Below are 72089 nucleotides of genomic sequence, written 5' to 3'. Positions count from 1 at the left end.
GTTATCCTGTATGGTGAACATCATAAAATCATAATGACAACCTTTCACCCACCCTCTTCATCGCTTTTTCTATTTTTAAATCGTTCAGTGGTGTAGAAAGACTTCTCTTACTCCCTGAAATTATGATTCTCATCTTCCTGCAGGAAAGCGCTTTAAGCCAAATACCTGCACTACACATTTTTTTAAAATCATTTGCTGACTTGCTGGCTCCAATTCTCCTTCGGGCTATTAATTCAGTAAGTGTTGAAATTCCATTGCCATCTTATTGTACATTTGATCATGTTATGCTGTTTCGTAAACCAGGCAAAGATCCCCAAGCATGAACTTGTTACCTTAGCATTTCATTGTTGAATTTCATCCAAACAGTTGGTTAATAAACGGAACCTCCACGTCTCATGTTTGATTCACCTTGATAAAGTGAGCCTTGGGGAATATTCCCTTACACCAGTCAACATCTTCTGAGAAAAGCATTAACCAACAAACCCACATTTTATAGTAAATAAGTTACATGCAGGTCTAAGGAAGCAAAACTGCTTGAAACTGGCTAAGTATACAACCCCTGGCAAAAATTAGGGACTCACCTGGCTCTGAGGATATTCCTTCAGTTACAGTCATATGAAAAAGTTTGGGCACCCCTAGTAATGTTAACTTTTTTTCTTTATAGCAATTTGGGTTTTTGCAACAGCTATTTCAGTTTCATATATCTAATAACTTATGGACTGAGTAATATTTCTGGATTAAAATGAGGTTTATTGTACTAACAGAAAATGTGCTATCCACATTTAAACACAATTTGACAGGTGCAAAAGTATGGGCACCTCAACATAAAAGTGACATTAATATTTTGTAGATCCTCCTTTTGCAAAAATAACAGCCTCTAGTCTCTTCCTGTAGCTTTTAATGAGTTCCTGGATCCTGGATGAAGGTATATTTAACCATTCCTGTTTACAAAACAATTCCAGTTCAGTTAAGTTTGATGGTCGCCGAGCATGAACAGCCCACTTCAAATCATCCCACAGATGTTCAATGATATTCAGGACTGGGGACTGGGATGGCCATTCCAGAACATTGTAATTGTTCCTCTGCATGAATGCCTGAGTAGATTTGGAGCGGTGTTTTGGATCATTGTCTTGTTGAAATATCCATCCTCGATGAGGTTACAAAACCAATTTAGTGCTTTAGTAAGTCAGTAAAAAGTAGTTAGGAGTGTTCAAATCAAGAAATTGATAAGGGTGCCCATACTTTTGCACCGATTAAATTTTGTTTAAATGCGGATTGCACATTTTCTGTAAGTACAATAAACCTCATTTCAATCCAGAAATATTACTGAGTCCATCAGTTATTAGATATATGAAACTGAAATAGCTGTTGCAAAAACCCAAATTGTTATAAAGAAAAAAGGTTAACATTAATAGGGGTGCCCAAACTTTTTCATATGACTGTATTTACTTTTGTTTAAAATAAGCAGATCACAGACATGGCACAAAACTAAAGTCATTTCAAATGGCAACTTTCTGGCTTTAAGAAACACTAAAAAAAATCATGAAAACATAATGTGCTAACCAGTTACTTTTCAAGACCAAACAGGGGGAAAATATTAGGAATCACTCAATTATGAGGAAAAAAATTATGGAATCACTCGGTGAGTCATATACACTCGCCGCACTTTCCCACTACATTACTTTGATCTGCCCTGCTCAGGACCTGATTGCCAGGTAGGGTGTATGATGTCGGACGTGTCATGCACTGCGGCTTCAGAAGGACGACAGAGGTGGCGACAAAGATGGACGAAAGAGGCGGTGCTGGCACCGGACGACGAAGACACCTATTTGAGCCACATCCACCGCAGCGACCGGTTTAGGTGAGTATTATAAAGTGCTTTTTATGATCTACACAGCGGCCTGGGCTCTTACTGTATTTACAGTATGTTAGAATGCTGTATAGAAGAGATCAGTGGTGGTGGCCGCAGCTTATAGGGCAAAAAAACGGTGACATGTTCCCTTTAACAAAGTAATACCAATCAAATCAAGAAACTGAAGAATATAATCTTTCCAAGCTAGTGATTCATTGGTTGCATTGAATACAATTTTGTTTTTTCTATTTTTCTTGTTACCTTTTTTTTTTTTTTATAGTAAAGAAACAGGTTTACAGACTCTGTGCTAAACGTTTAGTCACTATGACCCTACATCAGACAAATTTATGATACATAAAACCCAAATCAACAGATGAAATCTAAATGACAAAATGATTCATAACACATTCTGCAAACGTTTTACAAATATAAATAAAATATAGGATGACTACACTTTATATATAGTGACATACAAATACTCATAACCATGAATAGAGGTCACTGAGAAACAAATTGTCACAAGGTACTTTTTCAAGTAATGTCTGAAGAAATTAATACATAAAGCCAATTCGAATATCGCATAGTAAAAATCTTATAAAAATAAATGAGTGTAATTAGTTAAATCATGATACCAGAGTGCTTGCAGAATAAGTATGGAATTAGTGTGCCATACAGATGGTAAACCAGGTCGTTAAATTGTATAAACTGTGGGCCTGATTTGTGAAAGCTTTTATACAAGTATCCTGGCATAAAAAGCTTTGAAAAGTCACATCATTTTGCTTCAACCCAAGGCTGTAGTAAAATTTCACGACTTTTGGTGTTCTTATTCCAGCTCCAATAAACTGATCCTGCAAAGACTTTGCTTAAGGCCTCTTTCACACGTCCGTGAAAATCACGCACGTTTTTCATGGACATGTCAAAGGTGTGTATTGCCCTCCGGGTGCCGTGTTTATGGCACACGTGTGTTCTCCGTATATTATCCATGATAACACACGTAGAACAGGAACTTTCTGCTCACCTGTCCCTGGTGTTTCTGTCTGTGGTTCTGATTTACGGTCTCTGGTCCCGCCGACTTCCCGCTGCTGCTGCTTCCGGCCCTCAGTGGACTGAATATGCGATGAGCATAATGAGCTGGCGTCAGAAGCAAGTGCCAGCAGCGGCAGAGACAGCAGCGCTGAAGAAGGTGAGTATAGAAATTCTTTTAATTCACAGACACGTGTGGTTCGTGTGCGGTCCGTGTGACACCCGTGATGCCAGAGAAAAATGGACATGTCTATGTTTGGAGCACATGGGCACAGGTATGCTCCACATGGACACACGGTCCATGTCAAAACACTTACGTGAGCGCAGACCCATTGATTTTAATGGGTCTACGTATGTCCGTGTCTCTGGCACGTGAGGAAACGGACCAACACGTAGCGGAGACACGGACATGTGAAGGAGGCCTAAAGAATACTACTGTAATTGTAATTATGTGAGGCCATACAATAATCAAATGATGACCTCGTTGTTCTGGTAAAATAATGGTCACTATAGTGAAAATAGAATTACTCCATCATAATCTACAGTGCCTTGTGAAAGTATTCACACGCCTTCGTGTTTTGCTACCTCACAACCTGGGATTTCACAGGTTTTTTTGAGGGTTTGCATCAGTTCATATAAAGAACTTGCCTACAGCTTTGAAAATGTGGTTTTAATTTTATTGTAAAGCAAGCAACAAATAGGACAAAATAACTCAAAACTTCAGTGTGCATAACTATTCACCCCCCTAAAGTCACTACTTTGTAAAGCCACCTTTTGCAGCAATTATTGCTGCAAGTCGCTTTGGATAAGTCTCGATGAGCTTTCCATATCTTGCCACAGGGATTTTTGCCCATTCCTCAAAGCAAAACTGCTCTAGCTCTTTCAAGCTAGATCATTTCCTCTTGTAGACAATAATCTTCAAGTCTGACCAAAGATTCTCAGTTAGATTATGGTCTGGGCTTTGACTAGACCACTCCAATACATTTACACATCTCCCCTTAAACCACTCGAGTGATGCTTTAGCAGTATGCTTTGGGTCATTGTTAGTGATGAGTGGACCCGGATTGTAAAAGTCCGGATCAGCGCCGTTTCAATGATACCCGGGTGCCGGACCCGGACCCGGGATTACGGGTGTTTGATCCAGATCTGGCACTCGAGAAATTAAAAAATAAAGGAAAAATAAAGAAAATAAGAATGAACCGAGCGCATCATACTTAGCGAGGCTCCTTTGTGGCTGTAAACTGCTCTTGCAGCCTCTCCTTCACTTCCTGACCCGCCTATCTTTGCTCATCCATATGCATTGCTTTGCCTGCCCACTGGCCATCCTTGCATCTGTGATTGGTTGCAGTCAGATACGCCCCCAGCATGTGTGAGAGCCTCTAACTGCAACCAACCACAGACCCTGTTTGCGGGTCAGTATCATGGTATAAAAATAAATAAATAAAAACAATTGGCGTAGAGTACCCCCATATTGTGATACTCAGCACAGATAAAGCATATTGCTACCGGGTGCAGCCCCCAGCCCTGCGCTTATCTACGCTGTGTATCAAAATAAGAGGAACTGGAAGTGGCTTTTTTTTGTTTTTTAACTATTTAAAATAAATAATTTAAAAAAACAGAGTGCGGTCCCCCCCCAATTTTGATACTTAGCCATGATAAAGCCCGACAGCTGGGGGCTGGTATTTTCAGACTGGGGAGACCTATGGTTTTTAGGACCCCCAGTCTAAAAATAGCAACTTGTAGCTGCCCGAGATTGTCCCATTAAATGCCCCATGCTTGGCGCTTTATCCGGCTCTTCCTGATTGCCCTGATGAAGTGGCAATGGAGGTAATGAGGTAATATTAAAAAACACCCTCTTACACCACTTTATTAACCCCAAAAAACACCCCTGCAGGTACGATGTAATCCACACGAGGTCCCATGACGGTCCTGCCTCTGGTACATCAAAGTCTGGAGAGACCAAAAACATGTCCAATCTTTCCAGGTTCTGGGAAATACTGACAAGAAGGACCTGGCTGGCAGCAGTGATGTCACTCAGTTCATCGAAGGTCATACCCGGGTTCCCATGGTATGACCTCTGGTGACCTGAAGCACTCTGGTTTAAAGTACGTGGCTGTGTACTGCACTCCACCAGCCCCATTAACACTGACAGTGCTGGCTTGGAGTCAGAAGTGCAGCCCGCACCCCCCTGCTGGCACTGTCACTATTAAAGTGCTGCGCCCCCCGCACTCCCATCTAGGGGTCTTACCCCCTAGACTCCCACTTCTATGCACATCTTTTCATGAACCCGGGAGGCTCACTATGAGCAGATCTCTGCGCCAACTCACACAGAGGAGTGCTGCACATCTAGTCATGAACCAGGAGGCTCAGGTTGAACAGATCTCTGTGCCCGCACCCACAGAGGAGTGCTGTACATCTATTCATGAACCGAGAAACTCAGGATGAGCAGATCTCTGTGTACACTCACATAGAGGAGTGCTGCATGTCTCCTATACATGAATCAGGGGGCTCAGGATGAACACATCCCTGCACCCGCTCACACAGAGGAGTGCTGCTCGTTTCATGAACCAGGAGGCTCAGGATGAGCAGATCTCTGCACCCGCTCAAATAGAGAAGTGCTGCACATCTATTCATGAACTAGGGTGCTCAGGATGAGCAGATTTCTGTGCCTAGTCACATAGAGTAATGCTGCATGTCTCCTTTTCATGAACCAGGGCTCAGGATGAGCAGATCTCTGCACCCGTGATGTTTCCTCCTATCTATTATAATCATGCAAGGGAGTCTTTGCTCCCCTCTGCACCCCTTACCCCCCATCTAGGGGTCTTACCCCAGACCCCCACTTCTATAATAAACAACTCCATGCCCACTTGGACTAAGAAAAAGAATGTTTATTCTGTCTGGAAAACATCGGGCTGCATTTTGAACACGCCCCCCATCACGTGACAAATTACGTCGTACCTGGAAGAAGCCCGTACATTCTACATCTACCTTTATTTTTAGTGCTCGATCTAGACACACACAGCACCAAAAGTGAATGCGTGACCTGGAAGCAGCTTGCCACCTTGGTGAGTACAACGCGCACGCTCCTATCCCCCCCATTCTTTCCACCAACATTTTTATCACCGGATTCTGGTCCCCATAGACTTACAGTAGATAGGTACTGGATTCTGAACGGGAACTGGATTTTTAAAAAAAATTAGCATGGACCCACCAATCCTGGTTATCTGCGAGTCCGCTCATCTCTAGTCATTGTCTTGGAAGGTGAACCGTCGTTCCAGTCTTCCCCTCAACTCTTTATTTTCCCTGTTCCTGCTCGTGCAAAACATGCCCACAGCATGATGCTGCCACCATCATGTTTCACTGTGGTGAAGATGTGGTGATGAGCTGAGTTGGTTTGGTGCCAGACATAGCGCTTACCTTGGTTGCCAAAAGTTACATTTTTGTCTCATCTGACCACACCAACTTCATGTATACATTTGAGAAGACTTAGAAATGTTTTTTGGCAAAATCAAAATGAGCCTTCTAATTTGTGGCTGTCAGTAAAGGATATTTTCAGGCCAGTCTTCCATAAAGGCCATTTCTATGGAGTGTACGGCTTATTGTGGTGGTATGGACAGATACTCCAGTCTCTGCTTGGAAAACTCTTCAGCACCTTCACTGTTAACTTTGGTGTATGTGCTACCTCTCTAGTTTGGGATATTTCTTTAGAACCCAACTTTGACTTGCACTTCTCAACATCTTTGTCTCTGACTGGTTTGGAGATCTTCTTGGTCTACATGGTGTTTGGTTGGTTGTGCCTCTTGCTTAATGCTGTTGCAGCCTCTGTGGCCTTTCAGAAAAGGTGTATATATATATATAGACAGACCATGTGATAATTAAATTGCACACGGTGGACTTACTTTCAAAGCTCAAGAGTTATAAAGGTAATTGCTTGAACCAGAATTTTTTCGGGACTCCATAGTAAAAGGGGTGACAACATATGCACATGACAATTTTTATTTATTTTATCTGATACATTTAATTTTTGCCTATATTTTTCTCATTTCACTTCCAAAACTTTGACTATTTAGTGCTGATGCATCACACACAAATCAGATTCCATAAATAGTTAAACACAGGTTGTAATGTAACAAAATAAGTAAAAGTCAAGGGTAGGGGGGTGAATACTTTTGCAAGGCATTGTATGTGGTCCTTTTGGTATTTCTGTATCAGTTATTCAATAGATTTGCCAATTGTATGAACTACATTTTTCAGTTCTAAAATGGAACAGAGAAACCAGGTGTGAACTGAGTCTAATACTGACTGTTCGTGTTCACCTGGTGAGGTATGTTCACAAAAACATAGGTCAAGGTGGACACACAGACCCAGTGTGTTTTAACAGCAGGCTGGAAAGCAGGTGGAACAGTAAGGACCCAGACAACAGGATTTCTGGATACAGAAAAACAAGAAAGATTGGTCTAGGAGCCACAGAACCAAGGGTGGAGGTAGAGGGGCAAGTGAAGAGGAAAATGGCAGGATTTATAATCCAAAACAGATTATCTGTAAAGTCAACAGTCTCTAATAGCCAAGCTTAAGAACTCCTATGTTCAAAACGCGTAGGGTGTTCATGTTCTTTTTTAAGGCTGCTTTCACACTACGTCTTTTTAACATGCGTCCTGAACGTTTTTTTGCTGCAAAAGCGGATCCTGCTTTTACAGCAAAAAACGCATGCAAACGCATGTGTTACTTTGCAGGATCCTGTCACTGGATGTTTAGGGGCGGGCATTGGAGTCATGTAATCGGGAGTGATGGGAACTAAACGTGCCAGACTGGGAGCCGGCTTCTTACAACTGCGGAGGTTCGTAACCAAGGTAAACATCGAGTATACTTGCTTGGATACCCGATATTTACTTTGGTTACGAGCGTCTGCAGCTGCTAGGAGCCGGGCTCCCTGCACACGTAACCAACGTAAACATCGGGTAACTAAGATAAGTGGTTACCCGATATTTACCTTGGTTACGAGTGTCCGCAGCTCTCAGGTGGAGGAGAGGGAGGGGGAGAGACAGAGAGGTAGGAGAGAGAGGGACTGATCAGGCGAGACTGGTTCTGGGCATGCTCAGTAGAGCAAGCAGGATCCTGTCTATCAGCATGCCAGCGTTCACATGCATTTGCATGCTGTTTAGTCAGGATCCAGCGATTTGCAGTATTTGGACGCAGCTCAAAAACGCTACATGTAGCGTTTTTGAAAGATGTTAAAAAACTGCAAGTCGCTCGATCCTCACTATAACGCACGCAAACACAGGTGAACGCATGTTAACGCGACTCCATTGCAAATGCATTGAAATGAAAACGCATTTGGACTGGATCCGTTTTTGCGTTAAAAAAACGTTCAGGACGCATGTTAAAAAGACGTAGTGTGAAAGCAGCCTAACATGTATGTCTGTTTTTAATATTATGAATTAAACTTACAAGTTTTAAGAAAATATTTTGGGCCGAAGTTGCTGGAAATTTTTTTTTTTCATGGATTTCCACTTTCTGGACGAGAAGCTTAAAGCCCCCGTCACACATAGCGAGATTGCCAGCGAGATCGCGGAAACGTCACAGGTTTTGTGATGTATCAGCGACCTCGCCAGCGATATCGCAAAACAACAAAACGATCAGGACCATTTTTTGCTTGTTGGTCTCCCGCTGTGCAGCACGCGGGAGACCGAGCGTCGGTTCTGAGTGTGCAGGGAGCCATCGTTACACGGGTCGCTGCTGGCTGATGGCTGGTCGCTGTGGAGATCTGTCTGATTGACAGCTCAATGGCAACCATGTAGTGACATTCCAGCGATCCCTGCCAGGTTGGATCGCTGGTGGGATCGCTGGTACATCGCTAAGTGTAATGGGACCCTTACTCTCCGTGCACCGCACTGAGTCAATGATCCACGGCAAGACTGAACAGGTGAGCTGACTGGAATCTTTTAACTGCATACAAGTCTCTAGTAATAGTTCGTAATGCTTTTGGCAAATTATAGGTTAACTAGCAAATCTCAGAAGCAGTATATTCAAGTTCAAGAATCCAAAGCAAATTGCAATGTGAACAGAGTATAATACTTCAGAAATAATGCTTACAGCAAATGATGGGTTAATCAGCAGGTGTTGTGGAGAAGTAGGTGCAAAATGTATACATGACAGGCATCTAAGGAAATTATAGCAACAAAAGAAACTGAATGCAAACATCAACCAAGCAGCAAAGGAACACATTATAGTCACAATATTCAAACACAAAGGTGTGTCAAAGTAAGTCAGGTCTTGGGAGATGACGTTACTGACGCCAGGCCACTTGTAAGACTTGATGTGGAGCACAACAAAGGCAGCAGCCACAGGGGTATGGAGTGGTGCCCATCCCTAAATATTAGATATGTAAGACATTTGCATGTACAGCACAGTAAATTTATGCAGTGTGTGTTCAGCCTGAGGTCCCTTTAGTCATACCGTTAATTCTGTGCAACCAGGCTGATATTTTCTTCTACATAGGGAGACGGAGCAGATCGACACCCCCCCCCCCCTCCCAATAACTCTTGGTTTGCTACTCACTGGTAAACGTAGGGGAGAGTTTGCATTGTAAGGTTGTCCCTGAAAATGTACTGTGGCTGATATGCTAAGGGCATCCTGTGGAGGCAGTCATTGACATACTGAAAGGGGACTGTGGCTGGCAAAGTTCAGGGGCATTGTAGCCAACAAAGTAAGGGGCACTGTGTCTGGTAAAGTAAAAGAAACTGTAATTGGAAAACTAAGGGTACATTATGGCTAGCATACTGAGGAGCATGGTAGTTGGCATAGTCATTATCCTTCATACATATTCACTGCTTCCCCCGCCCACTGGCGTCTCTGATTGGTTGCAGTCAGACAATGCCTCCAACCTGTGTGACAGCGTGTCTGGCTGCTACCAATCAGAAGCACTGTGTCTATATTAATTACTAGATTAAGACGCACTACAGGTATCATACTGGGTACACTATGACTAGATTATTAATTATTAATGAGGTATTCTGAATTTCTGCCTCTTATAAATTCAGCTTCTGTACTGAAAATACTTAACCCCTTCACCCCCAGCCTGTTTTCACCTTCATCACCAGGCCAATTATTTCAATTCTGATAAGTGTCTCTGTATGATGTAATAACTCTGAAATGTGATTCAGTGATTCTGAGAATGTTTTTTCATGATCTATTGAACTTCATAACAGTGGTAAATTTAGGACGATATTTTTTGTGTTTATTTGTGAAAATTTTGGAAATTTGGCAAAAAAATCACACATTTATGCCCCTTGTCACTTTGGGATAGCAAGGGAAAGGAAGAGAACAGATGTGATTGGCTTCTCCACAACATGTGATCAAAGATGACTCACAAGCAGACCAGCAGATTAACTCTTGCTAGCCTGTCTATGAAGTACCAATCTATTGGTCAACACCCAAGTCAGTCTGCACTGATTGCAGACCTCATAGATGACATCAGGTAGCGTTTCAGAATCAGTAGTATGAACAGAACGAGATGTTGTCATGACAGTCAGCGTAATTTGTGAAAATCTCTGTATGATACCCTTAAAGCAGAAAGTTATGTCACATATGATAGTTAATAAATAACATTTCCCTCATGTCTACTTTACATCACCACCATTTATGAAACATCTTTTTTGTTAGTAAGTTAGAAGGGTTAAAAGTTTATTAACAATTTTTCATTTTTCCAACAAAATTTACAAATCCTTTTTAGGTACCGCATCACATCTGAAGTGACTTTGAGGGGCCTATGTGATAGAAAATATCCAAAAGTGACACCATTCTAAAAACTGCACCTCTCAAATGCACATCCAAAAAAGTTCATTAACTTTTTAGGTGCTTCACAGGAACAAAAGCAATGTGAAAGAAAAAAAAATGAAATTTTTTCTTTTTCACACAAAAATGTTATTTCAGCAGCAAATCTTTTATTTTCACAAGGGTAACAGGAGAAAATGCATCTCATAATAAATCTCATTTATTGTGCAATTTCTCCTGAGTGTGCTTATTTGTGGTGACAATTTTTTGTTGGGGCACACAGCAGGGCTTGGAAGGGAAGGAGCGCTATTTGACTTTTTAAAGGCAAAATAGGTTGGAATAGTTAGCAGACGCCATGTCATGTTTGGAGACCCCCTGATGTGCCTAAACAGTGGACCTCCCCCACAAGTGACCCCATTTTGGAAACTAGACCCCTTAAGGAATTTATACAGATGTTCAGTGAGCACCTTCAACCCCTAGGTGCTTCACAGAATTTCATAACGTTGAGACGTGAAAATAAAAAATACCAAATTACCAATTACCAAAAAAAAAATTGCTATACCCCCAAATTTTTCATTTTCACAAAGGTAACGGAACAAAATCACCATGCAATTTGCTGTGCAATTTACCCTGAGTATGCCGATACCTCATATGTGGTGAAAATTTATTGATTGTGTGAACTTCAGGGCTCGGAAGGGAAAGAGTGCCATTTGACTTGTAGAAATGTAAATTGGTTAGAAATGTTAGCGGACACCATGTTCAGTTATGCACCTGTTCACATTGCAGTTTTGGGTGTGCCGTCAGTGTTTTTCTCTAGATTAATGGGGTTATGCCTTTTGACCATGCACTCTTACCCCACTAGCCACAGGTGATTTTAGTCACTATAACAGGTTCCTACTTGCTCATTCACAGGAGGTTTTTAAACCCAGAGAGAGGCTTCAGTTCAGCATAGGTACCCAGTTACGAGATATGCCATGACATGGCGACTGGGGAGATATAAAAATGGCCATTTATGTATGCTAAATATCTCTTTTTTTCTTATATTTCCTTTAGCAGTAATGCATATTTATATTCTTACATTCATGGTTTTCATGCTTTAGAATTTCAGAGTGCAAACTGTCTTTTTTTTGTAATTTTATGTCATGTTCAGTTATGCATCTATTTATATTGCAGTTTTGGGAGTGCCATCAGTCTTTTTGTCTAGAGTCTGTGAGAAACTCCCCACAAGTGACGCCACTTTACAAACTGCAAATTAATTCATCCAGTGGTGCAGTGAGCATATTGACACTACAGATATGTCACAAAATTTTATACTATTGGGCGGTGGAAAATAAAATGATATAAAATTATTATTATTATTATATTATATTTTTAACACTAAAATGTTGTTTTAATCTCAGATTGCCAATTTTTACCATAAGTAGAAAAAGCCTCATAATGTGTTAAACAATTTCTCCTGAAGCACTTATATCAGGGTTTCTATCTATATCTCCGAAATATGTGATTCAGGTGCATCCCCTGATGGATTCATTCATTTAAATGAGGCAGCAAAGTTACTCTGGACTCCATTCCGGCTCAGTCTTGGTGTGTCCATCTTTTCACAGGTAAACAAAACTGTTGATGACCGCACTTTTGTGCACGCATAAAAAAGACATGTAAAAAGATGGACACCGCCGGACTATTTTTGTATTATTTATTTATTCTGATTTTTTTCTGTACTTTTTTACTTTGTCCCTTTATGAGATATTACTTTTTATTCCCCTGATTGCAGGTATAATGTATTGCAATCCTCCAGCATTGCAATACATTATACTTTCAGTTTTACACTGACAGAAGCACCTAGGATAATGCTCCTGGCATGATCCCAGATGCTTTACGTAGCTTGGTGACCTGGAGTTTGTCATGATGACCTCAGGTCCCCATGGCAATAATCGGACCCTTGCAATCACATCGCGAGGACATCAATCAGAGGGGAAAGGGGGCTTGATCCCTCTTCCAATGCCCTAAGTGCTGCGATCAATACTGATTGCGTCATTTAGGGAGTTAAAAAGCCAGGAACAGAATGGGGACCGTTCCTAGCTGTGAGAGCCGAGGATCAATGTCAGGAAAGCCGAGTACCCGTCAGCGATTGCGTGCCAGCATAATCAATAGGAAATATCGATATGTCCAAAATAAGGACGTCCCCGACAAGCAGTACGTACCAGTACGTCCAAGATCAAGAGGTTAATATTACTCATAAATATAGTAAAAACTTTTTTTCCTAATTTTGTTCCTCCAATAATGGGTGTATCTCCATGTACAGTCATGGCCAAAAGTTTTGAGAATGACACCAAAATTATATTTTCACATGATCTATTGCCCTCTGGTTTTTAATTGTGTTTGTCTGATGTTTACATCACATACAGAAATATAATTGCAATCATATTATGAGTACCAAAAGGTTATATTGACAGTTAGAATGAGTTAATGCAGCAAGTCAATATTTGCAGTGTTGACCCTTCTTCTTCAGGACCTCTGCAATTCTCCCTGGCATGCTCTCAATCAACTTCTGGATCAAATCCTGACTGATAGCTGTCCATTTTTGCATAAGCAATGCTTGCATTTTGCCAGAATTTGTTGTTTTTTGTTTGTCCACCCATCTCTTGATGATTGCCCACAAGTTCTCAATGGGATTAAGATCTGGGGAGTTTCCAGGCCATGGACCCAAAATCTCTATGTTTCGTTCCATGAGCCATTTAGTGATCACCTTTGCTTTATGGCAAGGTGCTCCATCATGCTGGAAAAGGCATTGTTGGGCGCCAAACTGCTCTTGGACAGTTGGGAGAAGTTGCTCTTGGAGGACATTCTGGTACCATTCTTTATTCATGGCTGTGTTTTTAGGCAAGACTGTGAGTGAGCCGATTCCCTTGACTGAGAAGCAACCCCACACATGAATCGTTTCGGGATGCTTAACAGTTGGCATGAGACAAGACTGGTGGTAGCGCTCACCTCTTCTTCTCCTAATAAGCTGTTTTCCAGATGTCCCAAACAATCGAAAAGGGGATTCATCTGAGAAAATGACTTTACCCCAGTCCTCAGCAGTCCACTCCCTGTACCTTTTGCAGAATATTAGTCGGTCCCTGATGTTTTTTCTGGAGAGAAGTGGCTTCTTTGCTGCCCTCCTTGAAACCAGGCCTTGCTCAAGCAGTCTCCGCCTCACAGTGTGTGCAGAAGCACTCACACCAGCCTGCTACCATTGCTGAGCTAGCTCGGCACTGCTGGTAGTCCGATCCCGCAGCTGAAACAGTTTTAAGATACGGTCCTGGCGTTTGCTGGTCTTTCTTGGGCGCCCAGGAGCCTTTTTGGCAACAATGGAAGCTCTCTCCTTGAAGTTCTTGATGATGCAATAGATTGTTGACTGAGGTGCAATCTTTGTAGCTGCGATACTCTTCCCTGTTAGGCCATTTTTGTGCAGAGCAATGATGGCTGTATGTGTTTCTTTAGAGATAACCATGGTTAACTGAAGAGAAAAAATGATACCAAGCACCAGCCTCCTTTTAAAGTGTCCATTGGTGTCATTCTTACTTAATCATGACTGATTGATCGCCAGCCCTGTCCTCATCAACACCCACACCTGTGTTAATGGAACAATCACTAAAACAATGTTAGCTGCTCCTTTTAAGGCAGGAATGCAATGATGTTGAAATGTGTTTTGGGGGTTAAAGTTCATTTTCTTAGCCAATATTGACTTTGCAAGTAATTGCTGTTAAGCTGATCACTCTTTATGACATTCTGGTGTATATGCAAATTGCCATTAGAAAAACTTAAGCAGTAGACTTTGTAAAAATTAATATTTGTAGCATTCTCAAAACTTTTGGCCATGACTGTAAATGTCAGGAATACCTTATAGTCTAAAAAAAATGTTTATAAAGCGGGCTTTACACGCTACGATATATCTAACGAGATGTTAGCGGGGTCACGTCGTAAGTGACGCACATCCGGCATCGTTAGTGATATCATAGCGTGTGACAGCTACGTGCGACGATGAACGAGCAGAAATACTCACCTTCTTGTTCATTGCTGACACGTCGCTCATTTTCTAAAAATCACACGTCCTGTTGTTCATCGTTCCCGAGGCAGCACACATCGCTCCGTGTGACACCCCGGGAACGATCATCTGCAGCTTACCTGCGGCCGCCGGCAATGCTGAAGGAAGGAGGTGGGCGGGATATTACGTCCCGCTCATCTCCGCCCCTCCGCTTCTATTGGCCGGCCGCTGTGTGACGTCGCTGTGACGCCAAACGTCCCTTCCCCTTCAGGAAGTGGATGTTCTCCGCCCAGAGCAAGGTCATTTGGAAGGTGAGTACGTGTGACGGGGGTTACAGCATTGTGCGACACGGGCAAAAATTGCCCGTGCCGCACAAACGATGGGGGCGGGTACGATCGCAAATGTGATCTCACGATTAATTGAAGCATGTAAAGCAGCCTTTATCTGTCAGCACAATCTTAAGTAACTGCTTAAATATAATTACAATTAATTCACTTTTACATCCATTTATCTAACTTGTGACATTTTTTCTCCCATACTTATCTCCATTTTTGGTTATGGGTGTATGCCTGTGTCTATATATACACATACAGTACATAACTCATCTAATGGACTGAGAACTAGTAGCCTTATATTCTATTTATACTTATTAGTCCTCACAAAGTTCATTATGAATCATTTCTTACATTTTGATCTTGTGTTTTTTATTATATTATTTAATTTGGACATGTCTACTAAAGGTTAATAGGTATCGGAAATCTTTTTCATTTCATTTATGTTGTTAAACTGGGCATTTTTAAAGAATCATCATTGCATGTTTGTGTGCACAGTTAATTAGTTATGTTTAGCACAGGAAGCTACTCCTTCATTTGTCCTTGATATTTAGATTAAGATGAAGCAACTTCTTAAAGTGATAAATAGGTCTGAGAAGGATATGTGCAAATGAAGGGGCTTTTTTTTGCAGGTACCAGGAATGAACTTTTCAGAGAAAATTGCTTCAGGAAACCCTCCTTTTGGAGGAGTTTTGGGGAAATGTTTTGTTTCCTTAAGCTCTTGCCGAAGTGATTTTGTGGATTTTTTTACATGTTTTTTTATTGTTTTTTTCTGAATCATTTTTTGCATTGTTCTGATCGAACAGTGCCTAATTTAAAGCATATTCTATTGGGGGCATCTTCAAAGAAGTGACATGCACGTTCTTTTTATTTTTTAAAAAACAACAGTTTTTCCAAACCTGAACAAGAAAACAGTGCTCAGAAGATTGAACATAAAGTGGTTCACAATAGAAATGAATAGGAAGAGTCTTTCAAGCATTCTCTAAATCATTTTTAACCTTTGTCCGGCTGAATAGGTACAATTGTAACTATTCCATTTTAAAATTGCAATACATTTTTTTTCCAAAAGCCATAGAGGGCTGAAATTTCGTGACATCTCTGCAGTTTTGGTCCAGAATATATTGGCCAAATTTCAATAAAATATCTCCACCCCCTTCCGGGATAAGGGGTCGCTGTTAACGTTGTAAAATTATGCAGCCTGACGAAGGTTAAGGTGTTTTTTATAGCGGACCTGCTCCAAAAACTCCTACAAAATTTGTACATGTAAAGTTTGACTTGGTATGCCTTATGTTCTGTATCTAAAGTGCAGAATGGAGAACAATCATCATTGCTAGGAATTTAATGCACAGTGGTTATTGGAACTCACATATGTCATGCACGAGGGTGTAGACCCACTGCACCATGGGCTGCACTTACCTGAAGGGGCATGACTAAGTGCCTAAAGGGTTTTCACAAGAGCCTCTGATGGTGAGGATGGACTTGGCTGCCAGTAGACGCCAGGTACCACTCCAGGGCAGACACCTAGGCTTGAGAGTTTCCCGAATTTTCGGGATATTAGTGGATAAGATGCTCCGTGCTACCACAGTAGTAACACAATCCATTGCTATCACGGTGCTCCTGACGTTGCTCAGCCAGCTTAACAAGGTTGACCTGCATAGGTTCACAAGTGACAGCAGACACAGAAGTTGGAGGGTGAGTGGTCTCTGGAAGGATGGAGTCAGATGCATCAGTTTCTTTTTACACATCAACTCTCTGGAGCATTTTTGAAACCTGAGATCTATTTGGATAGGTAGGGAAACTGTCATCTAGAGTAGTAGGGATGTCTAATCCAGCCAGTTCCTCTTTAATCCTTCCAGAAAGGCCATCTCATAAGGTGACTAACAGCGTCTGGTTGTTCCATCCAAGTTCAGAAGACATTGTGCGGAGCTTGACTGCATATTGATCTACAGTCAGACTACAATGTTGCTGCCTGAGAAGAGAGAATGCTGCAGAGGTGAAGTGATCTGGCTCTTTGAAGACCTTGGGGAATGCCCACAAGAAGGCCTACAGATCCAGGGTTACAGGGTCCCCTCTCTAGAGCCATGCAAGGGACTCTCCTCTCAGATAGGACATCAAAAATTCCACTTTGGCCAGGTCTCAAGGAAACTGGTGGGCCAGCAGTTCATATTGCAACCTGCATTGAATAATAAATCCAAGCCATTATTTGGGATCTCCGTCGAATTGAGGTGGAGTAGACGGAAGTGGGCCAGCTCCAAGTACAAGGGTTGCAGACTGTATAATAGCTGCCAAGGTAACTGTAGCTTGGGCTGGTATAGGAAAAGCAACCGGCGCCAGAGAGTTTATGCGGACATTCACCAACCACAGGAAATCAGGATTTGATCCTGCTGCTATCGTTGGCGGGTCAACTTTTGGAACAACCCAGAGCGTAGAGGTATTGGAATTAGCATGGTCCATGGCCTAATAACTGTCACACATGCAAATGCAGACCCCCTGTACCCAAGGGCCGGGTTTACCCTGGAGGGACTTGACTAAGTGCCTACTGGGCTTTCACCAGAGCTTTTGATGATGATGGACTTGGCTGCCAGTTCAGGAACCACTCCATGTTAGTGCCCGGTACTAAAGCAGCTATCCCAAGGGTCAGGGAAGCAAATATGAGACTCACAGGATGGAGTCAAAGGCAGGATGGATGCTGGGTCACAGGACAGGATCCAGGTCACAGAACAGGTTCAGGTATGTAGGGCAGCTTAAGAGACACAGGACAGGTTAAGGTACAAGGTGGCAGGACAGGTTCAGAAACAGAGACATGACAACGTGCTAGCTGGTAAGTAACTGAGTAGGTACTAAAGTTGCTTAGGCATCATCCTACAGGGTTGGGTGCCAAAAGGATGGGCGCTTTAAACATGTGGCCCATGTCAACTGATCTGATCAGCCGACATGTGCATCTAACAGGCGCAGGTGGATCAAAAATTCACCCGCACCTGTTAACTAGTTAAATTCCACTATCAATCTCTGACAGCAGGATTTACCACGCGCCAATGCCCACCGCCATCGATAGCCCTGTGACGTCATAGTGGGGTGCCTATGGGTCTGATGATCTCTGTCACTGTGGTGATGTAGTTCCTGTGAAGGGTGGCTGAACACCGGCATTCACAGGAAATCAGCATTTCTGCTATAAAGAGTGGTGGTGAAGCGATGCCATTCCTCTTTTTTCTTCTAGAAATGTAAGGATAAATTGGCAACTCAGGTATTAACAGTTAGGGCTATGTCTCCAATCAGTGAAGAGACACACCGCTTTTTTTGGGTGAAAAGTAACACCCAGTTGTATGTTTATTCTTACATTTCCAGGAGGATAGTAGGGAGAACTAAGAAAAGATACTCTAGAATTAGAATTTTATGCAAAATATAAGATTTACTTAATTTGACATGTCTGCAAAAGTGACAGGTAATGTTTAATCTTCTATAGGGGGGTGCAAATCACAATTCTTATTGTCATAATTTACAATAAATAGGGAAAGGAAAAAACCTAAAGAATTAAAGGGGTATTCCTATCTATCCATGGCTTATCAACAGATGCCAATAATCAATAGGAGTAGGTGCTTATAAAAAAAACCTCTCTAAGTGTATATTTCACATTAACTATGTGTTGACATGAGAAAATGGAAAATATGTGTTATAAGGGAATGTGGAAACCAGGGACAGAAGAACATGTTCTTTTCATGAATATTACTCTATGTCCTGTCTTTTGTAGAGTCCAAGTACACAGTTGCTGTGTTACTTCAAATAGCCTAACGATCTCTATACCAGATTCCATCTGACCTACATTTCTGCCAAGCAATAAATATAGACAGGAAATGGAAAAAATATGACCACAGGAATATTGTGTAAGCCCATATCAAAAAATAAAATCAACATTTTGTATTTGTCCCCTTACTTCCTGTTATGTAGTGTCAGTTTATCATGGGAAAGACCGAAAAGAAATGTAATCGTAGCTGGGATCTTCAAACTCTAAGACGGCAGCCGTGATGCCATAGACTTCGGCCACACATTTATTGATATAGCTTTAATGCAGCATGCTGGGAGATTACGATTATTTTTACTGGTTCTTATGGCAGTACACTTATTCCTAGATGGAAAATATCGAGACCTCAGAAGCCAACTTTGCTTAAAAATTCATGTTGCATGTGTCATTACAAAGACAGTCTCTTGACATTACAAGCTGAAAATCTCCACAACAGACAAAATGACTCATTTGTTTTTAGCCTTTGTATTTGTGGAACACTGAATACATTATTTTTTATTTTCTTTTTTAAATGCTTTTCCCCGTCTTTATAAATGTATTGTCAGATAGTGCTTGTTAATAGGAGCAATTTTGTAATTCACTGCTTATTAAAATTTTCATCCATTCTTGAGATATTTACACTGTTGTTGAAAGTTTGTTGCCTTGGTGACCGACCACCACTGTTAGAGCGCGGAACATGCACAGTGCTTACAGGTTCTTTGATATTGAGCTTGTAAGCTCTGTTTTGAATCTGGCCATGATTGCTGGAGCACACGGTTATCTCCTAATCCCAGTCAAGATTAGCACAGTTCTTAAGCCCCCCCCCCGTCACATTTAATGACATACCAGCAATCCCAAAAACGAGGCGACCTGATAAGGATCACTGGTAAGTCACTGGAAGGTCGCTGGTGAGATGTCACACAGTCAGACCTTACCAACGACGCAGTAACAATCAGCGACCTGTATAACGATGAGAGACCTGTATAGGGGGTTGTTGGTAGGTGTCAAACACAGGGATGCGTCCTGCCCAGCAGGACATTGCCTTTGAAGAAAATAAACCAGAACAGTGTGTAACGATCAGCGATTTCACAGCAGGGGCAAGGTCGCTGCTTAGTGTCACACATAACGAGATCGCTGATGAGACCCCTATTATGTCACAAAACCTGTGACTCAGCAGCGATCTTGCTAGCGATCTCGTTATGTGACAAGTACCCCTTACAAACTAGACATCAGTGGTGGTCATTCCCTAGTCAACAAGTTGTAAACAAAGGATAAGTGTGTTAAAGGGATCCTGTCAGGTGCAATATGCACCCAGAACCATGAGCAATTCTGGGTGCATATTGCTAATCTCTGCCTAACCATCTAGCATAGATAAAGAGATCTTTAGAAAAAGTATTTCTAAAAATCCTTTATGATATGCTAATGAGCACAGGGACTAGTTGCAAGGGTGTTATAACCACCGACTAGTCCGCCCTCTTAACACGTTAGTACACCCACAGGGGCATTCTAATATGTTATTCAATGCCCTTTGCGCAGTGTCATCAGCAGTGATGCGCGTATCTGTTGTCACGGCTTCTCAGATGCCAGGTTTAGGGTCAGTGCGCATGATCAGAAGTCCCCGCCCTTCCGGTCATGCGCACTAGACAACTCTGAAGCCAGAATGCGTACACCTGGCTTCATAGTGCACATGACCAGAAGGGTGGTGACTTCTGATCATGTGCACTGACCCTAAACCAAGCGTCTGAGAGGCGGTGACAACGGACAGGTACGCGCGTCACCGTCGATGACGCTTGGCAATGGACAATGTTCCATTTAATATCTCAACAACCGTGGCAAATTTTAATAAGCAGTAAATTGCCAAAATGCTTGTTTTTACAAGCACTATCCAATAATATCTTTCTAAGACTATGGATATATTTATTTAAATGGTACAATATACAGAAAATGTTGCTGTCAGAGCCGTGAGCATGCAGCCTGTGTGATGGTACACATAGTACAGACTCACTCTGTGCTTTGCTATAATTATTCCATACAGTGTCAAATTGCAGAAATATTCTCACCTATCAACTTGACATTCTTTGTTGGAATCCATATAAAATTAAGGCATACAGCGGTACACTAGCAAATTGTTATTGGGGATATATTACAGTTTTACCCTACTCAAAGTTGTATCAAGCCTTAATAACGACCTCGTGCACACGTTTGTCTCAAAAATAGTGCAAACTGATTGTCACTTTTGAAACCAGAAATGTCCCCTTAGAGCACTTGTGACTAGTACGACATGCCCCCCCCCCCCCCCCCACACTACTTTAGGCAGTAGCTAGGTATAGAGCAGCTTTTTATTATTCCACCATGAAGTGAAAATAGATTATTAATTATGGTGCAGGCAATATATGGTAGTAGAGTTTGAGTAAGATAGGACATATATTATATTCCATTATATCAGTCTGCCACTCCCTTAGCCAAATTTATTTGTATTTCTATTGTAATTTATAGATTGGAATTAAGAACTCTTTAAAATTAATAATATTAATTACAATATACTAATAATTAGAACAACACTTTGGGCATTTCAGAAAAATTCTACCCCATTCTCCACCACTTCTTAGATTGATAAAAAAAATCTAAAATATCATGTGACACCCTGGCAAAACCAGGTAGTCACACACTAGGCCCCCGTATAACACCATCCCTCACAGGGTCACATACAGCCGACCTGAAACCCTAGTCACCCCCTCAGGGCAAGACAGGCACACCAGTGGGTGGGACCAGGTGGTTAGGAAACGCCCACCTAGGGGTCTAGACAGCCCAGGGCGTGAAAGCAAGCAGTTAAGCTTTAGAGTGAGTTGGAGTTCAAGTTGAGAGGAGTGGGGGCTGGGGCTAGGCATAGCTCCAGCAGAGGAGAAGTTCAAGTTGAACGGTGCCAGGGTCGGAGCCCTGGTGCCTTGGCTAGGTGACAGACGGTGGTCTCCGTCAGCAGGAGACGGGAAGACGGCTCGGCAGATCCGAGGTGGACCGGGACAGGGTTGAAGCCCGCCGGTACCGACACCGAAGACCCGACCAGAAACCGTGCTCGGAGAGGGTACTCGGACCCTGAAGCCAGGACCAGAACCAACGGCCTAGCTAATCAACCGATTAAGGGCAGGATTATAGGTCCTGTCCCAACCAAAGTCCCAAAAGCAGACAACCACCCAAAGAGAGGGATAGGGCAACCGCCAGGGCCCATAGATGCCACGGGTCAGCGTCAGCAGGCACGGCTCCTCCGGTACACAACAAGCCGGGAGCGGACTCCCGTGTTCCATACCGGGAAGTCCAACACAAGCAAACACAGTGCAGAGGGAAAAGACGGTGACCACCAGCCCGGGTGGGGGACCGGAGTACAACTGGCCGTGGCGGCCGGCCGCCAGCACCTTGGTTTACCAAAAGACTCATGTGATTCATTTAATTGTGAGTAACCAAACATTCCCTGGTACGTCCGGGCGTGCAAGCCCCTGCCATCGCCATACCCTGAACAGAGACACTGGGCCCCGGGGCAACCATCCCGACCCACGGAGGGGTTAACATCCAGCTGCCATTACATCTCCCCCGGGTATCCCACAACAGCAGCGGTGTTGTCCCACTACACCACACACCGTGGGTGGCGTCACGAACTGAATACGGCCAGGGTCGTACAACTACGTCCCCCTTTTCATTCGGCGTGTCTGCGTGACCCCCGGATCCGAAGGATTCCTCGAGCCACGCAGCGGGTCCGGATCCGAGCAGCCCGGCTGCTACGGGCGTGGGGGCGGTACAATCATACATAACAATGAAAAAATCCTTCTATCAGACTGATCTTGGCAGTGCAAAATAAATTGGACCACTTCCATAATTGCTCAATAAAGCAGAGAAACCAGAGATTGTCAGCACAAGCCAGTGCTATACTGTTGTAATGTGTCCCACCACCCCAAAGTATGTGGCACTGAAGAAATGAAGAGGTTTTATTACTGTTACACAAAGGCTGAAATGCTGATGCTGATATGAAAGTTTTGTGTTCTGCAATTTAGATCTATTTGTAGAATTCTGAAATAAGAGATTCATGTAATGAAAATCTATGGAGTAGTGTGTCAAAATAGGCATGCTGGGGCAGGAGTCATATACAGTATTTTAGTAACTCTTCCAACCTATTTCATGGACTTTTTGATATGTCACTGAGATTGTTTAACTTTAATTTTTAGCTAAACCATTGTCTTTTTAATATCAGTAGCTCTGGTAATGTTGTTTTAAAAAGTTTAGTCTTTAAAGGTACCGTCACACTAAGTGACACTGCAGCGATCCCACCAGCGACCTGACCTGGCAGGGATCGCTGGAGCGTCGCTACACGGGTTGCTGGTGAGCTGTCAAAAAGGCAGATCTCACCAGCAACCAGTGACCAGCCCCCAGCCAGCAGAGACGCGTGGAAGCGATGCTGCGCTTGGTAACTAAGGTAAATATCGGGTAACCAAGCGCTTGGTTACCCGATATTTACCTTGGTTACCAGCGCACACTGCTTAGTGCTGGCTCCCTGCACTCCTAGCCAGAGTACACATCGGGTTAATAAGCAAACTGCTTCGCTTATTTACCCGATGTGTACTCTGGCTGCGTGTGCAGGGAGCAGGGAGCCGGCACTGGCAGCCTGAGAAAGGCGGACGCTAGTAAGGTAAATATAGGGTAACTAAGCAAAGGGCTTCTTGGTTACCCGATATTTACCTTGGTTACTAGCGTCCGCAGAAGCCGGCTCCCTGCTTCCTGCACATTCAGTTGTTGCTCTCTCGCTGTCACACACAGCAATGTGTGCTTCACAGCGGGAGAGCAACAATAAAAAAATGGTCCAGGACATTCAGCAACAACCAACAACCTCACAGCAGGGGCCAGGTTGTTGCTGGATGCCACACACAGCCATATCGCTAGGAACATCGCTGTTGCGTCACAAAAACCGTGACTTAGCAGCGATGTTGCTTAGTGAGACGTGGCCTTAAGACGTAGGATATGACCTTGTATGAAACATTCCACTGACAAATGAAGGTGAGGGAAAGCTGCAAAGGTGTTGCCACATACGGTATATAAATTGGTAAAAAATTGTGAGAAACATAAACTTGTATACAAATGCTAGAAAGACAGACATAGAAGAGAAAAGTTTGCAATTTTTATCTTTTTTTCTTTTCTTTCACTCTATCTTTTTTCTTTGTCTCGCTTTCTCTCCTTTTTTCCTTTATCTCTCATTCTTTCTTATCAATAATATTAGTAATAATATCAAAAATAGTCATACTAATACAATTAATCTACAGTGCTCGTAGTGAGCAAGCAGAAAACATAAAATTATAAATCTTAAGAAATAAATCTATAAGTATTAATATACATCCATATTAATTTTGCCATCTCCCTCTATATGTAGCTACATACCTACATATATAAATGTGTATATTATATATATATACTGTATATGTACACACATATGTATACATATATGCGTGTGTATATATATATATATAGCAGCAGAAAAATTGGCATGTGGTTGCATGTGTCCTGTGTATATTTCATTGTCTCCAATTAACTTTTTTTTTAATAAATTTGTCAAAAACGTTTTACTGCTATCTGGTCTTCCCGAGTGTTTGCTGGATCCATTCCTATTTCCTTCATTGCCAAGGATATTCTCCCAGACCAGGATCCGTGCACCATAGTGGGAAGCAGGAGGACTCATTCTGATCAGAGCTCAGACAGGTGAGCTGGTCTATATACTGTTTGTGCCATATATATAAACATATATATATATATATATATATATATATATACATAAAAGTACTGTATATATTTGTATAGAGCGATCCATAACTATATGTATACACACAAGTATATATATATATCTGTATATATATCTGTATATATAAAAAAGTGTGTGTATGTATATATATATATATATATATATATATATATATATTTATATATATATATATATATATATAAAAATATATATATATATATATATACTTGTGTGTATACATATAGTTATGGATCACTCTATACAAATATATTCAGTACTTATATATATATATATATATATTTATTTAGCGTATATATTTATATACATATGTACGTACATATGCCTTATATATATATATGTATATATAAAAACATATATATATGTATATATAAAAAAGTGTATGTGTGTATATATATATATATATATACAAAATATATATATATATATATATTTATATATATATATGTTTATATATATACATACACACACTTTTTTATATATTCATATAGATACTCGTGTGTATATATATATATTTATATATATATATATATATATATATATATATATATATATATATATAAAAGGCATATGTATATACATATGTATATAAATATATATGGTAAATAAATATATATATATATATGTACTGTATATATTTGTATAGAGCGATCCATAACTATATGTATACACACAAGTATATATATATATGTATATATAAAAAGTGTGTATATATATATATAAATATATATATTTATATATATAAATATATATTTATATATCTAAATATATATATATATTTATATATATATATATGCACACTTTTTTATATATTCATATATATACTCGTGTGTATATATATATATTTTTATATATATATATATATATATATATATATAAAAGGCATATGTACGTACATATGTATGTAAATATATACGATAAATAAATATATATATATATATATATATATATATATATATATACACATGTATATATGTATATCAATCACATTTCACATGAGGAATGTACTCAGATGTGCGTAAGTATCCCCTTTCCTCCATGTAACGCTTGCCACTTGCATTCTGTTGGTCCACCCTCCAGCAATCTTTCATGTCACTATTATGTAGACACACTTGGAAGTCCCTCTGAGGACCTCCTTCTGGTGGGTTTGGTTATGATTTGCATATCTCTCATAACATAAGGAGACTCGGGCTGCCAATAGCAGTTCCTGACCCCTCCTGCCAGTGAAAAGCTTTTTTCCATTTTTCCATTCAATGCACTATAGTTACTGAAACATTAATCAAAGCTGAATTAAAGCCTGCACATAATTACGCAGCGAGAAAGAATACGGTATTATTTTTTTAGGCAAAGTTTTTTAAAACAATGAGAAGTGGAGAGGTCCTTGCACTGCTTATATGGATGCCCTGTCTGTTGACTTGCTACAAAGTCTTAGCCACTACTGAGTCGCCTCCTATTACAAGTAAGTCTGGAAACTTTTACAACTCACTTTTCTGCTACATTCATAGAATGCAAATGAAAGCATCTGATCTCTTTCTAATCTTTCCTTGTACAATATGTTATGCTTCATTCAAAGTCTTTAAATGTATATGTAAGCTAAGTGTTGGCAATACATTTTTCCTTAACATTTCTTCATTCTGGAGATAGGTTTATTCCTGGGCTGTACAGCTGTATGCACTTAATTCCTGTGTGTTCTGGCAGTACGAATGACTACATTTCATTCCTAATTGTATTTCCAGAAAGGGAGGAATGTGCCAGAATTCTTGGCACTCTGATGCCAACATATGGAGCCCACAGGGAGAAGGTAGATTGCAGTCAGTGCAGTTACTGTGAAGTGCTATACTCTTCATGCATGTCACTCATTTATGACTTTATTGTCATGTGTATTACCACGTGTCAGATTTGAAGCTGAAATTTCCGCAGCTATCCGCAGCTATCCTGCTCATCTGAATAGGGTCTGCAGAAATCCATTCACAATCCCAATCACATGAATGAAATGGATTTTCAGCTACACTAATCTGTCCTGTGAGAAAACACTAATTCTGTTTTCATCACTTCTAATAAATAGGTATGTGGTATTCAGCCGGTAATTTACATTGTAAGTTGAGGAAAACTGTAAGTGGGGCTATATTAGAAAAGGCTTGCTAAATTGTGACAGTACTATACGTAGCATACTGGCAAACCAAGGGTTATTATTAGAGGAGGAGTGTTTCAACATGTAAAATAATCCTTCAGATCTACTGGGGAAAGATATTGCAAAACCATTTGTACGTATTAGTTTTAGTATTATTATTATTATTATATTTATTAAATAAGAGAAAGAAAGAAAGAGAGAAAGAAAGAGAGGAAGGAAGGAAAGAAAGAAAGATAGAAAGAAAGAGAGAGAGGAAGGAAGGAAAGAAAAGAAAGAGAGAGGAAGGAAGGAAAGAAAGATAGAAAGAAAGAGAAAGAGAGAGAGGAAGGAAGGAAAGAAAGAGAGAGAGAAGGAGAGGGAAGGAAGGAAAGAGAGAGAGAAGGAGAGGGAAGAAAGGAATGAAAGATTGAAAGAAAGAGAAAGAAAGGAAAGAAAGAGAAAGAAAGGAAGAAGGAGGGGGAAAGAATGAAAGAAAGAAAGAACGAAAGAGGAAGGAAGGAAGGTCAGAAAGAGAGAAAGAAAGAAAGAAAGAGAGAAAGAAAGAAATAACTAGAAAGAAAGATCGAAAGATAGAGGGAAGGAAAGAGAAAAAAGAAAGAAAGAAAGAAGTGATAGGACTTTTCTCATTATTAGTTAGATTCCAGACATCATCACAGTATGAATTCCCTGTCTTTATTAAAGCTTAAATACCATATAAATCAGGAAACACATTTACACTGAATATTTCTGCTTAATATTTGAGATTTAAATAAAGCCTAATATTTTTTGTCAGTGTAGTGTTTTTGCTTCACTACACACAGACTAATCACACTAATTCCCATGATAATCCTCCGTATGGAATGAATTTAGGAAACACAACAGGAGTTTTGGAGGGCTGGCAGTTTGAATGACAAGCGGAAAAAAAAGGCAAGAATGTGACCGATGGTTACCTTCTTCAAGCTCCGTCTTCTCATGCTTTTAACCCAATACAAGGTCACAGTGACTCCACCCTGCCACACACCCCCTCAGTTGACCTGCTGATTGGTGCGCTGAGGACGCCATGAGTGGGCCAGTCCAAGAATCTCCAATCCTGCCTGCTCCTGGCAGCCATTGTCATGTGAGCAACTGTTACAAAGCTGCTCCCTGTTCTACAGTTGTGTGTGCTGTTCATGTCCTCTGACAACTTGCTCGCCTTCATGCTTCTTGCAAACCTTATCGGTTTCTAGGCGTGATTCTTTCGCGTGTCCTTCATAGCCTATTGTAATATTGAGGGTCAGTGGCCAGAATCTTATATATAGTAAGAGTGAGTTTACAGCCACGTCACTGGGCTCTGTTCACATCTGCTTCAGTTACCAATTCCAGATTTGCATACAGCGCTCTTCCTCCCATCAAAACAACAGGCGCCGTCATGGAACCAAATGGACCCTTTTATAAATTAATTGCGTCCATCAGGCACTGGTGGTATCCATCATAAGTGAAAGGCATGATGCTGATGTGAACAAAGCCACTCAATAAAGAATAAAAAAAAAAAGAAATAATAACATGCTGCAAAAGGTTTGCATGTAAATGGATCAAAACTGCAGGGGATATAAATTAAACCCGAGCATGTCCTCCAACAGCCATGCAAGCAATGTAATGACTTTACAACCAATCAAGGCACTTAGTATTATTTTTTAAGTATTTCAAAAACGCAAATATTTATACAGACCGGAGTACTCGATGATAATTTACATTCTCTGGGGAGTAATTAGAATAAACTGATACAGATTAGGGATGCTGATGCAATTTAATCTCCGTTTTAGTAGGATCCATGATTGTACCTGTGATTACAAGCTGAATTTAGAACAGGACCCCGCTGATTAAAAGGCTCATCTATATAGGAAAGCCATGCGCATTACCGCACGTGAGCGCTGTAACACAGAACTGTAAAACCACTGCGGGTCTCCTTACAGAACTGAATCCCCATACCTGTGTAATACGACACACAGGTATCTTCAGACAGATTCCATGTGAATCAGGGACATACAGAGGTAGAATAAGGGCGTAATGCCAAATTATACATCTGTAATCTAGCATTTGAATGTGGGAACATGAAGTGTAAAAGAGCAATTTCAGTGGTATTTACATGAGCTATCATTAGTAGCACAACCATACCTCTAAAATTGATGTTTTCCAACTGCCCAATTGTTATATCTCCCAACCTAATCTGTCATGTCATCTGTAAAGGTGTTATCTGCTTTAGCATTCATTGGTAGCACAACCATACCTCTAAAATTGAGGTTTTCCAACTGCCCAATTGTTATATCTCCCAACCTAATCTGTCATGTCATCTGTAAAGGTGTTATCTATCTGCTTTAGCATTCATTGGTAGCACAACCATAAGGGCTCATTCACATTTCAGTTTTTTCCACACATGAGAAAAATGGACTAATTATTTGACCAGACTCTGAGTGTGGTCCGAGTGTCATCCATTTTTCTCATAGGTGGAAAATGTTTCTCCACCCTCTCTATTCTCCACCATCTCTATTTCTCGATTTCCCCACCAACGTTTCTCCATCATCTCTAACTAGCACTTTTGTCAAGTGTGGTGCACAAGACAGATCCAATCCGGTAATGTAATTCAATGAAACTAGGCACTCAAATTGGTGGAACAAACTGTGGTATTTTTATTGTAAAGTGCTTGCAAAGCAAAATTAAAGACACTTCGGTCAAGACAGTCCTTCATCAGTATGGATTGCCATGGAATATGAATGGTGCTGTAAATCGCAATGGTATGGTGTCCACTGCTCACAAGGAGGTGTTCTTACTTGTGAGCGGTGGACTCCGCACTATTGCGCTTCACAAAGCCATTCATATTCCATAGCAATCCGTACTGATGAAGGTCTGTCTTGATCGAAATGTCGTGGTATTTTTATTATAAAGTGCTTGCAATCCAAAATTAAAGACACTTCAGTCAAGACAGTGCTTCATCAGTATGGATTGCCATGGAATATCAATAGTGCTGTAAAGTGCAATAGTGGGGTGTCCACTGCTCACAAGGAGGTGTTCTTACTTGGGAGCGGTGGACTCCACACTATTGCGTTTCACAGAACCATTCATATTCCATAGCAATCCGTACTGATGAAGGTCTCTCTTGACCGAAATGTCTTTGATTTTGGATTGCAAGCACCTTATAATAAAAATACCGCTATTTGTTCCACCAATTTGAGTGCCAAGTTTCATTGAAAGTCCATTATAATCAGACTGCACTCTCCAGTCATCCGAGTGTGGTCTAATTTTTTTCATTAAGACTTGCATTGGCAATTTTGATCCAACACATGGATCAAAATCAAACACATCTCTGCTATTTTGTGTGGACCACGAAAAGTCACAGGTAAGAGTGCTATCCGTGAAAAACACGAATAGCGCTTGTATACAAAAATCGGAATTGTGAATGAGGCCGAACATATTTAACCCTTTAATAGCATAGGATACTTTAAAAAAATAAAGGACCTCAAATCGTCCAGGCAGGATCAGCAGACAATCTAATGTGTATGGCACCTCTTATCTGTCCCATGACAGATTATGTAAGGAGACATAACAATTGGGTGGTTGGAATTCAGTGGACGATACTTTTGTTGGTCGGAGAGATAAGCCGTTGGCTGAGGTTTTTTTTTTTACAGAGAACACTGGAGCCCTTGGCAGAGCTGAACATTCCTGTATATGACGGAGTTGGAATAGATAGCTGTCTGCAGAATGATAATATGTATGGCCAACTTAACCCTATCACACATAGTAGATAAATATTTAATAAGGGTACATTATTTTGCGTAAGAGAAATCTAGGAATTGTGAAGGTTAGATCATTATCTCTCTGCTGTTCTGAGGTTATTTGATCTCTTTCATAACAGGAATTAGGTTTTGTCAACTGCAAATTTATCAACTGACAAGTTAACATTTATATCACATGCACACGTGCGTAAAGTCGGTGTCCTTAGTTCTTTCTGATACATTTGACAATCAGGAGAATGATCTCGATAACCTTACTTATTGTTTTAGTAATGAACTACCAAAATGAATTATAGTAATATTTTATTTGTATGCCTTTTTGTTTTGAGTACATTAAAAGACTATGGCGAAATTAAAGAAATACTACATACAAGTTGTCTTGGTTTGTGGAGCTTCATCTTTAAAGAGAATCCATCACCAGCTTTTTGACACTTAATCTGAAAGCAGCATGATGTTAAGACAGAGACCAGTGATGTGTCACTTACTGGACTGCTTGCTGTAGTTTTGATAAAATCATTGTTTTATCATTTTATCAGCAGGAGATTATCACTTATCCAACTCAACCCCCACTATTGATTGGCAGCTTTCTGCCTATACATCGCACACACAGAAAGCTGCCAATCAGTGGTGTGGGTAGTGTTATAAAGGGCTCAGCACTCAGAGAACTATTAGATTAGTAGCAGAGAAAAAGTGATTTTATTAAAACTGCAGTGACTAATAAAGTAAGTGATACATCACTGGAATCAGAGTCTCTTTCCCTACATCATGTTGCTCTCAGATGGGGTAAAAAAAAACCCTTGATACATTATCTTTAAAATGACGCATGCTCTTGGTATAACTTTTTTTTACATGGACTTGTTGATAGAATTTTAGGAATATCTTGAAAAATAAGTGTAAAAACTTAACGCTGTCAGGGAAAAGGTTCGATTTAACAGCCCATGGGACTGTCTATTACTATGCGCTTTCCTAGTAAACGATACTGTTTGGGTATGCGGTTCACTTTCACCCTACTTTACGGTTTATACCATGGGATTATAACTAGATTTTAGACTTGAGCACACTGCTAACCTCATTCTTGCATTTCTTCATGTTTGCACCCTATAAGTGTTATAGTCTGTGGTTGTCTGGTTATTAAAGAACTCTTTGATTTAGTAGAATTGGAGTGCGAGGGTCAGAGGTCACATAGGGTACTAATGATCCTCGCATTGAGGCTATCTATTCTCACTTGGGAAGTAGATGACAGTTTGATGGCTCTTTCAGTGTTACTTATCCATGTTGAGCTCCAGAAGTCACCTGCTACTGTATATCATAGGCTGACTTGTTTGATTTGTAAGAGGACGTGTTGGGACATAATATCGTGCCACAAGCAGTGGAAGCTCTTTCCGTGTTCTCTCGGTATTGACATGACGATATTTCTTAGATAGTGTCAGCAATGTTTGATTAACAGTATCATTCCACTGTAATGCAGAACATACAGCAGTTCTTGGAAAGTAAGTCTCGGGAGGAATAATTCTGCCAAGTTAAGTGCTGAGAGCGACTTTATCTCCAAAAACCACTCAGACTCTGAAAATATGCACAAGTATGGGGATGCAAACAGCGGAAAGGGATGTGAAAACTGAAGAACATCAAAGTACACTAATATCACCTTATTTTGGGTGCCCTAAAACTTACATCCAGTGCCTTCCGGTATCTCCTACTAGTTTAGGGCTAAGCGTACATAGCAGATTGTTGCCTATTTTATGGGCACGTGCAGACATAGAGTATTTGGTCAGTTTTGTACCTCAGTATTTGTAAGCCAAGACCAGAAGTGGAACAATCAGAGGAAAAGTATAAAAGTATAAGGCCACGTGAACATGTAGAGTATTTGGTGAGTTTTTTACCTCAGAATTTGTAAATCAAAAACAAGAGTGGGACAATCAGAGGAAAAGTATAAGGCCACGTACACACATGTTCCGTATGGGGTGACTTTTTTACCTCAGAATTTGTAAGCCAAAACCAGGAATGAGTGAAAATACAGAAGTGGTGCCCATATTTCTATTATACGGTTTCTCTCATGTTTTTGGCTACAAATCCTGAGGTAAAAAACTTACCAAATGCTCAACGTGTGCACATGGCCTTAAGGGTACTTTATACGCTGCGATATCGGTACCGATATCGCTAGCGAGTGTACCCGCCCCCGTCGGTTGTGCGTCACGGGCAAATCACTGCCCGTGGCGCACAACATTGCTAACACCCGTCACACGGACTTACCTTCCCTGCGACGTCGGTGTTGCCGGCGAACCGCCTCCTATCTAAGAGGGCGGTTTGTGCGGCGTCACAGCGACGTCACACGGCAGCCGTCCAATAGCAGAGGAAGGGTAGAGATGAGTGGCTGGAACATGCCGCCCACCTCCTTCCTTCCTCATTGCCGGTGGACGGAGGTAAGGAGATGTTCGTCGCTCCTGCGGTGTCACACATAGCGATGTGTGATGCCGCAGGAGTGACGAACAACTTCGCTACTGACCAGACAACGATATTTGGTGTTTGGACGACCTCTTGAAACCCAACGATTTTGATCATTTTTGCGATCGTTGCAAGTCGCTTGTACGTGTCACATGCTGCGATGTCGCTAACGACACCGGATGTGCGTCACAAACACCGTGACCCAGACGATAAATCGTTAGCGACATCGCAGCATGTTGAGCACCCTTTAGTCACCACAAACACAAGTATGATGTTGTAGAGCCATGTAGATGTGTTGTAGCAACAGTATGGGAATTTGTCTTTTCTTTCTTATCCCAGAGGAGAGAGAAACTTCCTCAGCAGATAATGAAAGTCAAATGTGACATATCAAATCATGTTCCATTGGAAAGACCACATGCTGCAACGTCTTAAAGATCCATCGCTCTATTTCTGGAATAGTAATGTTATAGCATTAAGACTGTGTAACTTGCAACCACTGAAACTGATGTCTAATGACTAGTTATGTGACGCCGTCTGTTCCTCCTAGAACCAGAGCATCGCCTGTAAATATTAATACTTAGCTGTTGTGTCCTGTCAAGTTGCTAGGCATTCTATTCAGCAATGTATTGGTTAAAACTGTTTCTAGAAAAGCTGGGTGACAACCAAAATAAGTGTTATTAACACTTCTAACTGATGATATCACTAAACTACGACAACCGTTATGGTACAGATCTCCAAAAACAGATTTGACATTCTGGATCTGAGAATAGCTGGGTGACAAAGAAAAGACTGAGCCTGATACATTAGGTTTTATGGTAGTACTCTGGCATAAGAAAAGCTTTGAAAAGTCGCATATGACAACTTATGGCATTCTAGTGCCATTTTCACCCAGCTCTGACAAAGTGGGCAGAACTTTTCCGGATGGTGGTGTGGTGACCACCGCTCATCAAATTCATGACAAGTGGCAGTGTTCTCTATGCCAAAAGTCTTAGGGTATGTGCCCACGATCAGGACTCACTGTGTCCTGGATGCGGCGGGTCCTGACCTGCGGGGCCACGATTCTCCTCCGCAGAACGCAGGAAACCACAGCTGCTTCTTCCCACGATCAGGGTTCAACGCACTGTGGTCTCTCGCTTGTGTTCCCCCTACGAAGAATGCATGTGAATCCACAGCAAACAATTGACATGCTGCGGTCTGGAAAGCCGCATCGTAGGTCAGTATTTGCGGCAGAAAAAACAAGCACAGTGAGCACGGTATTTTTAGAAATCCCATCCACTGTGCTTGTACTGTACAACGCAGCGTTTTGGACGCAGCTGAAGCACGCTATGTCCAAAACGCAGCAAACACTGATTGTGGGCATGTACCCTAACTCCAGCAGGGACTGAGGGGCGCGCCACTTCTCAGACGCTCCTGCTTCATGAAAAAGCATACACCTCTTCATGATTTAACAGCGGCTGGCTCCAGCACATCTCCTTAACAATGCCGGTCTTGATGTATCGGGCCCTAAGAGTGGTCTTTCTATTTATCTATTATCTATCTATCTATCTATTATCTATCTATAATCTATCTATCTATCTATTAATCTATCTATGTATTATATCTCTATTAATCTATGTATCATATATCTATCTATGTATCTATTTATCTATCTATCCATCTATCTACCACATATCTATCTATCTATCTATGATTCTATCTATCTATTAATCTATGTATTATCTATCTATCTATGTATCTATTATCTATCTATCCATCTATCTATCTATCTATCTATCTATCTATCTATCACATATCTATCTTATAGCTATCTACCATATCTATCTAGATACTGTATAGATAGACTTTGAGCTATTGTAGAAAATCTCTTCAATGTTCATCTTCACATACACTGATACTGAGACGCATTAGTTTCCCTTCCCCTGTGTAATGTACTTTATTACTCTAGAGACACTGTACAATTATTGAGCTAGTTACTAACATTTTCTTTAATCCTTTGAAGATCAAGTGACATTATAACCTGTGGTATAATTAGGAGTTGGCCTCTTGTGGTTTTTATCTCACAATGATCTCTTGTTAGGGATATGCATGACTGCTCCATCCAGATCCGTGTGATAGAGGTTATACCTGAAGCTGCCTGTTCTCATTACTTTCACTGGCTGTGTGCTGTTAAGTCAGCTCCTGAAGTTCACAAGGGTCAATAGATAACATTAGCAATTTCCACAAAATGAAGAAACTTCACTGATGGTTCGTAGATTCACGTGAATCTGGAGCCACTTATATAGGAAGTGTAATAATAACTAACCATGTGTGCTATATTGCACTGTAATATCTCATATAATCTATAGATAGATATCAGCCTTTTCCACTATGAAGTATAGAGGTAAAAGTAAAGGCTGCTTTACACACAGCGATATCGCTAGCGATGTGACACGCCCAGATCGTTGCTACGATTTGCCGAGATCGCTCATAGGTCGTTTTGTTGCGGTCACATGTACACATTTTCACCCTATTTGTGATAGTTCGGCGTCGCACGTAGGTGTAACACGCAATGACGTCGCTAACGATGACAGAAGTGCGTCACGAAAACCGTGACCCGGATGATATATCGTCAGATAAATCGTAGTGTGTAAAGCGGCCTTAACACCCAGATTCTGGTGCCTACAGAGGGCTTTACACACAGCGATATCGCTGGTGAAAGCACCCGCCCCCGTCATTTGTGCGTCAACAAAAAATCGATCAACAAAATCATTAGGCGCCGTCACACTGTCTTATCCTAGCAATGTCGCTGTTGCCGGCGAACCCCCTCCTTTCTAAGGGGGCGGTTCGTGCAGCGTCACAGCGGCATCACTAAGCGGCCGCCCAATAGAAATGGAGGGGTGGAGATGAGCGGTCTTAATATCCCGTCCACCTCCTTCCTTCCTCATTGCCGGCGTCCGCAGGTAAGCTGCAGTTCGTCGTTGCGATGTGTGCTGCCTCGGGAACGACGAACAACCTCCGTCCTGCAACAATCAACAATTATTTGAGATTGAACGACGTGTCAACGATAAGGTGAGTATTTTTGATCGTTAACGGCCGTTCGTTGGTGTCACACGCAACGACATCGCTAACGATGCTGGATGTGCGTCACGGAATCCGTGACCCCAGCGATATATCGTTAATACGTCGTTGCATGTAATGGGGCCTTAACTCCTCCACCTAAAATACTGGGGTCATCATAACACAGGGTAGATGGGGCCATCTTTCGGCTTAGCAGCTACAAGTATGCTACTGAGTGTACATTTGGGTGGAAATGTTAACATCCTAGGGAAACAAAGAAGCTCTGTCAGTTTTGACTTTTTTTTCAAGCAAAACACAGTAAAGAAATTACCCAGAACGTCCTGTAATTTCCATGTAGTAGTGAGACCACAAATCTATATGCTGTCAGTATAGAAAGATCTGGAACATATACTGTACATTGTAGCAGAAAAGGAAAGAAATATGGCCAATGTTTTACCTTGTCCTCACAAGGCACATGGAGAAGAATGACTGCCGGCTTTTCACTTTTACAACTATATTACTACACAGGTGATTCAGTGCACATATTGCTTCACTTAGTCAAAAATTAACAGATTTTCTAGAATGTTAAAGCAATTTGAGCTTATGAAACACTATAGGAACTGCAACCTTTCATTCTAAAATGTGCCATTATATAAGGTTAGATTAAATACAAAGTATAAATCACTTCATCTTTGTCTTCTAATAATCTTTGTTTTCCAGTTTTTAGTGCAGAATGCAATGCAAATGTAAACTCCACGGTCATTGCATGTGATTTTTTTCTGTTGTAATCTGTATGAATTAACAGATTTCACAATACAATAAGCATACATTCAAATAAGTCTCTTAGACCTGATAAGAAAGGAAACTTACTTTGAAAATCCATTCCAGAATACCTGTAATCCTCAAATAAAAAATAACATTTTAGGAAAAATGTAATTAAACAAGCATACTTCTTTTTTATTATTAGCCCAGGAAACTTTCACAGGCATTCTGACACTGATTTTCATAGTAAGTACACCAGTCCCATCAGGTCAACCACACAAGTAATGCATTTGTAGTGAGCACTAGTCAACATCATATACAGTTTATATTGTGAAATCTGGGGATAGACTCACTTTAGCAAAAAAAAATCTTGCGTGCTCCATTACATTCTGTATGTACAGAATTTTTTTCTTAAAACACCACTCCAGTGTTTTTTTTCTTCCCACCACTGGAGTAGTGTTATAAATCTAAGTCCCCTACCCCTAGTATTACTCTCACCCTCCGGTGTCTTTACCTTTTTTTAGTGTCGCTTCTGTCTTATTGCTCATGCTCACGTAACTGCTGAATATTTGAATATTCTACAGCGATTTGACAGCACATGTGCGCTTCAAATCGCTGCAGAAACACTGCATAATGGATGCAGTTTTTTTTGTACAAAAAAAGCCGATTTCATGCGCTATGGCTGCTGCCCCCACCATAGACAGAGCGGGAGCTGCATCCATAGCGCATGGAATAATTGACATGCTCATTTTATGAACGCACGGATTTGGGTCAAAATTTCAGCATAAAAATCTCAGCGTTCATAAAAGCATCGTGCGCACGTCTCATCCACAATCTTCATAGATTGTTCAGGGGACGCAGGATGCATGCATTTACGCTGCAGTGCAATACGCAGCGTAAATGCATGCAATTACGCAACGTGCGCACGAGCCCTTACAGTGACATTTTGTGCCCGCAACTTCTGACTCTCTGGTAGGCAGACATTACGTCACAAGTTCTCAATACAAGTCTATAAGGGCAAGAAGGAGGCTCTCATAGACTTACATTAAGTTGTGACCTCCAGGACACAGTAAAGCCTGCTTTACACGTTGCAATTTTGCATACGATATTGTATGCGATTTGCAACGCCCCCATCGTATGTGCGGCACGTTAAATTTGTTGAACATGCTGCACAAACGATTAACCCCCGTCACACGTACTTACCTTCCATATGACCTCGATGTGGGCGGCGAACGTCCACTTCCTGGAATGGGAGGGACATTCGGCGTCACATCGACGTCACACGGCAGCCGGCCAATAGAAGCGGAGGGGCGGAGCTGAGTGGGACGTAAACATCCCAACCACCTCCTTCCTTCAGCATTGCTGGCTGGGAGCCGCAGGACGCAGGTAAGATCTGTTCATCGTTCCCGGGGTGTCACACACTGCAATGTGTGCTACCCTGGGTACGATGAACAATCTGACGTGCAATTCTAGAGACAGGTACGATGTGTATGCAATGAACGTTTTAACGTTCAATCGCAATCGCACGTACCTGTCACACACTGCAATCTACCTTACGATGCCGGATGTGCGTCACTTACGACGTGACCCCGGCGGCACATTGTAAGATATATTGCAGCGTGTAAAGCGGGCTTAAAAGAAAAAAAAAGTGCTTTAAAACACTTTCTTTGGGACCATTTCTTCCAGCATTTACAGCACAGAGATACAACATGCAGCACTGGCCAGAGGCTGTTCTTGACTCTTCTGAAGAATGCTATCTTTCCTGATTCCTGGTACTACTTTTACACTTTTACTGCACTAAGTATTTTTGGGTACAAACATTACTCACATGCATAGTACACTGAACAAATCTTTTTCTACAAAGAACCCTATAACAAACGCCATATCCAGAGCTAAGAATAGCTCTACGTATAGGAACCTTTAAACATGTATGTGTGGGCTATCTGCCTGGATAAGCATTATACGGATAGGCTGGATGATGATATATCACACATTCCTAATCATAATTTGCTTATTTCACAGCAATCAATTCTGTCTGGAAAAAAACTGATTTTGAAGACATTGAGAGCAAATTTTCTCTTCGTACTCCAGAAGAGCCAGATGAGGACACCTGTCATGTTGTACCTGGCCAGGAGGAAACTGTTGCAAACTGTCACTTCAACCACACAAGCAAGACATTTGTAGTGATCCATGGATGGACGGTAAGGGCTCCAGAATTTAAAGGGTTAATTTCAATGTCAATCCTATTTAGTGAACTGTGAAAAGAAACTGACATAACGTCTAGATTGATGACACTTCTTTAGTAGTGATGAGCGAGCATGCTTGTAACTACTCGGTACTCGCACGAGTATCGCTGTACTCGGGCTGCTCGGCGGGGACCGAGTAATCTCGCGATACTCGTGCTGTACTCGTGGTCTTCATTTCTGCATGTTGGCGCTCTTTTGAGAGCCAGCCCTCATGCAGGGATTGGCTGGCAGACCACTGCAATGCCACAGCCCTGTTAGTTGTGGAATTGCAGTGATTGGCCGGCCTGCACAGCGTGACCGAGCCTTTATATCGGCCGGCGCGCTGTGCTCTGCTCACAGCTATCCAGACTGTCAGTGCAGGGAGAGTGTCGCTGATTCAGGGAAAGCTTTGCGGCCCTTTATAGCTTTTTCAGTTGCAGGGCTGCAAACAGTGTGACCAAAAGTCCTTCTCAGGACTATTCTAGTTGTATACAGGCAGGCAGGGTATAGCCAGGTCGGAGTACAGTAGCAGAGTCCTTCTCAGGACTATTGTTGCTATATACAGGCAGGGTATAGCCAGGTCTGAATACAGGCTAGTGACCAAAAGAGTCCTTGTCAAGACTATTGTACCAGTATACAGGCAGGCAGGCAGGCAGGGTAGTGGTGACCGTATACCAGCCTTCATCATATCTGGGGCTGGTGTACACAGTGTAAAACAGTCCAGATAGTGTCTGACTTGTCTGTAATTGTCGCTCCCCAAAAAAACCTGTTAGGTTCTTATTGCGTCCGTGCTTGGTTTTTAAAACCACACATGTGTGCCTGTTGGTGGCAGCGTACAGGTGCACTTGTGTGCAATTTCCAGAAACTTTGATATAACGCACAAGTAGTGAATATACACGTCAGCAGTGCACAGCATTGCAAAATGCGCAAGGTCATTGGCAAGGAACAAGGAAGTGGACGTGATGGTGGTGCAGGCAGAGGCCGAGGTCGTGGGCAAGCTCTAATTTCGCCACAACAAAGGGCCACATCTAGTCGCTCGCACGTCCTGTCCCAAATTCTTGGGGACCGCAGCAGTACACCGCTCTTGAACCAAGACCAGTGTCAACAGGTTGTTAGTTGGATAGCAGATAATGCTTCCAGTCAGATTGGCACCACCACAAACACTCTGTCTTCCACACGGTCAAGTGTCAGTAGCCGTGATACTGCACCGCACATTTCTGAACCTGATCCTCCTTCCTACCACCAGGCTGAGTACACGTCCTCCTCGGACATTAATGATCCCACACTTGGACACTCGGAAGAGCTGTTCACGTTTCCATTCACACATTCTGGCCTCTCGCCAGCTCATATTGAAGTGGGTCATGAGGAGATCGTCTGTACAGATGGCCAAATATTTGAGCAGCCACGTTCTCACGAAGTTGGCAACGTGTCTCAACAAGTGGTGGACGATGATGAGACACAATTGTCAGGAAGTCAGGAGGAGGAGCAGGGTGCGGAAGAGGAAGACGACGTGGTGGATGATCCAGTAACTGACCCAACCTGGCAGGAGGATATGCAGAGCGAGGACAGCAGTGCACAGGGGGAGGGAGGCGTAGCATCACAACAGGCAGTAAGAAGCAGGGTGGTGGCCCCAGGCAGAAGTCAGGCAACCGTTCCCCGGAACAACACGACGACACAAGGTGCCTGTACAAATGTTAGGTCTTCCCGAGTCTGGCAGTTTTTTAAGTTGGATCCAGATGATTCAAAAAAGGCCATTTGCAACACCTGCCGTGCCAGCATCAGCAGGGGTACCAAAACTAGCAGCCTGACCACCACCAGCATGATCAGGCACATGTCAGCCAAGCACCCGACTTTGTGGGAAGTACAACAGAGTCGAGGAGCAGTGCTTGCTGATGTCACTGCTATGTCTTCGCTGGTTGTGCATGCGAGCCAATCCTCTGTCCATGCTGCCTGCGAACAAGCCTCCTCCACTCCTGCACCTGCAGTTGCCTACGCAGAAAGAACACCATCATCAAGCACGTCCTTGTCCCAGCGCAGCATTCAGTTATCCATTCAGCAAACCTTTGAACGCAGGCGCAAATACACTGCCAACACCCCACATGCCACAGTTCTAAATGCTAACATTTCGCGACTGCTTGCGCTGGAAATGTTGCCTTTTAGGCTGGTGGAGACAGAAGCATTCCGTGACCTGATGGCGGCAGCTGTCCCACGTTACTCGGTCCCCAGCCGCCACTATTTCTCCCGGTGTGCCGTCCCCGCGTTGCATAACCACGTGTCACAAAACATCACACGTGCCCTGAACAACGCTGTTTCACCCAAGGTCCACCTAACCACAGACACGTGGACAAGTGCTTGTGGGCAAGGCCGCTACATCTCGTTGACGGCACACTGGGTTAATATTGTGGAAGCTGGGACCCAGTCTGAGCGAGGGACGGAACACGTCCTTCCCACACCAAGGTTTGCAGGCCCTACCTCAGTCAGTGTTTCACCCACACTCTACAGCTCCGGAATGTCATGCTCTTCAGCCTCCTCCTCCTCCTGCGCATCCTCATCCACTGTGCCCTCCACACCAGTCACAAGCTGGAAGCACTGCAGCACTGCCTCGGCGAAGCGGCAACAGGCTGTGCTGAAGCTAATCTGCATAGGTGACAAACCCCACAATGCAGAAGAGCTGTGGACAGCTCTGAAACAGCAGGCAGATCACTGGCTCACACCTCTGAACCTAAAGCCAGGAAAGGTCGTGTGTGACAATGGCCGGAACCTGGTGGCGGCTTTGAGGCGAGGCCAGCTGACACATGTTCCATGCGTGGCCCATGTGCTCAACCTCGTGGTTCAGCGGTTTATAAAGTCATACCCAGAGCTGTCTGATCTGCTGGTAAAAGTTCGCCGCCTGTCTGCACATTTTCGAAAGTCACCTACTGCTTCAGCCGGCCTTGCCGGCTTTCAGCGCCGTTTGCATCTTCCGGCTCACAGACTGGTGTGTGATGTCCCCACGCGTTGGAATTCAACTCTGCACATGTTGGTCAGGATATGTGAGCAGAAGAGGGCAGTTGTTGAGTACCTGCATCACCTAAGCCGTCGGGAAATGGGTCAAACTCCACACATAACACCTGAGGAGTGGAGATGGATGTCAGACCTATGTACCATCCTCCAAAACTTTGAGGACTCCACCAAGATGGTGAGTGGTGATGACGCCATTATTAGCGTCACCATACCGCTACTCTGCCTTCTAAAACGGTCTCTGCTGAAAAACAAACATGATGCATTGCAGGCGGAGCGCGATGAGTTGCAGCAAGAAACAGTAGTGGGTGTGGGTGATAACACACAGCCCAGCCTCGTCTCATCACAACGTGCAGTGGAGGACTATGACGAGGAGGAGGATGAAGACATGGAGCAACTCTCCGGCCAAATTGAGGATATGACATGCACACCAGTCATATCCTCGGTTCAGCGTGGCTGGCCAGAGGACAGGGTAGATGAGGAGGAGGAGGAGGAGGAGGAGGAGGACAGCATGTTCAGTCATCTTGTTGGTCAGGCTACTGAAGTCCTGGCTGTTAAGAGTCTGGCGCACATGGCTGACTTTATGGTAAGCTGCCTGTCTCGTGACCCTCGCGTTAAGAACATCTTGGCCGACAATCATTACTGGTTGGTAACACTGTTAGACCCACGCTACAAGGAGAACTTTTTGTCTCTTATTCCCGTGGAGGAGAGGTCAACCAAAATGCAGCAGTTCCGGAAGGCCATACTCACGGAAGTAGGCAAAGCATTCCCCTCACAAAACGCTAGCGGCATAGGTCAGGAATCAGTGGACAACCGAGGCGTACAGCTGAGAGAGGCACAAGTCCAATCCGCCAGAGGTAGGGGAACAGTCTTTAAGATGTGGGACAGTTTTCTCAGCCCCTCACGTACCACAGCCCCTGAGGTGCGGGGTAGTGCCACAAGAAATCCTAAGTTTGCCCAGATGCTGAAGGAGTACCTTGCAGATCGAACAACTGTACTCCGACATTCCTCTGTGCCTTACAATTATTGGGTATCCAAGCTGGACACGTGGCATGAATTGGCTCTCTACGCCTTGGAAGTCCTGGCCTGCCCTGCTGCTAGCGTTTTGTCAGAGCGTGTTTTTAGTGCCGCAGGTGAAATCATTACAGATAAACGCACCCGCCTGTCAACTGAAAATGCTGACAGGCTGACTCTGATCAAGATGAACAAGGGTTGGATTGGGCCAGACTTCACCACACCACCAGCAAATGAGAGCGGAATTTAAAGTTTGCCATGTACCTCCACTCACCCATGGGTACACACTTCTGGACTTTGGATAATCGCTGGACTGCTCCTCCTTCTCCTCATGCGCCACCATGATGATGACCGTTACAAATTGCAATAATTAGGCCTTTGTTTCAGGTATACCCCCAGTGGTAAATTTTTTCGCCCATTCTTTGCAGAATGGACATTACAATGACAGGAGACCCGCTCCTTTGCAATGGGAACAATGTTTTGAGGCCCTCATGCACGTCTCTACCCAGGGACAACGTGGAGCCTCCCAATTTTTGGCTGCCCTGCCTAAGGGCTATACTATAATACACCCACTTAAAATGGACACTTAATGTTTTGAGGCCCTCATGCACGTCTCTACCCAGGGACAACGTGGAGCCTCCCAATTTTTGGCTGCCCTGCCTAAGGGCTATACTATAATACACCCACTTCCTTAAAATGGACACTTAATGTTTTGAGGCCCTCATGCACGTCTCTACCCAGGGACAACGTGGAGCCTCCCAATTTTTGGCTGCCCTGCCTAAGGGCTATACTATAATACACCCACTTCCTTAAAATGGACACTTAATGTTTTGAGGCCCTCATGCACGTCTCTATCCAGGGACAACGTGGAGCCTCCCAATTTTTGGCTGCCCTGGCAAAGGGCTATACTAAAATAGACCCACTTCCTTACAATGGGCACTTCAGGTTTACAGGCCATCATGCACGTCTCTATCCAGGGACAATGTGGAGCCTCCCAATTTTTGGCTGCCCTGGCAAAGGGCTATACTGAAATAGACCCACTTCCTTACAATGGGCACTTCAGGTTTACAGGCCATCATGCACGTCTCTATCCAGGGACAATGTGGAGCCTCCCAATTTTTGGCTGCCCTGGCAAAGGGCTATACTGAAATAGACCCACTTCCTTACAATGGGCACTTCAGGTTTACAGGCCATCATGCACGTCTCTACCCAGGGACAACGTGGAGCCTCCCAATTTTTGGCTGCCCTGCCTAAGGGCTATACTATAATACACCCACTTCCTTAAAATGGACACTTAATGTTTTGAGGCCCTCATGCACGTCTCTATCCAGGGACAACGTGGAGCCTCCCAATTTTTGGCTGCCCTGGCAAAGGGCTATACTAAAATAGACCCACTTCCTTACAATGGGCACTTCAGGTTTACAGGCCATCATGCACGTCTCTATCCAGGGACAATGTGGAGCCTCCCAATTTTTGGCTGCCCTGGCAAAGGGCTATACTGAAATAGACCCACTTCCTTACAATGGGCACTTCAGGTTTACAGGCCATCATGCACGTCTCTATCCAGGGACAATGTGGAGCCTCCCAATTTTTGGCTGCCCTGGCAAAGGGCTATACTGAAATAGACCCACTTCCTTACAATGGGCACTTCAGGTTTACAGGCCATCATGCACGTCTCTATCCAGGGACAATGTGGAGCCTCCCAATTTTTGGCTGCCCTGGCAAAGGGCTATACTGAAATAGACCCACTTCCTTACAATGGGCACTTCAGGTTTACAGGCCATCATGCACGTCTCTATCCAGGGACAATGTGGAGCCTCCCAATTTTTGGCTGCCCTGGCAAAGGGCTATACTGAAATAGACCCACTTCCTTACAATGGGCACTTCAGGTTTACAGGCCATCATGCACGTCTCTATCCAGGGACAATGTGGAGCCTCCCAATTTTTGGCTGCCCTGGCAAAGGGCTATACTGAAATAGACCCACTTCCTTACAATGGGCACTTCAGGTTTACAGGCCATCATGCACGTCTCTATCCAGGGACAATGTGGAGCCTCCCAATTTTTGGCTGCCCTGGCAAAGGGCTATACTGAAATAGACCCACTTCCTTACAATGGGCACTTCAGGTTTACAGGCCATCATGCACGTCTCTATCCAGGGACAATGTGGAGCCTCCCAATTTTTGGCTGCCCTGGCAAAGGGCTATACTAAAATAGACCCACTTCCTTACAATGGGCACTTCAGGTTTACAGGCCATCATGCACGTCTCTATCCAGGGACAATGTGGAGCCTCCCAATTTTTGGCTGCCCTGGCAAAGGGCTATACTAAAATAGACCCACTTCCTTACAATGGGCACTTCAGGTTTACAGGCCATCATGCACGTCTCTATCCAGGGACAATGTGGAGCCTCCCAATTTTTGGCTGCCCTGGCAAAGGGCTATACTAAAATAGACCCACTTCCTTACAATGGGCACTTCAGGTTTACAGGCCATCATGCACGTCTCTATCCAGGGACAATGTGGAGCCTCCCAATTTTTGGCTGCCCTGGCAAAGGGCTATACTGAAATAGACCCACTTCCTTACAATGGGCACTTCAGGTTTACAGGCCCTCATGCACGTCTGTATGCAGGGGCATTGGTGAACCTCACAATTTTGGACTGCCCTGGCAAAGGAAAATACTACAAAGACTCACTTCCTCAAAATGGGCACATTAGACTCAAGAGGCCTTCATGTACGTCTCTTCTCAGGGACATCGGAGTGCCACACAATGTTTTCACGTAAAATCTTTCATGTGTTAATCTCAAAAAGTAACATACACCAGCTCTATCTCACTATTGGGTATGTGCCCTTAACATTTCTGCCATGAAAAATCATTTTGGGGTCATTTTGGAAGGTTTTCTGGTGAGTCCGTAAAAATGGCGTGAAACGCGGACAAAATTGTTCACAGCTGTGACTTTTGAGTGATAAATGCTTCATTGGGTCTTCCCCATGCTGTTGCCATGTCATTTGAGCACTCTTCTGAGACTTTTGTGACATTTTTAGGGTTTCTCCATGCTGCCGGGGGGTCATTTCACAAAAATACTCGGGTCTCCCATAGGATAACATTGGGCTCGTTGCTCGGGCCGAGTACACGAGTATCTTGGGAGGCTCGGCCCGAGCTTCGAGCACCCGAGCTTTTTAGTACTCGCTCATCACTATTCTTTAGGAGATGATTGAGTAACTGCCGGGCTCTACATTGATTTTCCTTCTGAAGTCTATTGTTGTCACAAATCCAATGGTGTATACGAGTACTATATCACAGAATAAGTGGATTTAGTATAGAAGCACAACACATAGATTTTCCAGCCTGAGACGCCGTTGTTTGCAGCTTTTACACCAGTTCAGTTACCGTATATGATCTTCTAATTTTGGATGATCTGATTATTGTGGTTGTAGCACAAATCCAGTGATCACAATGTAAGTTCACCAAAATCCCCATTTTCCTAACAAAATATCATGGTGACTTGCCGATAAAAATAATTGGGATTTGCAAAACCACGGATGCAGTGGCTATGTGCTCCTCCTTTCCCCAAGTTCACGGGCTCTTACCAATGAGGCCATAGACAATGAGTAATGAAGGTTCTTGCTGCAGCACCTCTTTTGGGAGCTCTGTTGCTAGACTGATGCAGAATAGATATTATAAGCATAATAACTTGTCTTATTTGATATCAAGTATATCTCCTCCATCCATTGATCATTAAAGCACCTCTCCTGCATTTTTTTATTTCAGCACTGGAGTGGTGCTTTAAATCTAAGTCCCCTGCCCCTGGTCTGATACTAAGCTCTTAAGCTGGTGTCACACACAGAGACAACGACAACGACGTCGCTGCTACGTCACCATTTTCTGTGACGTTGCAGCGACGTCCCGTCGCTGTCGCTGTGTGTGACATCCAGCAACGACCTGGCCCCTGCTGTGAGGTCGCCGGTCGTTGCTGAATGTCCAGCTTCATTTTTTGGTCGTCACTCTCCCGCTGTGACACACACATCGCTGTGTGTGACAGCGAGAGAGCGACGAAATGAAGCGAGCAGGAGCCGGCACTGGCAGCTGCGGTAAGCTGTAACCAGCGTAAACATCGGGTAACCAAGGGAAGACCTTTCCCTAGTTACCCGATGTTTACGCTGGTTACCAGCCTCCGCTCTTGCTCAGTGCCGGCTCCTGCACTGTGACATGTGGCTGCAGTATGCATCGGGTAATTAACCCGATGTATACTGTAGCAAGGAGAGCAAGGAGCCAGCGCTAAGCAGTGCGCGCGGCTCCCTGCTCTCTGAACTGTGACATGTAGCTGCAGCACACATCGGGTTAATTAACCCGATGTGTACTGTAGGAGAGCAAGGAGCCAGCGCTAAGCGCGGCTCCCTGCTCTCTGAACATGTAGCACAGCGACGTTATGATCGTTGCTTCTGCTGTGTTTGACAGCTAAGCAGCGATCATAACAGCGACTTACAAGGTCGCTGTTACGTCACCGAAAAAGGTCGCTGTCGTTTAGTGTGAACCCAGCTTTAGCCTCTGGCGTCGCTCCTGTCCCACGGCTCCATCCTGTTTCTGTATCTTCTAAACTGTCTGGAAGTCAGAAGTTACATCATAAGTTCCCAATACAAGTCTATGAGAGCCAGAAGGATGTCAGAATGTGGCTCTCATAGAGTTGTATTGAGTTGTGACCTCCGGCGTGCTTCATGAAAAACAAGCTGCCGACACTTCACAAATCATCACAGACTGACTCGAACGGCAGTGATAGAAGGTAAAGCTGCTGGAAGGTGAGTATGAGACACAGGGCAGGGGGCTTAGATTTAAAGTACCATTCCAGCAGTGAAATAAAAAAAGGGCTGGCATAGTGTTTTAAAAGGTTGCTTTAAAAGGTTCATCTTTGCGTTTGCACTGCTTCTCTGCCTTCCGGATTCCTGTTGTTGAAAGAGGTGCTCTCCTGAAGAATGACAAATCATTGACTTTACACTTTCTTATGCTGCAACAGTGATTCAACCAGCTTCAGATCATTGCATACAAGCTCTATTATAAAGAGCTTGTAAGCACTGTATATTGTATGCTACACTGCTAGACTACAGCCATGGCCGGTAACCTAGAAAACAAATATTAAACAATACCATTAAAATTCCCTTTTTAGCTGTTTTCAGAATCTCTTTGCAATTTTAAAGGGGTTATACACTACAGAACAATCCTTGTTAAATCACTTCAGGGCCCCATGTAAAACTAAAACAGCAGGCACTCAGCTCGCACAGTGGCGCACTACCGAGGGATGTTGGTGTCATTATTCCCAGAGTGTCACATGACAGTGTTGTTACGTGATTGTGACTGCTGCAGCCCATCAGCTATAGCTCATCAGTTTTTGGTTAGAGTGGATGTCATGCTGAAAAAATAGTAAAGACTGTAGCCAGTCTACAGCCTGCTTTACACCTTACGACCCAGCATACGATATCGTATGCGATCGTAACCGCCCCCATCGTATGTGCGGCACGTTCAATTTGTTGAATGTGCCGCACAAACGATTAACCCACGTCACATGTACTTACCTGTCCATACGACCTCGCTGTGGGCGACGAACGTCCACTTCCTGGAGTGGGAGGGACGTTCGGCGTCACAGCGACGTCACGCGGCAGCCGGCCAATAGAAGCGGAAGGGCGGAGATGAGCGGGACGTAAACATCCCGCCCACCTCCTTTCTTCCGCATTACCGGCCGTGAGCCGCGGGATGCAGGTAAGATCTGTTCAATGTTCCCGGGGTGTCACACACTGCGATGTGTGCTACCCCGGGTACGATGAACAATCTGACATTCAATTCTATAGAAATGAACGATGTGCGTGCGATGAACGTTTTACCGTTCAATCGCAATCGCACGTACCTGTCACACACTGCAATGTAACTTACGATGCCGGATGTGCGTCACTTACGACGTGACCCCGCCGACACATTGTAAGATATATTGCAGTGTGTAAAGCGGACTTACAGCTGCTGATTGGCTGCAGGAGTCACGTGACACAAAAATGTGACTCACCAAAAATAGCGGCCCCGACATTGCTGGAATGGCGCCGCTGTGGGAAGTGGGTATCTAATGTTTTTATTTTACATGAGGCCATGATGTGATTAAAGGAGTTGTCCGACATTAGCTTAACAAAAATTTTTGAGTTTATCTGTGCTGTATTGTCATATAAATCACACCTACATTGTTATTTTCTGTTTTCTAACTTTTGTTCCTCTTGAATTATACCTTTATTCTCTGCAGCTTCTTGTTTACATTCAGATCCAGCAAACATGACCACTTCCTGTGCAAAACCTCAGTCAGAGCTGTCACCGCCCAGCCTCAGTGTCCAGCCCCTCCCCAGTGTCTAGCCTCGCCCCCTGCCCGCCCCCTGCACACACAGTCCCTGTCAGTATATTCTTCCCCAGCACCTGACCTGGTATCACTACAGCATTGCAAATAACAGCCCCACATCGGGGTCTGCACCGCACACATATGTCTCTGCACACGCACACACATGGCTCTGCACCGTACACATGGCTCTGCACACGCATGGCTCTGCACCGTACACATGGCTCTGCACCGTACACATGGCTCTGCACCGTACACATGGCTCTGCACACGCATGGCTCTGCACCGTACACATGGCTCTGCACCGTACACATGGCTCTGCACACGCATGACTCTGCACCGTACACATGGCTCTGCACCGTACACATGGCTCTGCACACGCATGGCTCTGCACCGTACACATGGCTCTGCACCGTACACATGGCTCTGCACCGTACACACATGGCTCTGCACCGTACACATGGCTCTGCACACGCATGGCTCTGCACTGTACACGCACACACATGGCTCTGCACACGCACACACATGGCTTTGCACCGTACACATGGCTCTGCACACGCATGGCTCTGCACTGTACACGCACACACATGGCTCTGCACCGTACACACATGGCTCTGCACCGTACACACATGGCTCTGCACCGTACACATGGCTCTGCACACGCATGGCTCTGCACTGTGCACGCACACACATGGCTCTGCACACGCACACACATGGCTCTGCAACCCCCCCATCCCCATCGGGAACACATGTGGAGTACATACTCACCCGTCCTCGGTCCCCGCCGCTCCTGCACGTTCGTCCGCTGTCTGTGCTCTCTTCAGCACAGTAGTGACGTCACCGCTGTGCTGCAGAGCGCACAGACAGCGGGAGGGACAGTGACTTCTCATCAGCACATTCAAATGTACCGGCATCGGTGATCTGTGATGCCGGTACATTTGAATGTGCGATCCTGGGCAGGGGGCCCGGTGCTGGAGCTGACACTACGGCAGCTGCCGCCAGGCCCCGCCCCCAAATCACGGACCCCACAGCAGTGCAGGGGGAGGTTACTGGAGGTGCAGGGGAATGTGTGGGAGGGTGCAGGGAAGGGGGGCGGTGACTCCTCGCACTGTAGTCGCCCAGCAGGGAGGTGACATGCTGCTCCACATTTGCATGTCAACATGGCCCTGCCCATGTAGACGTGCAAAGACCGGAAGCAGCAAAATCGCGGCAGGAGCGGTCACATGACCGCTCTGAGCCGGGGGAGAGGGGCTGACAGCAGGGCAGGTAAGTGGTCTCTATCTACTTACCTGCCCCAATGTAGCCCAATAGGGAAATAAAAAAAAAAAAGTCAAAGAAGCCGGATAACCCCTTTAAGTAGAGGTTGTCCAGTAGTGGACAACTTTAACCATTATTGATGTTAAGACAACCTATTTCATATGCAAAAACTTACCTGTAACTAAATCCCCAAGTAATTATCCATTATAGAGCAAAGTTACATAAGGGAAAAAGGATATTACTATCTCTACCTAGCCAAAATCTGTGCATCAAGCTGGACATAAATTAATTAATACAGATTGTCATTTTCTGGATAACAATATCAGAAACTAACAGGAATCTTTCAGCACAAAATGACTGTTCAAAGCACAGGTGTTCAGTACACCCTTGAGATAACTGAGCAGTTCAGTGCAACTTTCCACCTACTTGTTTCCCATTCATCACAATGCTTCTCTTACCGTTTCACACATCCGGCATTTCACCTGATTGCCCATCCGGCACACTCCAGTACAGTGCAATACAGTAAAATGGCATCGCGGCAAGCTCCGGTCACATGCCGTCATGTGACCGCAAAATGTGACCGGAGGTTACCGCGATGCTATTGTACACTATTATTCTGTACTGGAGTGTGCCGGATCCTGCAATCAGGCGAAATGTCGGATGTGTGAAACGGTTAATCCTGTAAAGTCAGATCTGTCAGTCAGGGAAGAGGGGGCTGAGGTAGAGGGAATACAACTAGGTGGGTAGCAGCACTCAACTGTTTGGCTACACCAAGGGTGCACCCAGTGCCTGTGTTTGTTCTCCATCTGAGAGATATCTGTTGATGGTGATCAGGAAATTGTCTTAATCAGCCTTTTCTGCAGAACAAAATCTCTAGTATATGGCCATCTTTATAAAGCCCAGCCTTAATTGTGAGCCATATCCATTGGTTCCTTCCACTCTCATGACAGCTTAAAGGTTAACTACTTTGCATCTTTTTTTAACATCAAGGTCTCTGACATATATGCTGAGTTATTGCGATGACTTTATGGCTGCAATGGTTAATTATATAACTTTAATTAGATAATATAGATAATAAAATGCAAGCAGACTAGTCTTTTTACTCTTCTTCAGTTACCTTACATAATACTTCTAAAAATGTTTAGTAGTAACAAAATCAATATGATGAATAGACAGACACATATAGACACAGACAGAGAGCTAGATAGATAGACCAAAAAATATAGTTCGATAGACCAAAAAATATAGTTCGATAGACCAAAGGCTATAGATAGATAGACTGATAAATAGATAGACAGACAGACAGACAGGTAGATACAGTAGATACAGTAGATAGATAGATAGACCAAAAAATATAGCTCGATAGACCAAAGACTATAGATAGATAGACCGATAAATAGACAGACAGACAGGTAGATAGATAGATAGATAGATGGACAAAAGAATATAGATAGATACTATAGATAGAAATAGAGAGAGCCATAGACAAAAGAATATAGATAGACCAATAGACCGATAGACAGATAGATAGATAGAAAGATAGATAGAAAGATAGATAGATAGATAGATAGATAGAAAGACAAAAGAATATAGCTTGATAGACCAAAGAATATCGATAGATACTATAGATACAGTAGAAGAATGGATAGAGCAATAGACAAAAAAATATAGATAGATAGACCAAAGAAGATAGATGGATGGATAGATAGATAGATAGATAGATATAGATAGATACTATAGATAGATAGATAGATAGATACTATTGATAGATAGATAGATACTATAGATAGAGATCGATAGATTCTATAGATAGATAATCCATTTCAGATTGTTCATACAGATGGTATAAATTCACAAGCTTGTGTAACTCCACATCTCTATGCCATATGTCAGATTGCAGGTTTCCTTTAAATCTCAACTTGACAGATTCATAAGGTTTTGATGTACAGATGTATTTTATTCTAGCCCATACTAGGGCTCGTTGCAAAATGATAAGTACTGTGGCCTCAATTCATCAAGACCAGCCTTGTTCATGGGGAGTGTTGGAGTCATTCGCTCCTGATTCATTACGAGGTGTCTTAAAAGTGGCGTGCGCCTTTGTGTGCTTCAACACAAATCTTACTCCAGTCGGTGACTGGAGTAAAATTTGTGGCATAAAAAACGTCACAGTTCATCAAGAATTAGGCGAGTGGGTGTCGCCACATCGTGTTTCCCCCCAATTCGGCCCATTTTGATCAAAACTGGCAACAACATGTCAAAAGGCACTATATTTTTGCGTCACGCCATGTTGCACAATAAATTTGTGACTTTTGAAAGCGTTTTACCCGTAACCACTTTGATGAATCAGGACTTATGAGTTTTTCTTTATACTTTTAAATACAATGCTGACTTTGGCCAAAAAAGGTACTGCGTGAAAACTACCTTGTGTGAACAATACCCAAACCAAATATTGTATGTTATTACCAATATGAATAATAGAATACTACTTCATGCTTCCAATAAAGACAATCATAAGGCCTCTTTTACACGTCCGTGAAAATCACGCACGTTTTTCACGGACGTGTCAAAGGTGCGTATTGCCCTCGGTGTGCCGTTTGTATAGCACACGAGTGTTCTCCGTGTGTTATCCGTGATAACACACGGAGAACGGGAACTTTCTACTCACCTGTCCCTGGCGTCGCTGTCCGTGGTGCTGAACTTCAGTCTCCGGTCCTGCCGACTCCCCGCTGCTGCTGCATCCGGCCGCAGTGAAGTGAATATGCAATGAGCATAATGAGCGGCGGTCGGCAGCAAGTGACAGCAGCGGCAGAGACAGCAGGGCAGGAGAAAGTGAGTAAAGGTTTGGGGTTTTTTTTCTCTCACAGACACATGTCTTTTCTCCGGTACGTGTAACACGGAACACATCCATGTGGTCCGTTTGCATTACGTGTGACACATTTGCGTTCCATGTGACACCTGTGATGCCGGAGAGAAAACGGACATGTTGCTGTGAGAAACACACGGACACACGTAAGTACGGAACGGACACACGTTCCGTGCGAAAATACTTACGTGTGTCTAAAACCATAGGAATCCATAGGTCTACGTATGTACGTGTCTCCGGTACGTGAGAAAACTGCCAAACATGTACAGGAGGCACGTACGTGTGAAAGAGGCCTAAGGCAGCTTTCTTATTTTCAAAGATATTTAAGATACAAGTTATGATCTCTGGTTTCTGTATTTACTTGTCAGAATATAGACTCTTGAATAGCAATACAAGCAGTTATTCTTACTCCTGATAAGGTGATACAGTTTTCGGCATGTCACTAGTATTTCAATTGACTTTCTCTTGTGTAGTAGTTCACTTTGAAAGTATTGAAAGTATTTTTATCCTTAAGCTCTAAATCTCTAATTCCTAAATAAACATCAAAAGTTAGGATTAATAAATACCTCTGACTTGTTTCAAGTTTATTATGGTTTCCTAAGAGATTTCTCCACAATGTCAAAGCTGGTTGTGGCAGTAATGGAGCTTGTCTGTGAAATAAGTATCTGGGAAAAACAACTGTCTGGAAATTTTTTGTAGGGAATTTGGCTGTTTCAAGTTATATAACAGATCTTCTCTGTAGGAGCGTGTGCGGTCTTCTTCAATGATACTTTACACGCATAGCTCCTCAAGTTATTCACGAAAAGGAACTATTTGAGCCTGAATGTGAAGAACTATTCAGACCTAGTTAGGCTTTGCTATCTTATCACAGGCTACCAGCTTAATGGAGCACTACAGTATAATAAAACACTAAACTAATATACATAGATATCTATGTGCGCACGTTGCGTACAAGCCCTGCAGAAATTTCTGCAGCGATCTGAAGAGCACATGTGCGCTTTAGATCGCTGCAGAAATGTCCGTAGTGAGCGCCGATTCCATGCGCTCTGCCTGCAGCTCCTGCCATAGACAGAGCAGGAGCTTCCGGCAAAGCGCAGGAAAGAAGTGACATGTCACAGTAGCAGTAGCCGAAGCGCTGCGCTCTTAAACGCCACGTGCGCATGGCCCCTGCACAATCTCCATAGACTGTGCAGGGGACGCAGGACGCATGCAGTTACGCTGCGCTACAAAGCGCAGCGTAACTGCATGTTTTTACGCGACGTGCGCACATAGCCAAAGTGTCATAAATGACCAAGAACACTTATAACTTAGCAAGTAGTAGAAAATATCAATAAGGCTCCCTTCACATGTCCATAAAAAAGCCGCACATGTGGCCACATTCTGTTTGTCAACCGTGTGTACATGTGTGACGTCCGTGTGACATCTATAATCTACCTATCATCTTTGCACATCTTTAACACTTGAGGATCAGTAATTCTTTGAATGCATTTCAATCTAGTCTGTGTCACATGGATAGCACAGAGATGTTACAGAGATGCCTTCCATGTGCTGTATATGTTTTCCATGGACCCATAGACATCTATTGGCCTTTGTCTTTCGTGCTGCTGGTAAAAAACAGACATGTCTCCTTGTGGATAACAAGGACACACGTGGTTCATAGGGACACAGGGTCCATGTGAACACACACAGATGTGGAAAGCAAAACCTATTGTAATGAGTATGCTTATCAATGTCTTACCATGGAATCATGGACATGTAAGGGGGACTAAGGATGACTCATTGACACATTAATTTGCCAAATACAGTAAAAATTGCATTATTTGCATATAGAAGCCAGAGCCATGGCAATCATTCAAGTCAATGAGCATCCATGTTATGCATACATGAGCCAGGTCTGCCAGAAAAACACACACACACACACACACACACACACACACACACACACACACACACACAGACACACACACACAGACACACATACAGGCAGCAAACAATTAATACTTTTATTCACAATACATATACTATATGTATGTATGTACACAGACACTTATGTGTATATACAGTATATATATATATATATATATATATATATATATATATATATATATATATATATATATATATATACACATACCCTGCATATATATATATATATATATATATATATATATATATATATATGTGTATATATATATATGTACTGTATATGTGTGTATGTGTGTTCTTCCAAACAATAATACAACAATATGTATATTTTATTCACATTTGTAATGTTTGATGTTCTTTCTCACATAGGTAACTGGCATGTATGAAAGTTGGGTTCCCAAGTTGGTAGATGCATTATATAAAAGAGAGCCACACTCCAATGTGATTGTGGTAGACTGGCTGCAGCGAGCACAACAGCACTATCCCGTGTCAGCTGGATATACGCAACTGGTGGGACAGGATGTAGCAAGTTTCATAGACTGGATGGAGGTGAGTAAAGATAAATGTATACAACTTTACTTTCTTTATGTTATTAAGAATAGGGAAAAAAAATCTGATAGACAAATAGAAGGTTAGAACAAAGGACAGTAGAGCAGGGATGTAGCGTGGATAGCCAGGGCTTGGGACATCCCCTTACTCAGTAATAATGCCCACTATGTACCATAATACACTTAGCACCCTCCTGTAGAAACTATAAATGATGTTGCAATGTCCCATCAAATAGTAATAATGCCACCATTGTGCCACCCCCAACAAGAAAATAAAGTTTATATTCTCCTAATATGAGAAACTGACTTCTCTTCTGCACAAAGTGCAGATTGGCATATGTGGTGCCGAAATATATTGACATATTGTAGGCTGTACGTCTACAGCAGCTTCTAACCTATAGGACAAAGAGCGGTGGGGCATGCAACCTATGACTGCCTGCTCTACCACAGGATGGAATTGTATCAGCTTAATGTTTATCGTGCTACAGACATCTTTTGCCTGATCAGCACATACAGCTTCCTAAACAACTCCCCGTGACTTATGGTTTGATTATATGGTGGATTTCATGAGGGGGTTAATTATTTTTATTGATTCATGAAAAGTTAATATAGTCACAACTAACATTATCAATGTTATAATGTATTAATTTAAACTTTACGAATAAAAATATTAATGGCTTTAATATTTTTTTTAGCATTTTTTTTTTTTTTTTAATTTGTACTTTATATTTTCCAATAGGAAATGTTTAATTATCCATTGGATAACATTCATATTCTGGGATACAGTCTTGGTGCTCACGCAGCAGGTGTTGCTGGTAGTCTGACAACTAACAAAGTCAACAGGATAACAGGTGAGAGTGCTTAGGACATTTTGAGCTTTTTTGAATTCTTTTTATATGTGTAGCCCCAGTGATACAGTGTACGTTACAAGAAAAGCAGACATAGATAATTATGTTTCTAGTAATTATGTATAGATTGACTTCTTCTATAGAAGTAAACCTCTAATGCTAGTCAGTTAATACACCTAGATTATAATAATAATTATCTTTTAAGATGTGAGGTTATTGAGTATTGACTCAAATTGGCTCTTCATGTGGAGCGTTGTGGAAACCACACCTCTCCTTTCCACTGGTAAAGGATAGACCTGCTTGTGTCCATCCCATCCGTCACTACATGCATATCTGTGATGAGTGGTCCAATGGATGTCTCTCCACACCATCTCTTTGCCCTTAATCACTCATCTCAGCACCTTTGATTGACGTTCTCCTACAGGAGATATTGAGACATCATCTATATCACCAAAGGTATGATTGTAGACAAGGGTGGCCATTTCATTGGTGCAACCTGGTGCAATCAAGGGGGCCCATTTCTACCTCCAACACAGGTGGAATTGTGCATTTTTATGAGCTCTTGAGCTGCAAAGCACTAAGATGATGTTCTTGTACAGGGGCCAGAGGTTGGAGACACCCATGAGGCCATTTAGCACAGATTTGCATGAAGCACAAGACTTTTTTTAAAGCTATTTTTAAGGCATTCCATACTACTGTGGGGGCATAAATAGGTTGCAGAGATGTACAGTAGATTACACTGCATGTAAAGAGGTGGCATCAGGTATTAGGAAAAACTTTTATTGGGTTCCCTTTTATGCTCCCCAGCTCATCATATTTTTTCCATGCAGGTTTGGATCCAGCTGGTCCCACCTTTGAATATGCAGGGACATCGGTTTCATTGTCGCCCGATGATGCAGAGTTTGTGGATGTTGTGCATACTTATAGTGTAGGAACGCCTGACCGCAGCATTGGTATTCAAAGGCCAGTTGGACATATTGACATTTATCCTAACGGTGGAAACTTTCAGCCAGGATGCAGCATTGGAGACACCATAAGGCTTATTGCAGAAAATGGAATTCGTGGAATTATGGGTAAAATATGATTATTCTATATATTTCAATAGCTTTCATAAATATTTCAAAGCTGGTCTCAGATTAGAAGTAGGTTGTGTACTTATATCTAATGGTCTAACAATACGCTGTCCATGCTATTTTGATAGCATAATGCATTAAATGTATATACAGGACCCTTGAGTGTGTTGGTTTTAGCATATGAAGGGTGCTACTTATTCTACTGAATAAATTAAAACTACCCTACCATATTGTGTATATAGCTCTTATGCAAGCCTATATTGCGCCATGGTTACAGACCTTTTGCATACCTATGAAGTCTGATTATATTACTTACCTTATGAAAAATGATCATTTTGGTTGCAGAGGTGGACATATTCTTTATCTTAAATAAAATGTTTTAAATACTTTTGGTGTGTAATGGTAGAATAAAAATCTATCTAATTTTTTCTAGACATGGACCAGATTGTGAAATGCTCCCATGAACGCTCCATTCACCTCTTCATTGACTCTCTACTTAACGAAGAGAAGCCAAGCATGGCCTACCGCTGCAATTCTAAGGAGGCCTTTGATAGAGGACTTTGTCTAAGCTGCAGGAAGAACCGATGCAATACATTGGGCTACAAAGTCAACAAGGTCCGAGGAAAAAGAAGTACGAAGATGTACTTGAAAACAAATGCTCAGATGCCATTTAAAGGTAAGCATATGACGATGACACCATTGTAATTACCTCTAAAGTCCCTAATCAAGGAATGTTTCTGTAAAGCCTATCAATTATGACACTTGTTCTAAGAAAAGCTTATCAAGAACAATGGTTTCTATGGGTATACTATGTAAATAACTTCTTAATTATGTAACCCAAGGTAACATTAACAAGGGCTCTAATATTTGTTGTATTCCATCTTTTCTGTTAATTTGCAGTATTCCACTACCAAGTGAAAGTGCATTTCTTTGCAAAGAGAAACTTCACTGTAATCAACCAACCTTTCTTGGTTTCACTGTATGGAACAAAGGGAGAAAGTGAAAACAGACCTCTCGTTCTGTAAGTATTTTGTAGTATATTATAACTATACAACTGGAAAATGTCTGTATTAAAGTTTTCAGCCGATCAAGCACATTACAGAGGAATTCCAGCCGATAACCCTCCAATGACCAGGCTGTAGGGGGCCTTAATGACCTTTTTTATTTTTCTTTCTTTCTTTGCCTCCACATTTTAACAGCTATATCTTTTTTTCAGCCATTTGGTGGGTCCCATGTGTATGTTCTAGAGCATTGTTTCTCAACTACAGTCCTCAAGGCCCATCAATAGATCAGGTTTTCAGGTTTTCCACAGTATTCCACAGGTGATGGATTTTCAGGATTTTCTCACTATTATGGTAGTATTCCACTTGCGAGAGACTCAAGCATATCTCGCATCGCATCTCCCTGGATGGCATGCTTCTCTCACGACAGGAGCAGATCAGCTGCATCTATTTCTATGCAGCTGAGACGCTCCCATAGCGAAAGAGGCAGGCCTTTCTGGGTGATTTGATGCGAGATATGCTCGAGTCTCTTACCCAGGAAATAATTCCATCACCTGTGCAATATTAAGGAGATCCTGAAAACTTGATCTGTTGGTGGGCTTTTAGGACTGGAGTTGAGGAACACTGTTCTAGAGGAAGACATCTAAGAAGTCCATTTAACTTGAGCTTTATTTTTAATATTCAGGAGAAGTTTTTACAATTATTGAAATAAAGTGAAATTAAAGAAGTCAATTTCTTGGTCTACAAATAATCATCTTATGTTATTTTAAATGAGTCGCATGAGATTAGAAAACAGTCCTGCTTCAATCCAGAAACACTTCTCCATTGGTCTGGCCTGGAATTGCATTTACTCAAATACAACTGAGATGACAAACATGTAGTGTTGTTTGTGGAAGCAGGTTGACCTTCTTTTTGAATCTCATTCAACCACTTTAAATATATTTTTTAAGAATCTTTCTTCAGAGAAAATTAGTTATATTTTAATACAATCAGGCACTGAAAAAAAAAATACGAATCTTAACCAAAAAACTTAACTTTCCTAGAGCGGAAATGTCCACCAACAAGACCTACTCCTATTTGATCTACACTGAACTTGATGTAGGAGAGCTGCTAATGCTGAAGGTTAAATGGGAGAGCGAGTCATATTGGGGAAACTGGTTCAGAACCTATGCATTCGATGTCCAGAAAATCAGGATAAAATCAGGAGAGCTGCAGAAAAAGTAAGTATGCAATATCTGTACTAAATGACTTATTTGAAACCTATTAACATATTAAAAATGAGACTAATGTTTAGTAGTGGTCCAGCATAGTGGGATGGCAGTGCCCGGAGGAAGGCAAGTATTTTGTGCCCTCTCACCCATGGAGCACAAAATATATTATTTTTTTTAGAACATTTTTGTGTTTTATGTAACAATTGTAGTAAACTATCTCCAACCCCTCCAATCCTAACCTTGACCCAAGTCCGAACCCTAACCCTAGTCCTAGTGTCTATTATTTTTTTACAAGGACGATTTTCTCAACATTTGAGGAGAAAGAGCTCTTAGAGAGCACAATGCAGTATTTGTCATCTCAGTTGCTGCCTATGCAGAGCAGAAATGAGACAATCATCTGCTGCTGCACTCTGCAGAACAGCAACCAAAATGACAATACTCATTTCATCATACAGAGAGCTTTGTTATGTCAGTCACTGCCTATGCAGACTACAGCAAATGATGACATAGTCGTCTCAACTGTTGAACTCATCATAAGAATCTGTAGCACTACCCTAGATCTCAAAGAAGGAGGCTGATTTAAACATCCAATTCTTTGGCTATTGAATGGGGAACTCACCATGCCCCGTCTCCTCTTCAAGAAGATGTGTCAAACAAGGTTGGGAACCCTCAAAGAATTTGATCCCTAGAGCAAATTGCCCATTGCTCCTTTAAACCCCTTTCTCACACTATGCCACTGTTTTTAGGCATCAAATAAAACAAATTATTTCCGAGAGTGAACATAAACCAATGAATAAGACAATATAAAAGTACAATTAGATTTTTTTCATCAAATCAGCATAACAGTATAAAGAGGATACAACAGGTCTGTACACAGCTCCAGCCCAATAGTATAGCAGTGTGTTGATGACAACTATACATTGCTAAATCGCAGGGCAGTGATAGACTGACTCTTCAGGCAATAGGTTAATACATGTTTGAGGGGCTAAATGTGGTAAGTGCTCCTAAACTGCCATGTCTTGACCAAAACCAAGTGCATAACGGCTATAGTAGATAAAATGATAAAATAGGGACCCATGATTACCTATAATGCTTAACACCGGAATAGACAATGTATAATTGAAATCATAGAAACCTAATAAAATATGGAATAAAGACAGACTTATTCAACAGAAATTACCTTCTGTTATGTGTTATACATTTTCAGGCTAATATTTTGCCCTCAAAATGGTGAACGTGCAACTATCACACAAGGAAAAGCATCTGTGGTGTTTGTGAGATGTAATGAGCACTCCGACATGAAGAAAGGAGACTGGTATGAACAGATTTACTTCTCATAAGAATAAATATTTTTTGAGGGGGTGAATTTTAATAACACTACAAACTACTATGTCTATCTATTACTGCGTGTAGAAAAGAACAATGGGCCTCGTCTACAAAAACTGCAATCCATTATACCCGCCTTGATGTCCAAAACAATCGATCACAGTGCTGCTTATATTTTTCACACCAATTAACAACATTGACTTCTAAGCAAGTCTTTTTGTAAGAAAATTTTGTTAAATGAGTTCTAATATGTCTCCAGTCAGAGTATTTCCATGGTCACTCATTCATCCCATAACTTTCAATGTCTATTAGGTTTATGCCAATAACCAGACATTTTAATAAATACCCTATTTAGGATCCTTAGAACAGTTGCTTTGGACCCTTGTTCTAATTAACTTGGGCATCCCAGTGGTGGACTCCCCATTGATCATACATTCATCACCTTTCCTGTAGATAGGTGAAAAGTGTTTTTATCTGATGACATACTTGAAGATGATGCTTCTTTAGGACAATCCTTATCATTATGCCATATAGTGACTAGTGGAAATCCTACAAGCAGTTCTTTATAGCTCTTTATGAAACAGAAAAAAGGCACTAAACAAGCAGAAATTGTGTTACATGGAAAGCCATTCATGTAACTGCATAGGTAGCTGCATCTTCCCCTGGAAAGATTGCAACTGAGGCTTTTGGAGTTAAAATATTTTTTGATGATGTAGTGTGGCACAGTGCGATAGTCATGGGCGAGGGATTGACTCTCAATGCCCTGGCAGGCTACATGAAATACGTGGTCCTGGCTGGGTGTGTGGACTTTGGTAGTTTGAGCTGTATGATTGTGCAAACCGCGCAATGCCGCTGTTCTCGGCTGGCCAGGAACATAAGACAACTCGAGAGACTAACAGTTCCTTTTCAAAAACAGTTTTTTATTAGACAGTTCCAAGAGCTCTTCAGTCACAACTTTACACAGGCGATAGTAGGTACAAAGCTTCGAGCATGTTGCAGTTTAATTACACATTATCTGATGCCTTCCTAGCTCCCGCTGGTTTGCCTCTATTGTTTCTGGTCCTGTGAGTTCTAGTGCAACCCAGCCTGACACACCAGTTTAGTTTACTACCTTCCCTTTCTCTTCTAGCGGTTGAACGTCCAGTCTCCTTAAGAGTTTAATGATACCTGGAGTAAGGCCATGCGCTCCTAGTTGTCTATAGAAATTCTGACCGGGTCATAGACTACATTCACATGCTAGTAAGCATCACCAAATAACGTAATGGTTAGAGGGCCTGGCCCTGTCTTTCCTCCGGCTCCTATCACTTGGGGCCTCTGCATCTGAGGGTCGATCTCTAACCCTTATGTTACTCTCGCCCGATGTTAACCCCCTCTCAAGATTCATGCTTTCTCCCACCACTCATACAATGACACTCTTTAAGGTGTCCATACACATTAGACAAAATTTTGTGGCATGCAGCCAATTAGTCCTGTGTTGAATTACTCCAACATTCCTCAACATAGCCCACTAAAATATTTAAGCCCCCTCATCCACTTTAGATAGCTGGTTCCTTTGAGCACTCATCCAGCAGCTATCTTAGGCTACTTTCACACTTGCGTTGGACGGCTTCCGTTGCTATCCGCTGCCTTGAGGAATTACGGTAACCGTTGCAGGAAACCGTTTTATTCCTCATAGACTTCTATTAGCTACGGATAGCAACGGATGGTCTTGCGTTGCATCCGCTGCATGACGCAGCATTGTTATTTTGACGCTGCGTCGGGCGGAGTGAACGCTGCATGTAACGTTTTTTGAGCAGCGCAATCCATAGGATTTCGCTGCGCATGCTCTCTCTGGCTCCCTGCACTCCTAACCAGGGTAAAGATTGGGTTACTAAACAATGCGCTTTCCCTAATTACCCGATACCCTGGCTACGGGTGCAGGGAGCCCGACACTTTCCCACTCGGCTCCACCCCCTCCCGCACTTCACTCCACGTGTACACACGCACACACACACACACACTCACACTCACCTGTCCCCAACCTTGCATTCCTCGCTGCACTGATGTCTCCAGTGCCATGGTCCCGCTCGGCTCCACAAACCCCGCACTCTGCCCCCGCACTCTGCCCCCTCACACATTCTCGGCGGCCGAACGATCAGCTGATCACACGGCGACTGGCTGCTGTGAGCGATCAGCTGATCACCCGGCGACCGGCTGCTGTGAGCGATCAGCTGACAACCCGGCGACCGGCTGCTGTGAGCGATCAGCTGATCACCCGGCGACCGGCTGCTGTGAGCGATCAGTTCACAATAGTCTGCTGCAGGTAAAACGAAAGAAGAAAAAAAAAATAAAAAAGATTCTGTTGTTTGTTACGATCCGTTGCATCCATCACACAATGCAATGTAATGGATGCAGTTCAACGCAAGTGTGAAAGTAGCCTTACCAAACTCTCACATATAGAGCTGTGCAGTGCACTCTTGTGTTCCTTTTGAGAGATATGCTGACAGACATCTTTGATGGCGGCTCATCTTTTATGAGAGAAAGGGATTGGCAGTCTCAAATTGGACATGTCAGATACTTAACTCGCCCAACATCATCCTTGGTGGAGAGTCCAGGGCAACCATACATATTAGATAGTCAGCTGAACCAATCAATACTAGTGGGTTCGGCCAACGTTAGTCTGATGTGTATGGAGGTCTTTATTCATTTGCCACCTTTACTCTCAAATCTGCTGAGGAAAAACATCATGCTCATTATGTAAAGTACAATAACAATAATTATCTGATTATATCATACTGATACAATTTCAGATAACTGATAAAAATAGGACGTATGCAATCATCTTATCATGAGATCAATAATCCATTTACACAACAAATTAACGTGATATTGATCTGATGATGCAGATGGTTCACAGTATTATCTGTTGTCAGATCCATGCAAGTTTGGTGGGATCTGAGGACAATGACAAAAACAAACACTTATCAAGTGTTTCATTGCTACCATCGGATCCAGGGCATATTCACATGTGGCTGATTTGCTGCAGACATTTATGTTACTATCCTATTCATCTGAAATAATGTGCCATAATTCTGCTAAAATAAACTGACCTAACCTCATCCTCAAGTTTATATCTTGGCATTACTCATAATTTATCATTATGAATTGTATTTTAGTATCTATTCAGTGAATTAAAGAGAATCTGTCAGCCAGTTTTTCCTATTCAGTCTGAGAGCAGCATAATGTAGAAGCAAAGACCCTGATTCTAGGGATGTGTCACTTATTAGTCTATGTGCTGTAGTCTCAATACAATCAATGTTTTTCAGTAGGAGATTATCACTAGGGGTCTAGGTCTCACATGGAGGCCAATCAAGCTAATCTGTGTAACCCCACCCTCACCACTTATTCACAGTTTAGGCCATGTTCACATTTTCGTTGTTTAGGATTAGTCACAATCTGCCCCTCTGATAAACAATGCAATCCGTTTGGCGGATTCTGTTGTTTCCCATAGACTTGTATGAGCGGTGGATTGTGACTGATGACCCTGCGTTGTATCCGCCGCGCGGCGCATCAGTCGTTTACTGACTGACCATCGGGCGGGAGGGATGCAGCGTGCAACGTTTTTTTTTGCGGCAAAAAAACACACCCCGCAGAATTCCGTTGGAATCCGTCAGTAGGCATAATGTAAGTCTATGGTGCAGGATTCCGTTCTCATGCACCAGACGACGGATTCCAGTGCAGGAATCCATCACGTTTTACTGAGCATGCCCAGCATGTCCAGCAGAACGTCTGAAATCATGTAAAGTTAGTTCCTCCCTCTCCCTCCCTCTCGCTTTTGAGAGCGATCAGCTGAAAAGCCGGCCGCCGGGAGATGAGCTGATCGCTCTGAAATGCCGGCATCCGGCTTTTCAGAGCAATCAGCTGATCGTTTTCTCTCTCTCTCTCTCTTTACGGAAATAATTTCACCAAAGGAATCCCCTCTCTCATGACAATCAATTCCATTTCTTGTCACCCGTTGTACAACCTATCAGTCACAAGCGTCAAGCAACGCAGGTGACTGATGCAAAAAAACGGAAATGTGAACATAGCCTTACTGACAATGTACAGTGTACTCAGAAAGCGGCTAATCAGTGCTGTGGGTGGGGTTATACAGAACATTCTGACTACTGCTACATCTACACCAGAGAAAACGGGGATTCTATCTAAACTACACCAAGCAGTGCGGTAAGTTATAAATCGCTGGAATCAATCTCCCCCTACATTATGCTGCTCACAGATTACACAGCAAAAACATGGTGACAGATTCCCTTTAACGCAAAGCCAAATCAGCCATTTCTTATATTTTTGTGTGTTTTCTTTGTATTTTAGATTCAATGCTAAATTTGCACTTTAACCCGGACGTCCAAAGTTATCGATGCTGTGAAGAGCATTTAAGTGGCTTTTGATACTACTCAAACCATTTATGCCCATCTACAATGAAGATGAAATAAAGGACATTTCATATTAGGCGATGTTACATAGACATGGGTTATCTGTTTCTTCGTAGAGCATTAACAGGATCGAGGACTGAACAACAAGTCATTTCATGGTCATCAACCGCCCATTCCACCTTGTCTGTGTATTGTGAATTAGTTCTTTACAGCCAAAAGTATTATGGTTCAATGTATGCTTCCTTCATACCTTTATTGTACTAGAATACAGGCTACACACTTGAAATGACTTGAAAGCCATATCTGTATTAACGGGGATTGGTAATGTGATGGCCACTCGAACACTGTACCAAGAAGTATACAATCTAGGCTAAACAATTAGAATCGCTTACCTCTACATCGGCATCACCACAGAAGAAGGGTTAGGTGCCATACTGAGATATGTTTCTTTAGGTATCAAGTCTATTTTTTAAAAAGTCCATGCTGTAAGAAAATCTCTCCAGAACACAATTAGTTCTCTCAATGCTTAAAGAGTAACCATCATTGTATTATTATTTTTTCTTAATAAATCAATAGTACAAATGAAAATAAGCAATTTTGTAATATATCCTAACTGATAAATTTGCTTCTCTCTCCTCTTGGACTGAGCTCTCACACTCAATTCATGAGTAAAATCTGTAGAATCTATATTCATTGGAGGTAGATTTTCCCGTTACGGAGATAGAAAATGAAATTTGGTGCTTTTCAATTCTATGGAGGAAGAAGCAAGATGCGGAGACAGATATTTTACCCCAAGTTCTCCTGCAATGACAGTTACAGCTCTCCATAGAACTTTATGAGCACCAACTGTTATTTCTTATCTCAGTAATGGGAAAGTCTGTAATCACAACAGACAGATATTACCTGTGAATTCAAATTTTTGAGAATGAATAAGGCAGGACGAGAAAGAAGGGGATTTCTCCTATAAGATATATGACAAAGTTTGTTATTTTCATATGTACTATTGATTTGTTGGGGTAACAATTAAAATAACAGATACTTTTTAACATAAACTGTGGTGTTGTACATACATCAGATTGATTGGATTGGTTATTCTAGCTAACTCTTCTAAATTGTCGTTACAATAGCCACTATAGTCATCCTTAATGTATAAAATAAGGAGGAGCTTAGAATATTCTATCACAATAGTATCATTGTTGTTACATATTTTGTGCAGATCATATTAGGAAAACATAAAAAAATGAGAAAATTAATGATAATGAGAATATATATTAAAACATTCCTAAATCTCTCTACTGTTAAATTAATTGCTACAGCACTTATACAAATCATTAACATATTAACATCTTTTATGGAATTAACCAATTCACCTAATACAATGTACTATATATATATATATATATATATATATATACCGTAATAAATCCAGACTGCAAGAGATTATTTGTATTAAGCTCTCTTCATATGAGTTCCCTTCCTACAGCTATGAGTTATCAGCAGTGGTAGTGATGACAGCTCATATAGTTAGGTTTGCTTGGTGTACGTCTTGCTGCATTTTACGGATATCCAAATTATGTGTAATGTCACAGGAGGCCCAGGCCTTTATATTCTGTAATTAGGATTTCTAATGTAATTATTTGTAATCTAAAATATTTGCCCCTTTAAGATACTTCACAATATCATTGTTAGTATACTCTACTGATTCTCAGTTACATTATGTTTTTTTCACAATTCTTATTTAAAGCTAAATTCTGCTGGTTACATGTTAATAGAAAGTAGAGCATTATTATGACTCCGATTTCTTGAGGTATACAGTAAGTTATTAGGTCAGATGTCTAACAGCAAAGTGAGATCCTAGGGGTGTGGTTATATGGGTATGGTTATAGGGGTGCACACTTGAAGTTGCACCCAGGTCCTGCCACCTGTTGCGACTTAAAGAGGTTGTCTGCTACTTTAACATTGATGGCATATCCTTTTGATAGGTCATCAATGTCTGATCAGCCGGGTTCCTACACCTGGCACTCCTGCCGATCAGCTGTTCCCAGGGCCGGCGGCAAGTGGACGGAAATGTTCTGTTCTGTAGATGCTCTGTCTTCTGATAGCGCAAATGTATAGGGTGTGGATGTGCAGTACACGGCCGTGGCCTCTATCAGAAGACGGAGCAGCTCTGGAAGTGAGCATTTCCAGCCCCTAGCGGCACTGAGAGTTTCTGATCGGTGGGGGGGCTGGGTGTCTGACCCCAGCCAATCAGACATTGATGACCTGTCCTAAGGATAGGCCATCAAGGTAAAAGTAGAGGAAAACATCTTTATTTACTGCTCTGCTGCACACATTGCATTGGTACTAAAATATTAAACAATAAAACTTGGCTATGGATTATGAATTTCGGACCAGAAGTTTTACCATTTTCAATACTTCTGGATAAATTGTTTTTTTTCCCATTGACAACTAGCTTAATTTTGCAAGTATCTATGTAAGGCCCGTTTCACACGTCTGTGAAAAACACTGACGTTCTTCACTGACGTGTAAAACACGCACATGTCCCTCCGTGTTCCGTGATTCACGGCACACGTGGGTTGTCCATGTGCAATCCGTGATCCCGTGATCGCATATGGACATTACTCACCTGCCCCCGCTCCTGCTCTCCATGGTGCTGAAGTCTCTGGCTCTGCAGCGTCCGCCCACCGCTCTCAGCACCTACTTCCTGGTTGGCATTTCCTGCTCTCATGAATATTCATGAGCCAGGCAGGGGCTGCCGAGAGCGGAGCAGGCACAGCGAATCACAGGCAAGGTAAGTTGAAAATTTTGAATATTTAATATGTCCGTGATTTTCTTGTACGTGTTTCACTGATCACACACGGATCACACCATAGTGTGGTCCGTGGGTCATTAGTGATGCCAGACAAAAACTGACTTGTCTCCGTGCAGAATCACGGCCAAGGGTGCACGCTGCACGGAGACACGTTCAGTGAAAAATCACTGATGTGTGAGCAGACCCATTGATTATAATGGTCTGTGTATGTCAGTGATTATGGTACGTTTTAAAAAAATCACAAACGTACCAGAATCACTGACGTGTGAAAGGGGCCTAAAGGAGTGACGGAAAATAATAGAAACTTGTACAAAAATATAAAAAAAAAATACTAAAGTCTTTTTGCTACCAATAGAGATAAGCGAACCCGAGGTTCGCTGTTCATAGTTTGTACCAAGCACAGACTTTACAAGAAAGACAATGTTTGGGTGTTTTACGTATGAAAACCACTCTCACAAGTATTGCTGTCCTTGGTGCTCAGCCCAGTGTGATTCGCTTACAATATTTGAATGGCTCACACTGGGGGTAAAAACCGCATGATCGGATGTAGTGTGTACCACCCCAAAAAATGGAAAAACCCCGCCTGATCTGTTTATGGCTGGCTGTATGTGGGTGGAGACCCGAACTGCCTAATTAGTGACTTCCATTGGGGTTTAGGTCAAGTCCAGGTCCTAAACCGAACTTTATCTAAAGTCCAATTGAACCCGCTGAACCAAACTTCCACAAGTTCCCTCATCTTTAAGTAAATACAGAGTTTTATCTGAAACTCTACTGTAATTTTCGCAACTTATGTACATAGAATTTTTCTCTGATTTTTCAGTAGCTGACAAAGAATAAAAAGCGTGTATGTAGTGTCCTAACAACCCAACAACTAAGTTGTTGCTATATGATAACAAGACAGTGGCTATTAAAATATATAGAGTATATGAAAAATAATATGGAGAGAGATCCTTTATAAAACTATACATTTAACTAAACCTTCTAACCTTTTCTAAAAAGACTATATAAAAAAAAAGCCATGGGCTACAGCATACACGGCACGGCACTACTTGAGAATCTAAAGACTGTTACGTAACAAACATATTACAGACTATTTATTCACTGTGTATGTATGAATGTAAATTATATTTTGTATATAGGATTTTTTTACTCTCAATGTAAATATTCCGTAGTTTCTTTTGAATATTTGGATCATTTTCTTTTACAACATGTAACTATCATTGTATGTTATAAAAATAAAGATTATATTAATGCGAAAAATCTGTGTCTTTTGTATATTTAAGATCAATGTTCTAACTGCTAAAGTATAAGTTATTTGAAAAGTAAAAATGTAGGGTTTTTTTTAATATTAGAATAGGTTACATTGAGGTATTCTGATTTGGAAGCTTCAACCTTGGAGTTCAAATCAGACGTCTGATGAAAGAATCATACATAGGTACTTATCTACTTTCAAAAGCCATGCAACAAAAGTGCACAATCTATGGCTCGTAGCTGATTGTGGACCATGATGCTATTTTGTGCTAAACATATGGTCACATACTTGCTTATATACAGTAAAAAAACCTGCAAAAATTGCATCTCCAACTATAGTACAGTAAGTGTGAACAGGTGCTAACTGCTAAAACTACACAAAACACAAACAAAAGGATATAACAGCACTCTGTGAGTGCCAAGACATATCCAAACATAGAATATATGAAATTTAACTGCATTAATGCTATATAGAAATAGTGTGTGTTCACCACTAATTTCCATATTAATGAGGAAAGTGGCACGTAGTAGTGAAACAAGTATGGACAGGTACTAATGGTACAATATAGGGCAATGTTTTGAATCCCCATATATAGCTCATACATGAGTATGGGCTATATATGGGAATTGGAATGGTTAAAACACTAAATTTTTCAACATTTTGAATAAACTAAAATGGAGAGTCACATACCGTACAATACATGTATAGTCTGAATGTGCATGGGCGAAACAAAAATCTGTATTGTCTTGATGGGTGATTGATAGGACTTTTTTAATGTATACTTTTCAATATGCAGTGTGTCAATATCCATTTTTAATATGCAATAGATGAATACTCCTTCAATCTTTACTGCAGTTTTTTGAATTGTTTCAATCTTACGGTGATTTCCACCATGCGCCAAGCCACACCCATTTGGCAGTAAAGGGCATTCAGCAGATGCCCAGTACTATTCATTTATTCATAGCAAATAAAAAAGAGAACCTGTAGACGGAGAGGCACAAGAGGGTCTTAGGCCGGCTTCTCACTTGCGATTTTCTCGCATTGCACTCGGACACATGTTAATCAATGAGGCAGCTCTCATCTGCGATTTTTTTTTTTCTCAGTCCAAATCGGACTGAGAAAAAAATCGCAGCATGCTGCGATTTGGTGAGTTTCTCACGCGAGTCACTCCAATGATTCTCTATGGAAGCGTGTAAAATAAAGGAACACACACGCTCCACAACGTTCACATGTGTTCTCTGTTGTATTTAATGTCAAATGTGAAGACGTGATAAATTTATTTTATCAATAAAGGATAATGGAACAATATTTAGCAGCATGCAGTTTAGCTGTGAGATCAAAAATAGCTACTGTTCCATTGAGCCCTTTGAGATTAGATCATTTACATGAGCGTTACACATGTCTAAATGATTTAATTTATTTAAATGTTTATTTGGAAAAATGCATCCCATACGCATCAAACACGCATTACACACACACTACTATCATGATAAAATTCACAAGATCGCATTGCAGTTGCATAGCACACTGATAACGTGAACTAAAATCGGCCGACTTTTTTTCATGTAACTCGGACCGATTTTACACGCATAAGTGTGTTTCTAGCCTTACCCGGTATATAAGAGGAGAGGAGGTGAAGGAATGTACTCACCTGTAGGGGTTGAGAGAGGTCACAACACCTGGAAGAACATATAAGGCCAGAATCACACTTGCTAGTGCCTCGTGTGTAATTCGCGCGAGTCTCTCATGGTAGAACCCGGCTTGGCCGCACACTCACCTGACAGGAGCGGGTCGGTTGCATGTATCTCTATGCAGCTCAGACGCTCCTGTATGCATAGTGTGCGGCCTTGCCGGGTGATTCAATGAAAGACTCGCGCGAGTTACACGCGAGGCACTAGCAAGTGTGATTCTGGCCTAATGGTGGAGCTAGTTGCTGCACCGGAGAATCTGGCAGGTAGGAACATCAAGTGAAATAATTTTTTCTCGCTGCGCTGGTCACCACTCCAGAGACGGAAATTAAAACATCCAAGTCTTTATTGAGAACACTATAAGGATTGTTGTCAGTGCTATTTTTGTCCTGAAGAAAGGGGCTGTGACCCCAGAAACGCATTGACCTGTATATAGCATTCTCAATAAAAACTTGGTTTTCCGTCTCTGGAATGATGACAAGTGCGGCGAGAAAAAACGGTTTCCCTTGATGTTCCTATTTTTTATGCATAGCAGTCAGAGCGTTTTCATATTTATATAAACTTCACTATATGACATG

At 42.2% G+C, this 72089-nt stretch overlaps 1 protein-coding gene across 1 annotated transcript; it reads left to right on the top strand.

Annotated features, from left to right (window-relative positions):
• The first annotated feature begins 25758 nt into the window (after window positions 1-25758).
• On the top strand, window positions 25759-69831 carry LPL (lipoprotein lipase). Its single transcript, XM_075352478.1, has 10 exons — window positions 25759-26038; window positions 38719-38897; window positions 55713-55892; window positions 56631-56742; window positions 57570-57812; window positions 58246-58488; window positions 58713-58833; window positions 59857-60033; window positions 61232-61339; window positions 65698-69831. Coding segments are annotated over exons 1-10 (1461 nt in total). The 5' UTR covers window positions 25759-25941; the 3' UTR covers window positions 65699-69831.
• Window positions 69832-72089: the final 2258 nt, after the last annotated feature.

The sequence above is a fragment of the Anomaloglossus baeobatrachus genome, chromosome 1 (assembly GCF_048569485.1).
Source record: "Anomaloglossus baeobatrachus isolate aAnoBae1 chromosome 1, aAnoBae1.hap1, whole genome shotgun sequence".
Taxonomy (NCBI): Eukaryota; Metazoa; Chordata; class Amphibia; order Anura; family Aromobatidae; genus Anomaloglossus; species Anomaloglossus baeobatrachus.
Note: the sequence above shows the minus strand (reverse complement) of the source record. Positions and strands in the feature narration are given on the sequence as shown.

What these genes read in the sequence shown, in the direction of transcription:
- LPL (XM_075352478.1), top strand. Translation starts at nt 25,942, where the DNA reads ATGAGAAGTGGAGAGGTCCTTGCACTGCTTATATGGATGCCCTGTCTG. An exon ending in TAGTGATCCATGGATGGACG is followed by an intron (nt 38,898 to 55,712) that starts GTAAGGGCTCCA and finishes TTTCTCACATAG; the next exon opens with GTAACTGGCATGTATGAAAG. An exon ending in TCAGGAGAGCTGCAGAAAAA is followed by an intron (nt 60,034 to 61,231) that starts GTAAGTATGCAA and finishes ATACATTTTCAG; the next exon opens with GCTAATATTTTGCCCTCAAA.